General features: G+C 35.0%; 5 protein-coding genes and 1 non-coding gene across 8 annotated transcripts in view; 4 read left to right on the forward strand and 2 right to left on the reverse strand.

The window, feature by feature from the left end:
• The first annotated feature begins 3332 nt into the window (after positions 1 to 3332).
• Positions 3333 to 4758, forward strand: LOC104086194 (GATA transcription factor 5-like). Its single transcript, XM_009590393.4, has 3 exons — positions 3333 to 3416; positions 3659 to 3838; positions 3916 to 4758. Exons 1-3 carry the CDS (start codon positions 3354 to 3356, stop codon positions 4522 to 4524), a joined length of 852 nt encoding a protein of 283 aa, XP_009588688.2. The 5' UTR covers positions 3333 to 3353; the 3' UTR covers positions 4525 to 4758.
• Positions 4759 to 39405: 34647 nt separating this feature from the next.
• LOC138899194 (uncharacterized) lies at positions 39406 to 40059 on the forward strand. The gene has a single exon (XM_070185331.1). The coding sequence runs from the start codon at positions 39406 to 39408 to the stop codon at positions 40057 to 40059; it is 654 nt and encodes a 217-aa protein (XP_070041432.1).
• Positions 40060 to 45794: 5735 nt separating this feature from the next.
• On the forward strand, positions 45795 to 48452 carry LOC104086195 (cytochrome P450 84A1-like). The gene is made up of 4 exons (XM_009590394.4): positions 45795 to 46420; positions 46865 to 47213; positions 47338 to 47773; positions 48063 to 48452. The coding sequence occupies exons 1-4, from the start codon at positions 45870 to 45872 to the stop codon at positions 48248 to 48250; spliced, it is 1524 nt and encodes a 507-aa protein (XP_009588689.1). The 5' UTR covers positions 45795 to 45869; the 3' UTR covers positions 48251 to 48452.
• Positions 48453 to 61026: 12574 nt separating this feature from the next.
• Positions 61027 to 63309, forward strand: LOC104108211 (uncharacterized). Its single transcript, XM_070185332.1, has 2 exons — positions 61027 to 62555; positions 62705 to 63309. The coding sequence occupies exons 1-2, from the start codon at positions 61167 to 61169 to the stop codon at positions 63290 to 63292; spliced, it is 1977 nt and encodes a 658-aa protein (XP_070041433.1). The 5' UTR covers positions 61027 to 61166; the 3' UTR covers positions 63293 to 63309.
• A 1182-nt stretch (positions 63310 to 64491) lies between these two features.
• On the reverse strand, positions 64492 to 64564 carry TRNAK-CUU (transfer RNA lysine (anticodon CUU)). The gene has a single exon. It is a non-coding gene; the product is annotated as a tRNA-Lys (tRNA).
• A 1806-nt stretch (positions 64565 to 66370) lies between these two features.
• The window catches only part of LOC104108210 (uncharacterized), a 13757-nt gene continuing 8038 nt past the window's right edge, over positions 66371 to 72089 (reverse strand). For all 3 annotated transcript variants that reach the window (XM_009617193.4, XM_009617194.4, XM_009617195.4), the window contains exons 8-15: positions 68345 to 68415; positions 68111 to 68246; positions 67657 to 67716; positions 67467 to 67549; positions 67240 to 67316; positions 67012 to 67082; positions 66732 to 66789; positions 66371 to 66638 (exon numbers count right to left, since the gene is read on the reverse strand). In XM_009617193.4, coding sequence (XP_009615488.1) covers positions 66516 to 66638; positions 66732 to 66789; positions 67012 to 67082; positions 67240 to 67316; positions 67467 to 67549; positions 67657 to 67716; positions 68111 to 68246; positions 68345 to 68415 — 679 coding nt within the window. In that variant the 3' untranslated portion in view covers positions 66371 to 66515. The remainder of the gene's footprint in view (positions 66639 to 66731; positions 66790 to 67011; positions 67083 to 67239; positions 67317 to 67466; positions 67550 to 67656; positions 67717 to 68110; positions 68247 to 68344; positions 68416 to 72089) is intronic.

Raw genomic sequence — 72089 nt, forward strand, 5'->3', positions numbered from 1 at the left:
TACCTCAGCATCAGCTCTGTACTGAGCCACCATCTCTCCAGCATCGGCCCTGGTTATTTTCGTCACTGACTTGGCTATTTTAAGCTCCTCGCCAAGGGCATCCCGTTCAGCGATGGTCGAGCCCAATTGAGACTGGAGGTCATTGATTTTTTAGGCCCGGGCCTCGGCTTTCTCCCTCACCACTCGAAATTGGACCTCCACCAAGGGCAACTGCTCCCGAGCAGTCTCCTTCTTCGAAGTTCCTCGACTAACGTGACGTTTCAGTTTCTTTGTCATTTTTGTCCCGGCGTGTTGAAGAAGGAATCGAAGAGCTCATGTCGTTCCTCGTCGTTTATGTAAACTTACTCTCCAAGAAACTAAGGGACTATCTGTATACGGGTAAAACCGGGCCCATGGGACACCCCGGTTTCCAATAAGGTAAATCGAGCAAGAGACGTGATGATAAGAAACCGGAATCGAGGCGAGGGTCTCATCGAGCCAGGGTCTGGGGGCACAATGCCCACCCTCGGGAATATCGGGGCCATGACCCCGGGATCGGTCTAAATTCTAAAAGATTTCAGAGAACGTTGTCAGGCAACCGAGCATGATTAACAGAAGGACGTGATATCCGTGACCAGCCGGGTATCACGATGTGGATCTCGGCACGTACCGGCAGAAATTCGATGATTAGTTAAGGGAAGATTTTTACCTTTTATAGAATTGTACCTAGGGTATGACTTCCCTACTATATAAAAGGGGTCTGATTATTCATTAGACATTGTAACACACATATCAAGGCAATATACTATCATTTTCTCTGTTATTAAAAGTTCTTATTCTTGTTCATCAGTGCTTGGTCATTGTGAGTCCGGGATCGTGGACTGATAATTCATTAAGGCTGTTGTTAAGTTCGGAATCACCCTCCTCAAGTGGTTTGATAATTTATTACCTCCTTTATCCATTTAATCTAACGCAATTTATCGTTTGTGTCGAATTAATCCACGTATCCTTAAAATCACAAATAAATTTAATTGTTATCCGTTTTTTAGGGTAAACAATAATATTAATAACATTTTTTTGATCGATAATTTGAAAGAAAATATATTTTAAGATAGAATTTTGAATTTTAAAAATTATATAAAAATATAATATAATTATTCTTCTCATATTAATATAATAAAAATAAAAAATGACACATGAATTCTAGTACTCTTGAGTATGCAGTTATACAAATACCCATTACAATTCTGGTACTCTGGTTACTCGGTGCTAAGGTAATCTACTTTTTAGAATCATTTCAGTAGGTAAAGTAGGAGACATAAAAGCTGGAGCCAAGTCAGTGGTTCCTATATCTAATTTTAGCTCACTTTGCTAATTGCTTCCAAGTGAATAAGCACACGTTTGGACATACAAATTGTAATTTTTGAAAAAAAAAAATAATATTTGGAGTTAACTTGAAAAATGATGGAGTATTTGAAATTTGAAGTTATGTTTGGACATGCATTTCACATGAAAAATACTATAGTTTTGTGAGTGAGGAAAAAAAAAAAAATTTGAAAAAGTGCCCAAAATCACTTTTTAGTTTTTGAAAAAACTCATTTACGAAATTTTTTCAAAAACTTGCAAAATTTCATAGACAAACATATTTTTTAAAAAATATTCGGAAAATAAATATTTATTTTATGGACAAACGGATCCTAAGTGTTCGTATCGAATGTTTGTGTCTAATTAAAATAAATATATTAAAAAAATCATCAAATCAAAGTTAAAAATTTGTATCACTTGATCATAATTGCTTCCAAGTGATCGGGTGTTTATGTCCAATTAAAAAAATTAACTTATAATATCATCAAATCAAAGTAAAAAAGTGTGTATATATATATATATATTATATGTCGATTTTTCATATTTCTCTATTTATTTACTTTTTTATATTTTGACATATTTAATTAAAATCATGTTCCGCCACTTGACACATATCTTATTTTTTATTCACTTGGTACAAACACTCAACGCAAGTAAAGTTTTACCCCACACACTATCTTGAATTCCTATTTTCAATTTACAGGAAGTTTGGATTACCATTTAATTCCCCAACAATTAATAACGTCAGCAGTAATTAAGTAGCGCAGCATTGATATTTTGGTTCTTGGTCGTGATGCTTCTTAAGGCCCGTTTGTCCATAAAAAAAAAAGTTCTCTCCGTTTACTTTTATTTGTCCAATATATTAAAAATATATTTTCACTATTACTTGTCCACTATACTAAATTAAGAAAAATACAATCTTTTTTTGTTGTTATACCCTTATCCTTAATTACTCATTTTCAAACTTATTTCCCAATACTTTTTGAAAGGCTATCATTGTTAGGGGTTGTATGGTAAAATGCATACTATCTTTATTATTTTTTAAAGGCCGTAAAAAGTCCAAAGTGGACAAGTAAAAGGGAACAGAGGGAGTAATTTAAATTTTTTTAAAAAAATATATTTGTCCATAAAATTTTGCAAGTTTTTGGAACTTTTTCGAAAATGAGTTTTGACTACTTTTTCAAAAAATTTAGAATTTTTTTTCCCCACTCACAAAACTATAATATTTTTTCAAGTGAAATGTATGTCCAAACATAAATTTAAATTTCTAATACCGTTTTTCAACTTAACTCTAAATACTACTAGTTTTTTTCAAAAATTATAATTTTTATGTTCATACGCCTTCTTAAATGGATTTTTCCAAATTTTTAAATAAAAAAATATGCAACACAGGAGTTCAAGACAATTATTCAAAGTAGATCTAGTGGTGTAAAATAGTAATCTCAGATTACAGTGAATTGGCTTTGATTTTGTTAATGTACTGTGCTTTGATCAGATTTATGAGGCAAATTGGAAAAAACATAGAGCGGGAAAGCAAAGACAAATGAAAATATTTTTGACTTTTTTGCCCTTAACCACAGATTTCGGGTTCGAGTCTTGATTATAGAGTCGCTGAACGCTTTACTCCCAATGTGGGACTTTATGGTGCAAATTTAAATTTAATCGGACTCCAATACGAATACCGGTAGTGGACACCAGTTGGAAAACCAAAAAATAAATACTTCTTTCGAATTAATTTATATGAACACATTTGACTGACACGAAGTTTAAAGAAAAGAAAAGACTTTTAAACTTGTGATGTAAAATAAGGCATATATATTTTGTGTGGTTATAAATCATTATATAAAAGTAAATTATTTTCATATAAGAAAAAAAAAAGTCATTTTTTTGACACTGAGAAAAAGAAAATAGGTTCAATTTCAAACAACCTAATATATTTTTGGATACGATAAGGGAACGCTTTTTAAGAAAGAAACAGAATCATTTTATATCACTCTTTTTATCTCCCAATGAATTCCTTACCAAACTCTCAACACTCTTTTACCCTTCCTTCACTCTTCTTCTCTCCAGAGGTACTCTCTAATTTTCCCTTCTATTTTCATGATTCTTTTTTTTGTATATTTATATAACGATTTATCTTTTAAAAAATTATATATTTTTAATTGTTTTAAAAAATAATAACCTATAAAATGTATAATTTTTATATAAGTGTGTATCATATACAAAAAAATATTGTACATATTTTATATACTTTTGACTAGTGAATTTAATTATATACTTTTGTATTTGTCATTTTTCTTTGGGCGTTGAATAGGGCATGGACTGTACTGTCGATGAATTTTTGGTAGATGAACTCCTTGACTTCTCCAATAATTGTTCCACTGAAAACGAAGAGCACCCACAGGGGTATAACGGTAAAAAGCCAGAGAAAGTTGAAGCTGAAAATGTTACCAATTTATCTGGAAAACAAGATTTTGGTGAACTCCATTTTCCGGTAAGAACTATTTTTCGTGAAAAGAAACTTTTTTTTTTTAACTACAGGAATTAATGAGAGCTGTTTTTAATTTTTAGGAAAATGACGAGGATAACCTCGAATGGCTAGCTCATTTTGTTGAAGATTCATTCACGTACACTGCCGGAAAATTACCGAACCAGGGGGAGATGAAAACTCCGGTCCAAGACAGCAAGTCATGCTTCACCACTCCGGTTCAAACCGGGTCAAGAACCAAACGTACAACCGCCGCCCGAGTTTGGTCACTTTCATTGACCGAGTCAGCTTCTACTTCCTCTTCCTCTTCCTCCACTACAACAACAATGTCGTTCTCGTTATCACCTTGTATTGTTCATACAGCCGAGTCGATAGTACGGAAGCCGGCGGCGAATAAGCGGAGGAAGAAGGCGGCGGGAGGTGGGGTCCAGCCGCGGCGGTGTAGCCATTGTGGCGTACAAAAGACTCCACAGTGGCGGGCCGGTCCAATGGGTGCAAAAACTCTTTGCAATGCATGTGGGGTCCGATTTAAATCCGGTCGGCTCTTGCCGGAGTACCGGCCGGCTTGCAGCCCGACGTTTTCGACCCAGCTACATTCCAACAATCACCGGAAAGTTTTAGAGATGCGGCGGAAGATGGAAGTAGAAGGCGGCGGTTTGGCTCGACCCGGTTCAGAATTTTTGAAAAATTAACTTTAACAGGGTAGGTTTGTTTTTATTCGAATTAAAAGTAGGTTTATGGACTTTTTATTTTAGTGAAGAAGTAGTAGAAATTTTAGAGGGAAAAAGGAAGAACCGGAGTTGGGTCCGGTTTATTGTGCATTTCTGATGCGAGATGATAGATACTAGATAGTGTAGTAGGTTTTCTACGTGTAACGGATATATATTTACATTCGTAATGTTAGGTGTATATTTATCTTTTGTTTATATTTGGTGTTTATTTTTAGCAAAGTGAAGTTTATATCTTATAATATTATCTTACTGTGTATAATTAAAATTTAACTTTTCAAAATTATCCCAATCATTTTGATATTCCTTTGCTATCAATACATTTCGGTACTTTATTTTGTAAAATATCATGTAAGAGTTGTGATGTTATGAAGATGTCCCATTTATTATGTAAAGTTAGAATAATCGTAGTAAGTTTTAATATGACACAAAGTATAACAAAAATAATATTTAAACTACACTGATAATTAAATTATATCAATGAGGTAAATTTATCTGCACTTGGATATTTAAATATCGGTCTGCAATATTTTAGGCACCTTTTAGGATATACATGAATTGATCAGACAAATAACTATTAATTAAATTAAATTAAAATAATTCATTCATTCGCAATTAATATTTTTCTAGAAAATAATAAGTGCATATACAACACATCGGCATCGGTTAAAGTCATGGGTAATGGATTAAGCATTTGTTGGGCTGGGCTCGCTCAATCCGAAGCCTTTCTAATCATTGAATCATAAGATTTTAGAAAACTTCAAGTTATCTTTATTTATAAGTAGCTTATTACAAAAATTGACAAATTCATAAGATATTACTAATATTAGCAAATAAGCTATAAAATATTAAATTATTACTTTTTTTTGAGTGGGTGTTATTAGAATAGATTGGGTATATCTTAAGGAGCTTGAATCTCAGTTTTTGGATAATTTGGTGGAGTTTTGAGATGATCTGAATTGAAATTTTGAAGTAGAAGATGAACATGAAAACAATGATATGTGTATCACACTGTGTATCATTAGCACATATGTATCATATTTGTATCAAATGTGTATCACATGTGTACCTGTGGCGTGATATATATGTTTGATACATGTGTCGCAGAAGAATTTTTTGAACTCGATTTTAACTACGAATTTTGATACCAAATCAGTCCAAATTACCGTCAATCTTCTTCAATTTTGTATATTGACTCATTATATATTTTCAATGAATTTCAACCATAACCATTGAAAAAGGTCTTTTTGCTTAGATTTTTTGAATCTTGTATATATATATATTTTTTGTATTTCATCACCTTATTTGCTACCTCATCCATAAAATTTTCTTTCAGTCTTGCATCTAATGTTGTTGATCACACTTTAAAATATGGAAACAGATCTTTGCGTGTGATTTTTGGAGAGAAAAAATCTTATTATTTGGGTTTTCAATTTTTATATGTGTTTGGCTAGTTTTGGTAAGTGTATGATCAATGGCTAGAGGTTGGTAAGTTAGGACTTATTTGGGACATTTCTGTAAGATTTTCTAAGATTTTTAGTTTGAAATTTCAGGACAAAATAAGTATTGGCTTATCTCTAATCGCATCCCTGAGAATGACTATCTGGTCAAATTCACTATTTACTTTTTTAGCGATATATATAAATTATATACTAATTATACATATATATTATATATTTATCAGTTATTTTAATTTATGCGGTTGAATATGCGACCATTTGGGTTAACTCTTCTAGAATTAAGTTCTTTAATTCTAAAAAGATAACATGTGTTATGAATAAAAGCAATATAGCAAGAACTATGTAATTAATTAGAACTTAACATAAGAAGGGAATGATAATATTAGAAGAGAGGATTTCTACACTTTCAGAGTATCTCCAATAGGTTCATCAATGAACCTATTTGTAGACATAATTCGTTGTTACAAAAACTAATCCAAAACCTGTTATGAATACAGAACGAATCCATAACCAATCCAAAACATGTTATGGAAGATATCCACCGTTGCAAGTGGACGAATCCAATTGCAGGATTTATAATACTCCCCTTTGAATGTGCAATAACAGATAATGTGCCTCGTTAAAACCTTACTAAGAAAAAAAATCTTGTGGGAAAAACTCTTAATGAAGAAAAAAGAGTACGCATATCTTGTAATACGCATTATTTACTGCCTAGTTAAAAACCTTGCCAGGAAAACCCAGTGGGATAAAATATTAGTTAAGGAAAAAAGAGTACAACGTGTATCTTACTCCCCCTAATGAAAACTTTGTTTCAAATATTTGAGTCTTCGCATTCCAATCTTGTATACCATCTTCTCAAAAGTTGAACTTGACAAAGATTTAGTGAATAAATCTGTCGGATTGTCACTTGAACGGATTTGTTGCACATCAATGTTATCATTTTTCTGACGATCACGTATGTAGAATAATTTTGGTGAAATGTGCTTCATTCTATCTCCTTTTATAAATCCTCCATTCAATTGGGCTATGCATGCAGTATTGTCTTCGTATAAAATTGTGGATCTTTTATCACATTCCAAACCATATTTTTCTTAAATAAAATGAATCACCGTTCTCAACCATACGTATTCCCTACTTGCTTCATGAATAGCTGTTATCTCAGCATGATTTGAAGAAGTAGCAACAATAGATTGCTTTGTGGAGCGCCATGATATGACAGTACCTCCATATGTAAACATGTACCCGATTTGAGATCGAACTTTATAAAGATCAAATAAATAACATGCATCTACATAACCAATAAGATTTGCACTACCTTTGTTCGAATAAGATAAACCCATATCAAGAGTTCCCTTTAAATAATGCAATATATGCTTAATCCTGTTCCAATGTCTCTGTGTAGGAGAAGAGCTATATGTTGCTAGTAAATTAACAGAAAATGCTATATCGGGCATTGTAGCATTAGCAAGATACATAAGTGCACCAATTGCACTAAGTTGGGGTATTTCAGGACCAAGGAGTTTCTCATCCTCTTCTGGAGGTCGGAACGGATCCCTATTCACTTCAAGTGATCGAACAACCATTGGTGTACTTAATGGGTGCGCTTTGTCCATGTAAAAATATTTTAAGGCCCTTTATGTATAGGCAAATTGATGGATAAAGATCCCATCTGCAAAATGTTCAATTTGCAGACCAAGACAAAGTTTTGTCTTTCCAAGTTCTTTCATCTCAAATTCTTTCTTAAGATATTCAATTGCCTTTTGTAGCTCTTCTGGAGTTCCAACAAGATTTATGTCATCAACATAAACAACAAGTATAACAAATTTTAATGCAATTTTCTTTATGAAAATATATGGACAAATAACATCATTTATGTAACCTTCTTTCAGTAAATATTCACTGAGGCGATTATATCACATGCGCCCATATTGCTTTAAATTGTAAAAAGATCTTTGTAATCTGATTGAATATATTTTCCGAGATTTTGAATATGTTTCAGGCATTTTAAATCCTTCAGGATTTTTCATGTAAATTTTATTATTAAGTGAACCATACAGATAAGTTGTAACTACATCCATTAGATGTATTTCAAGCCTTTCATATAGGTCTAAACTGAAGAGATATCGAAATGTTATGGCATCCATAACGGGTGAATATATTTTATCGTAATCGACTCCAGGTCGTTGTGAGAATCCTTGTGCAACAAGGCGTGCCTTGTATCTTTTAATTTTATTTGTATCATTTTTTTCGTACAAAAACCCATTTATGACCAACTGGTTTTATACCAGCAGGTACTGGTCCAAAGACCTCCCTTTTAGCAAGTGAGTTCAATTTTGATTGAATTGCCTCTTGCAATTTTGGCCAATCAGATCTTTCTCGACATTCTTTGAGAGATCGGGGTTCAAGATCCTCACTATCTTGCATAATGTTAAGTGCAACATTATATACAAAAATATTATCCACCACTATTTCATATCGATTTAAATTAATCCTATCACCAGTAGAAATTATTAAAAGTTCCTCACTCACTTGAGTCTTGGGTTCATTGATTTCTTCAGGAATCTTAGAACTAATAAGATCTTGGGTCTCTTCAGGAGATTCCTTCATAGTATCATTTTGATCATTTGTTGATTTTCTTTTTCTGGGATTTCAATCATTAGAACCCAAAGTCTTCCACGCTTCAGGCGTGCTTTAGGTTCACTAGCTCTCATACTAGTAGATGGTCCTGCTGGGACATCAATTTAGATAGGTATATTCTTTGTAGGGATATGTGACTTAGTTATCCTTTTCAAATCAGTAAATGCGTCTGCCATTTGATTTGCTATATTCTGTAAATGGATGATCTTCTGGACCTCCTGATTACATATATGATCAAAATGAGATAATGATGAAACTTTTCACACAATTTATCTTTTGATTTCCTTTTTATCTCTCCCTAATTGTGAAAAATTTATTTCATCAAATCAAGCAGTAAATAAGTCTTCCGTCAATGGTTCAAAATAGCGAATAATAGCGGGTGAGCCAAACCCAACGTATATTCCTAACCTTCTCTAGGGACCCATCTTACTGCGCAACGGTGGTGCTACTGGCACATATACAGCACAATCAAAAATTCGTAGATGAGCAATATTTGGTTCATGACCAAAAACTAATTGTGACGGAGAATATTTATTAGAATGTGTAGGTCTGAGACAAATAAGTGATGTTGCATGCAAGATAGAATGGCCCCAAATATTAGTGGGCAATTTTGTTTTCATAAGTAGTAGTCTTGCTATCAATTGTAGGAGTTTAATAAATGACTATGTAAGGCCATTTTGAGTATGAACGTAAGGTACATGATGTTCAACTTTTATCCCAACTGATAGATAATAATCATCAAAAGCTTGAGAAGTGTATTTTCCAGCATTATCAAGGCGGATAGCCTTTATATGATAATTTGGGAATTGTGCCCTTAATCAAATTATTTGGGCTAAAAGCTTTGCAAACACTAGGTTACGAGATGATAGTAGGTACACATGAGACCATCTTGAAGATGCATCTATTAGGACCATAAAATATCTAAACAACCCACTTGGTGGGTGAATAAGTCCACATATATCCCCATGTATACGCTCTAAAAAGATAGGAGATTCAATGTCAACCTTCATTGGTTATGGTCTAGTGATCATTTTACCGTGATAACAAGCATCATAAGAAAATTCATCATTTGTAAGAATCTTCACGTTCTTTAATGGATGCCCACTCGAGTTTTAAGTAATTCGTCTCATCATTATTGATCCAGGATGGACTAAGCGGCCATGCCAAAGCACAAAAGTATTTGAATTAGTAAACTTCTAGTTTACTATGGAGTGTGCTTTAACTGTACTAATTTTTGAATAGTATAAGCCAGAAGATAAAGTTGGTAACTTTTCTACAATGCACTTCCGGCCAGAAATATTCTTTGTAATACAAAGATATTCCACATTCATTTCATCTATTATCTCAACATGATAGCCATTTCGGCGGATATCTATAAAACTCAACAAGTTTCTTCGGGACTTGGAGGAGAATAATGCATTGTCTATAATAAGTTTTGTTCCCTTAGACAGAAATATAGTGGCTCTTCCGGAGACTCAATCAAACTTATATTACCAGAAATTGTAGAAATATTTTTTTTTCCCTTATGTAAATAAGAAAAGTATTTCTGATCTTTGAATATGGCATAAGGTGTTCCACTATCAATTACACAAATATCTTCATGATTTGTCTTTACTTCAAACATAATTTAAGGATTATCCATATTCTTCAAAATGACATAAACAAAATATATATTATAGTAAACATCATTATCAAAGCATAACCTTTATTTATGTAGAACAATTACATAACCGTACTATCTAATACAAACAACAAAAATTAAAATATTTAAATTCCTACAGATTCGTCACCGATCACATGACTTGTTTCTCCTTCTGGGATGGCAAAGTAATCATCTACATCCAAATGCATGAAGTCTAAATTATCTTTAGAAATAAAATTTAATTTAGCATTTTTCTTTGTCTTCTCTAGGGAGGCTTGATAAAGCTCAACCAGGTGTTTTGGCGTACGACAGGTACGTGACCAGTGCCCTTTTCCTCCACATTTATAGCATGCATTTTATGCATTTGTTACTTGCACTGCTTCATGCTTTTATTCCTTTCTTTTCCACTGCTGGTAGTGAGGATAGTTATTTGATGCATTATTATTATTATTATTATTATGATTAGAGTTTCTTCCCCGACCACGGCCTTGACCACGACTGGGCCCACAACCTCTTCCATGCTTAGCTTGGTGAAAGTTCTCTCATTCACTTCAGGGAATGGACAAGAACCAGTAGGTCGACTTTCATGATTTTTCATTAATAGCCCATTATGTTGCTCAACCACAAGAAGATGTGAAATAAGTTCAGAATACTTTTTTGAATCTCATATCTCGATATTGCTGCTGCAGGAGCATATTCGAGGCTTGAAAGTGGTGAAAGTTTTCTCCAACATATCATGGTGAGTAATATTATCCCCACATAATTTTAATTGGAAAATAATTCTGAATATAGCAGAATTATACTCACTGATAGATTTAAAATCTTGTAACCTTAAATGAGTCAAGTCATAACGTGCCTGTGGAAGAACGACCATCTTCAGGTGGTCATATCTATCTTTCAAATTATTCCACAGTATAATTGGATCTTTAATAGTGAGATATTCCATTTTCAAGATTTTATCAAGGTGATGGCGTAGGAATATCATTGCTTTGGCACGGTCTTGGTTTGATACTTGATTTTTATCCTTGATGGTGTCTGCCATACTCATCGCATCAAGCACCTAAGGCATGTTGCTTTTACCCGATATATCCAGGGCTACAAATTCATGTTTAGAAAAATTTGACATTATTTAGAAAAAGAAAGTTCGTACCTCTGATACTTTCAAAGTATTTGCTCGAGATGGCAGAGTCTCGTGCTGATAACGTGTTATGAAATAAAAGCAATATAGCAAGAACTATGTAATTAACTAGAACTTAACATAAGAAGGGAATGATAATATTAGAAGAAAGGATTTCTACGTTTTCAGAGTGTCTCCAATAGGTTCATCAATGAAACTATTTATAGACATAATTCGTTGTTACAAAAACCAATCCAAAATTTGTTATGAATACAGAATCGGCTTTAATTAATTAAGGTTAGTGCTGGCGTCTTCGTTTTTTTGTGTATAAATCTTTTCATGGGCTCAAAAGTTGACTCAGGCCTTTCGGAGTAGCTATTTCTGATGTGGAGTGTGGACACCCCATTCCAAAACGTTTGGGCCTAAATATAATACTCAAGGAAAAATGACATTGTATAGCCACTCTTAAAATAATAGTCAAAAAATATAATTTTTATATATTGTTTTGTATATTTATACATTTTGTATGTTATATTTAAGTTATACAAATCTGATATACTTTTTCAGCTACCGAATATAAATAATTTCTAGCACGGGCTAAAAGTGATAATACCCCAATACTCAATTCTATTGGGTAAAATAGCAAATAGCCATTTTAGACCACAATCGATATAGTCACCGATTCAAAGCTATTCAACATTCAACCGCATGTTAATACGATAATAAAATTTGAACAACATTACCCTCAACAAAAATACGAAAATATACTAAATGGTTGAGTTCGAGAATTCCCTACAAGTAAAATTCTAACATAGTGTATTGGATTTTCGCGCTTTTACAAGTGTAAGCACATTATATTGTGCTAGAATTTTTTCATTTTTTAGCTAAGAATATTTTTATCCAACTTTATTAATCATAAAAAGTGACTATCTTTCAATTATATTTCAAAGCGTAGGTAAAACAAAATGTCAAAAAAATTGCCATCCCACACTATTTTACAATTCTACGCCAGAGGAAATATTGATAAGAAACCCCCATATCAATCCAGGCAATTCTCTCCCTTGAAACCGTTTAAATGGATTACCAAGTAGGGAAAATGTAAACAACATATTATCAATTAAAAAATGGGTTGGATAATGAACTTTTTAATAACGGGTAGAATATGGATAAGAACCATATTATTCACTTAAAAAATGGTTAACCAAATGGATAACTAATGTGTTTAACTTTTACTTTTGTAAAGCCTCAAATTAGGGGTTCCTCAAATTTGAGAGACTAGGAATTCACCCATAAGTGATTATATTCAAGAAGTCATGGATAATATGGATATCTATATTATCTATCGGATAACTCGTTTTTTATCCGTCTCAAATACGGGTCGAGTCGGATAATTTATCCGCTTTTTGAATTACCCATTTTCGAACCGCATATATCTGACCCGACTCGCCTGTTTGCCACCCCTAGATGGAGCAATAAAAGTCGGGAAAAAAACACACACACTGGTGTTTACTTTAAGCTTAATTAATTTTTCTTAAAGGAACATTAGTCACAAAGTAAGGTGAGTTAGGTTTTCTTATTTTTACGTTTATATCATACATAACTAAGTGATAAATGAGTGTATGAAAGACATATAATTTATCTTACATTCATTCATTTGTTGACGTAAATATTAGGTGCCAACAAGATTTAATATTTTTTAAGTAACTAAATCAGCATTAAACGATACTTATCATGGTATCCTTAGATATTATGTACAAAATACATTTTAATATCGTAATTAATTTATAAAACTTTACCGCAAAGCATGATATATGACTCAAATTTATTGTTTTAGTGTAACGATCACGATAAGTGTTTTTCGACAAACGAGGAAAAGGTCAGATATCCATATATAAAAATTCTTGGGACGATAAAGTGGACTTTAGTTTGCTGTTTCGTCAATAAAGCTGCTGAACTTTTCGATAAAGCATTGAAATAATATTAGTGGATCGTGGAAAATATTAAGGGATCGTTTGGTAATATTACTGAATATGATATATTAGCAATGCGAGGATTAGTAATGTTGTTATTAGTACAATACTTGGATTATTTCTTATGACTGTTTGATGTGGTGTACTAAAAATAACATGCATTATATATATAAAACATATTTTTTTACAAAATTATCCTCCACATTCTTTAGCTTTGTGTGACTTTAAGGCTAATTTATCTTTAACCATACTTATGCATGTAATAATAGTTTTTGTATTGCTAATATCATGGTTTGCTATGTATTAGTTGTACATAGGATAATACCAAATAAGGTATATAACTAATACTTATATTAATTATACATAACTTAAAAAAGTATACCAAACAAAGGATTAATAATACTAAAATTAATGCATGCATTATTTTTCTTAATAACAAGAAAAAATAATAAATGAAGCCAATAAAAATCAAAAATCCAATCATGCATTTTGAAGTTTCACGTGCGATGAATTCAATTTTTGGGACTTAATAATATGTCCATGTCCACATTCATGGGCGAATGTAAAGCAAAGTGTTTTATATTGTTGCGGTCTAATCCAGCAACATTGATACAAACTTTCTGGGGAAAATAATATTATATAGTTTCTCTAAAAATAATAATAATTATATATATATATATATATATATATATATATATATATATATATATATATATATATATATATATATATATGCATTCTGTATGTTATATACAAAAGTTATATAAATTTTATACACTTTTTCTGCTACCGAATATAAATACTTTCTAGCGCGGCCTAAAAGTAAAAAAAGTTCAACTTTTTATTGTGTTTAAAAATCCATAAAATGAATTAGTACTATTAAATTCATACTCAGTTATTAACATTTGAAATCGTTATTTTAAAATTTCGAATTAATAAAGTTTAAATCTAGAATTGTATTACGGAGATGACACCATATTGAAATTTGAGAGTGACCTCAAATTGAATAACACAACTTGAAAATGCGCTTTTCAAAATAGTATATAAAAAAGGGGAAAATGGTCAAATATATCCTTATACTTTCGAATATTGTCTACATTTAACCTTTGTTATACTATCCGATTAAATTTACCCCTACCATTATACTATCTGGCTAAATTTATCCCTATCATCAGCAAACATTTAAAAATTACCTTTTGATGTGTTAAGTAATCCAAAATCTCTCAAATTCCTTTTATTTAAATCACTTGTTGTTCTTCTTGCTCCACTATTTTCAGAAATTATTATTGATATGAATGCTAAAGTTACTAGACTATATAAATTATTTATGAACATTTTTAATTACTAATTTACTCACTTTTCTTCTTGTAATAATGGTTTTGGAATTGGTTTAAAAATGTTTTCCAACCATATACACACAGTAGAATTCAGTGAGTTTATTTATTATGAATTATATGCAGCTGATCATCATGTATGTACATGTATTAAATTCAAATATATTTTGTCATTGTCTGGTAGTATAGAGTTCGATCGACTAACTTAAGAGTGTACCATATTTTGGCATTTGATTAAAGCAAAGTTGAATTCGATAATGTAAAGTCTCCGAGGAACTTCAACTTCAATCACTAATACTTGCAAAGTCCCCATACATTTGGTGCAACGAATTCATTAAATTTGGGATGTTGTAAATACTTTTAGAATTTAGACAAGCTACCTAATATTTTTCTCTTATTTATTTCATCAATTGAGATAGCAGGTAAATGCCAATTATTTTGAAAATAGTAGACCAAGAAACATAATCAGTAAATTAATTAAAATAATTTGGGAGATTTTGGGTCACCTGACGGATTAAGAGGTAATTTTTAAAAGTTTACTGTTTGTAGGGGTAAATTTGACCCGATAATATAACGGTAAGGATAAATTTGGCCCGAAAGTATAACGGAAGTTAAATGTAAACAATATCTGAAAGTAGATGGGTATATTTGACCATTTCCCTATATAAAAAGAAGAAAATACTAACAATCTTAGAAAAATAACAAAGACTTTGACCATGTAGAGGGATCCTACAAGTGTATAAGACGACATTAAATACATTCCAAAAAGTCAATAGTATACTACTAAATTTACCATTATATTTTTATTATCCCTTTGTTGTTTTTTAAAGAATGTAAATCTTTGGTTTCTCAATCGAACTGCTTCAACATGTGGCGACCATTAGTATGGACAGGGATTAAGATTAAAGGTTTGAAAATGTAAGTGAAACTCTGTTTATTCTAAAGCATATGACAAAATATGCAGGGTGAGAAGAACCAAAAAAGGAAAAATTGGGCAAGAGGGATAATGAATAATTAATTTCGAGATTAAATTTGAGATAAGTTTATTTTATGTTTGATTAGGATAAATTGCGGTATAACTAATCCCGTGATTACTTATCCCTAAATTGTAAGATTATTTTTATCTCTATAGTAGGATATAATAACAATCGCAAGATAACTAATCTCATAATAATTAATCCTTGAATAATTTATTTTCAATCATACAACCCTATAGGGTGTGTTTAGTACAAAGCAAAATGTTAATTTCTCGTGTAACGATTAATTTTAATAATTAGGAAAATATTTTCCTCAAAAAAGTGTTTTTCCATTTACTACTGAAAAATATCTAAATATTAGTGCTATTGTGATGACCCAATAGGTCATTTTGAGTTTTAGCCTTCATTTCTGTGTTCCAAGACATCGATTAACTCCGTTTAGTATGTCTCGATTTGCGGGCACAATCCGTGTCTTATTCTGGAAAATATTTATGTGAAAATTTTAAGAAAATATAAAATTTAACCATAAAAATAATTTGAGTTGACTACGGTCAATATTTTTATGTAAACGGACCCAGATCAGTATTTTGACAGTCCCGGTAGATCCGTATCGTGATTTAGGACTTGGGCGTATGCCTACAATTTAATTCAGAAGTCCCTAACTTGTTTTGACTAATTTTCCGAAAACTATCATTTTTGAAAGTTGAAGAATTTCAAGGTTTGACCGAAAGTTGACTTCTTAGCTAACATATTCGGATTTTGATGTTAAAATTTGGAATAGTTCTGTATTATTATTTGAAACTTGTCTGTAAAATTTGGTCCAATTAGAAATTGATTTGACATGATTCGGACACTTAAATGTGATTCTAGGGTTCTTGAGTTTCACTTTGAAAGTTCATTCGTTTTGAGGATTGATTCGTAGATTTAGATATTATTTTGGTGATTTGATTGTACGAGCAAGTTCGTATGATATTATTACACTTGTGTGCATGTTTGGTTTGGAGCCCGAGGGATTTAGGTGAGTTTCGGACATGATTCAGATGAGTTTAGCTAACGCTAGGACTGCTGGTGCAATGTCATTTCTGGTGAACTAATGCAAATCTCGCAATTGCGAGCCTCGGTTTTGCGAAAAAATCTTCGCATTTGCGAGCATGGGCTGGCTTGGATGGACTCATATTTGCAAGAAATATGTTCGCATTTGCAAACTAGACAGTGATCGCAATTGCGATCAAAGAGTCGCATTTGCGACTCAGTAGTTCTCGAGCTGGCTTCGCATTCGAGAAGCAATTGTATGCAATTGCGAAGGATGGGTGTTCGCAATTACGAACAAAATATCGCAATTGCGACTTCTGTGACTCTAAGACAGGATTCGCATTTGCGACCCCTTTCTCGCATATGCGAAGTTCACAATTGTGAATAAGACATCGCAATTGCGACATTCTCAGCAAGGTAAAAGAAGGAAAAACGGGACTTAACTCATTTCTCATATTATTTTTAACCTTAAATACCCTAGAGGCGATTTTTAAGAGATTTTTCTTCTTAAATTCATTGGTAAGTGACTTTAATCTATTTCTTTTCAATTACCCATTACCTTTCATGAGATTTCAACATCAAATTTAGGATTTTTATGGTAGAAATTAGGAATTTGGGTAGAATTAAGAATTTTTTGTAAAATTAGGATTTAGACCTCGAATTGAGGTCGGAATTCGAAATAAATTACATAACTGGGCTTGGGAGTGAATGGGTAATCAGGTTTTGGTCCGAATCTCGATTTGACCAAGCGGGCCTGGGGTTGACGTTTGTTGACTTTTTTAAAAATGACCTAAATTGAACCTCTTTCATTTGTAGGTAGTTTCTAAAGATTATTTTGAACAATTTGGTTAATAATTTGCTATATTTGATTGGTTTGGAGGATTGTTCAAAAGGCAAGGTCGTGGTTGATTAATTGCTTGAGTTGCGGAGTGAGGTAAGTATTGGGTCTAACCTTGATTTGAGGGGATTCACACATTTATGTTTATTTCTTACCAATATCTGTAGTATCTTAGACGCTCATGTATTCGTGACACCACTTCCGGAATTTGTATTTGGATTTCGTCACTTATTAACTTATATACTTATTGCAGACTATTCAGTTTCATTCTTGTCATTTAATTTAGAAAAAATATTAAAAATGGTTAGTAGATATAGCTAACGTTGACTTGTCTATCAAGTGAAATATTAGGCGACATCATGGTCTCGAGGTTGGATATTCCGGGTCGTGATAAGTTGGTATCAGAGTACTAGGTTGCCTAGGTCTCATGAGTCATGAGCAAGCTTAGTAGAGTCTGGAGGATCGGTACGAAGATGTCTGTACTTATCCTCCATAGGTTATGGTGTTTAGGAAAAAATTCACTTCTTTCTTGATGTATCATGCGATTTTATTCTATCATTGATGATATCTTGATCTACTCCCATAGTCGAGAGGAGCATGAGAAACATCTTAGAGTTGTACTTCAGACTTTGAGAGATAGTCAATTGTATGCCAAGTTTTCAAATTGTGAGTCTTGGTTGGACTCAGCCACCTTTTTGGGGCATGTTGTATCTGCAGAGGGCATTAAGGTAGATCCTAAGAAGATTGAGGCAGTTCAGAACTGGCCTAGACCTACTTCAGCTATGGAGATTCGGAACTTCCTGGGTTTGGCGAGTTATTATCGCTGGTTCGTGAATGGATTTTAATCCATAGCAGCCTCATTGACTAGATTGACCGAGAAGGGTACTCCATTCAAGTGGTTGGATGAGTGTGAGTTGAGCTTTCAGAAGCTCAAGACTGTCTTGAGTACAACTCCGGTGTTGGTATCACCCACATGTTCAAAATCCTATACGGTGTATTGCGATGCATCACGTGTTAGATTCGGTACAGTGTTGATGCAGGATGGCAGGGTGATTGTATACGCGTCGCAGCAGTTAAAGTTTCATGATAAGAATTACCTTGTTCATGAATTGGAGTTGGCAACATTGTTCATGCATTGAAGATTTGGAGGCATTACCTCTACGCGTATTATGTGAGGTGTTCACAAATCATCAGAGTCTTCAGTATCTGTTCAAGCAAAAGGATCTTAACTTGAGGCATCGGAGGTGGTTGGAGCTGTTAAAATACTATGATATCACTATTTTGTATCTTCCAGGAAGGCCAATGTAATGGTCGATGCTTTGAGTAGAAATATTGTGAGTATGGGTAGCCTTGCGTATATTCCAGCTGGTGAGAGACCGTTTGCATCAGATGTTCAGGCCTTGGCCTATCAGCTCATAAGGTTAGATGTTTCGGAGCCCAGTTGTGTTGTAGCTTGCATGGTCTCTCAGTCTTCTTTGTATGATCGCGTTATAGAGCGTTAGTATGATGACCCCAATTTGCTTGTCCTTAAGGAAATGGTGCGGCTTGGCGATGCCAAGCAGGTTACCATTGGAGATGATGGGGGTTTTGCGAATGCAGAGTTGGATTTGTGTGCCCAATGTGGATAGGCTTCGTGAGTTGATTCTTGAGGAGGCCAACAGTTCCCGATATTCCATTCATCCGGGTGCCGCCAAGATGTATCAGGACTTGCGGCAGCATTATTGGTGGAGGAGAATAAAGAAGGATATAGTTACATATATAGCTTAGTGTTTGAACTGTCCGTAGGTAAAGTATGGGCATCAGAGGCCTGATGATTTGGTTTAGAGGCTTGATATTCCTTACTAGATTGATCTAGAAGGGTACTCCATTCAAGTGGTCGGATGAGTGTGAGTTGAGCTTTCAGAAGCTCAAGACTGCCTTGAGTACAACTCCGGTGTTGGTATCACTCACAGGTTCAAAATCCTATACGGTGTATTGCGATGCATCACGTGTTGGATTCAGTACAGTGTTGATGCAGGATGGCAGGGTGATTGTATACGCGTCGCAGCAGTTAAAGTTTCATGATAAGAATAACCTTGTTCATGACTTGGAGTTGGCAACATTGTTCATGCATTGAAGATTTGGAGGCATTACCTCTACGGCGTGTCATGTGAGGTGTTCACGAATCATCAGAGTCTTCAGTATCTATTCAAGCAAAAAGATCTTAACTTGAGGCAGCGGAGGTGGTTGGAGCTGTTAAAAGACTATGATATCACTATTTTGTATCTTCCGGGAAGGCCAATGTAATGGTCGATGCTTTGAGTATAAATATTGTGAGTATGGGTAGCCTTGCATATATTCCAGCTGGTGAGAGACCGTTTGCATCAGATGTTCAAGCCTTGACCCATCAGCTCGTGGGGTTAGATGTTTCGGAGCCCAGTCGTGTTGTAGCTTGCATGGTCTCTCGGTCTTCTTTGTATGATCGCATCAGAGAGCATTAGTATGATGACCCCATTTGCTTGCCCTTAAGCACATGGTGCAGCATGGCGATGCCAAGCAGGTTACCATTGGAGATGATGGGGTTTTACGGATGTAGAGTTAGATTTGTGTGCCCAATGTGGATGGGCTTCGTGAGTTGATTCTTGAGGAGGCCCACAGTTCTCGATATTCCATTCATCCGGGTGCCGCCAAGATGTATCAGGACTTGCGGCATCATTATTGGTGGAGGAGAATAAAGAAGGATATAGTTGCATATGTAGCTCGATATTTGAACTGTCCGTAGGTAAAGTATGAGCAACAAAGGCTTGATATTCCTTACTAGATTTATCTAGAAGGGTACTCCATTCAAGTGGTCGGATGAGTGTGAGTTGAGCTTTCAGAAGCTCAAGACTACCTTAACTACAACTCCGGTGTTGGTATTACCCACAGGTTTATGATCCTATACGGTGTATTGCGATGCATCACGTGTTGGACTCAATGCAGTGTTAATACAGGATGGCAGGGTGATTGTATACGCATCGCGGCAGTTAAAGTTTCATGATAAGAATTACCATGTTCATGACTTGGAGTTGGCAACCATTGTTCATGCATTGGAGATTTGGAGGCATTACCTTTACGGCGTGTCATGTGAGCTGTTCACGGATCATGGGAGTCTTCAGTATCTGTTCAAGAAAAAAGATCTTAACTTGAGGCGGCGGAGGTGGTTGGAGCTATTAAAAGACTATGATATCACCATTTTGTATCATACAGGAAGGCAATGTAATGGTCGATGCCTTGAGTAGCAATGTTATGAGTACGGGTAGCCTTGCGTATATTCCAGCGGTGAGAGACCGTTTGCATCAGATGTTCAGGGCTTGGCCAATCAGCTCGTAAGGTTAGATGTTTCGGAGCCCAGTCTTGTTATAGCTTACACGGTCTCTTGGTCTTCTTTTTATGATCGCATCAGAGAGCGTTAGTATGATGACCCCTATTTGCTTGTCCTTAAGGACACGGTGCGACGTGGCGATGCCAAGTAGGTTACCATTGGAGATGATGGGGTTTTGCGGATGCAGGGTTGGATTTGTGTGCCCAATGTAGATGGGCTTCGTGAGTTGATTCTAGATGAAGCCCACAGTTCCCGATATTCCATTCATCCGGGTGCCGCCAAGATGTATCAGGAATTGCGGCAGCATTATTGGTGGGGGATAATAAAGAAGGATATTGTTGCATATGTAGCTCGGTGTTTGAACTGTCCGTAGGTAAAGTATGAGCATCAGAGGCCTGATGGTTTGGTTCAGAGGCTTGAGATTCCTGAGTGGAAGTGGGAGCGTATTACCATGGATTTCATTGTTGGGCTCCCAAAGACTCAGAAGAAATTCGACACAGTATGGGTCATTGTGGATAGGTTGACCAAGTCAGCTCATTTCATTCTAGTGGCAATTACCTATTCTTCAGAGAGGTTAACTGAGATCTATATCCGCGAGATCGTCTGTCTTCATGGTGTACCAGTATCAATCATTTTTGATCGAGGTATGCAATTCACCTCGTACTTCTGGAGGGCCATACAACATGAGTTAGGCATCGAGTTGAGTTGAGTACATCATTTCACCCCAGACGGACGGACTGTTCGAGCGCACTATTCAGATATTGGAGGATATATTTTGCGCTTGCATTATGGATTTTGGGGGTTCTTGGGATATTTTTTTGCCGCTTGCGAAATTTTCCTACAACAACAGCTACCAGTCGAGTATTAAGATGGCTCCCTATGAGGCATTATACGGGAGGCGGTGTCGTCGCCAGTTGGTTGGTTCGAGCCGGGAGAGGCTTAGTTGCTGGGTACCGATTTGGTTCAAGATGCCTTGGAAAAGGTCAAGATGATTCAGGATCGACTTCGCATAACTCAATCTAGACATAAGAGTTATGCCGATCATAGAGTTCGCGATGTTGCATTCATGGTTAGAGACATAGTTCTGCTCCGAGTTTCACCTATAAAGGGTGTGATGAGGTTCGAAAAGAGGGGCATGTTGAGCCCTAGGTATATCAGACCTTTTGAGATTCTTGAGAGAGTGGGTGTGGTGGCCTACATGCTTTCTATGCCACCTAGCTTATTGGTGGTTCATCCGGTGTTCTATGTCTCCATGCTCCGAAAGTATCACGGTGATCCGTCCCATGTATTAGATTTTAGCTCAACCCAATTAGACAAGGATTTGACTTATGAGGAGGAGCCTAAGAGTTATCCTTCAGTCTGAGTGTAGTGGAGAGGTCAGTCGATCAAGGCAAATATGTGGGAGTTTGAGTTCTTTATGCAAAGTAGATACCCACACCTTTTCACCAGTTGAGGTACTTTTCTATGTCCATTCAAGGACGAATGTTTGTTTTAGACGTGGAGGATGTGATGACCCGATAGGTCATTCTAAGTTTTAGGATACATGTCTATGTTTCGAGACTTCGATTAGCTCAATTTAGCGTGTCTCCATTTGCGTGCGCAGTCTGTGTCTTATTCCGAAAAAGTTTTATGTGAAAATTTTAAGAAAATATGATTTTTAATCTTAAAATGATTTGAGTTGACTACAGTCAATATTTTTGTATAAACGGGCCCAGATCAGTATTTTGACGGTCCCTGTGGGTCCGTATAGTGATTTGGGACTTAGGCGTATGCCCGAAATTTAATTCGGAAGACCCTAACTTGTTTTGACTCATTTTGCCAAAAATTAGCATTTTTGAAAGTTAAAGAATTTCATGGTTTGACCAAAAGTTGACCACTTAGCTAATGTGTTCGAAATTTGATGTTAAAATTTGGAATAGTTTCGTATTGCTATTTGAAACTTGTATGCAAAATTTGGTCTAATTCGGAATTGGTTTGACATGATTCAGACACTTAAATGTGATTCTAGTGTTCTAAAATTTCACTTTGAAAGTTCATTTGTTTTGAGAATTGATTCGTAGATTTAGATGTTATTTTGGTATTTGATTGCACGAGCAAGTTCGTATGATGTTATTACACTTGTGTGCATGTTTGGTTTGGAGCCCAAGGGCCTCGGGTGAGTTTCAGACATGATTCAGTTGAGTTTGGCTAAGGTTAGGACTGCTGGTGCAATGCCATTTTTGGTGAACTACTACAGATCTCACAATTGCGAGGTCAGGGTCGCAATTGCGAGCCTCTCTTTTGCGAACAAATGTTCGCATTTGTAAGCATGGGCTGGCTTGGGTGGACTCGCACTTGTGAGAAATATGTTCGCATTTGCGAACTAGACAGTGATCGCCATTGCTAACTTGTAGATACCGTTGAGTTGGTAAAGTTGAAACATCCGAGTTTTTCGAGATTCTTGATTATCATGTTATTCTCTATTGTTCGCACATTCATTCTCTTGATGTAGAACTTCTTGTAAATCTTGGTTGTTGAATCGCTATTGTTGATTGAAATTATTTGGGGAGCGTGTTGCACGCCGCAACGGAAATTGAAAGGTAATGAATTGAAATGGCGGAATAAGGACGGACTATGATGATATGGTGGGATCGGGTTACGCGCCGCAACAAATTATTTAAAGTTGATATTTTGGGATCAGGTTGTATGTCGCAACAGATTGATTAAAATTACATTTGTTTGTGACTGTTGGATTGGCTGAGGTAACCTAGAAGAGCTTATATGACTAATTATTCTGGACTCTCTGTTAGTTGAATTTGAGTTCATTGTTACGAATTAACTGCTTTACTTTCATTTTTGTCTTTTCTGTTATCATCATCATCATCGTCATCATCATCATCATCATTATTATTATTATTGCGTACAAGTTAATGTGAGTGACCCGCCTTAACCTCGTCAATATTTTGTCGAGGTTAGGTTCGAACTTATAGAGTACGTGGGGTCGGTTGTACTCACATACTACACTCTGTACTTCTTGTGCAGATACCGGAGTTGGTCCCAACGACATTCAGTAGACTTGCTCGGATCTAGCTATTCAGAGGAGACTTAAGATATAGCTGCACGACGTCCGCAGCCCTGAAGTCCCCTTCAACTTCCTTAGTTGTTTATTTTGATTCAGACAGTTATGTTTATTTCAGACCATTATCTGTAGTATCTTAGACGCTCATGTATTCGTGACAACAGTTTTAGGATTTGTATTTGGATTTCGTTACTTATTAGTTTATTTACTTATTGCAAACTATTCAGTTTCATTCTTGTCATTTAATTTGAAAAATTATTGAAAATAGTTAGTAGATATAGCTAACACAAGCCTAGTAAGTGAAATGTTATGCGTCATCACGGTCCCGATGATGGGAATTTCGGATCGTAACAACTACATTTTAGTATTCCAAAATATGTCTCATCTCCTCACTCTCTTGATTCAGCATGAAAAATGTGCTACTGCAAAAGTATAAATGTGCTTTACCATTTCAGGAAATATAAAATGTAAATTTGGCAGAGAAAATCAAACATGGAAAATAGTTTTTATTTTCCAATCAATTACTGTAGACTAAGCTGAAAAATTATTTTTTTTACAAAACATTTTCTATGGAAAACATTTATATTCATATCGAACACATAACAGTAGTAGTGATTAGTACAACACCTAATCTGGGGCAGACGTGACTTGTAAGTTCCGGGTGTAAACACCATTATTGTCATAAATTAATATATATCTTAAAATCGTGGTTATGCATCTGACTACGTCTTGCTTAACGTATAAAAACCATAATATAAAAAATGAAAGATGTATCCCTTTCATATTAAGAAGTGATAATATTTTAGGTTAATCTGTTTAACGATCTTGAAACTGAGGGTTACTGTTAAATTAATTTATTAATTTACTAAGATTAATTAATATGTATATCATCTTGTTATTAAATATGTCGATGTGGTTTAGTGGTTAATAGTTACTTTCAGGGGAAAATGTAATAAGGTATTGTTTTGATATCATGTCGATGTTGTCACTATCAGGACGGATCTAGTAAAGGAGCTATAGCTTCAACCCCGATATTTAGTACGTAGTTTTGGCTTAGATATTATAATATGTTACAAATCTTATTAATTAATTAAATAGGTATAAATAATAGATTTTGAATTCTTTAATTTAGACGGATATGGTAAAATTCTCAAATCCTGAAGCCTCTTATTACTGTTAGATTTTTTTTCTTAAGATTAATCAAAATATGGTCTTGATCAGTGGCCGACCCAAGTGGTGGCTAGCGGGTTCAACTGAATCCGCTTCACAAAAAAATAATACTGTGTATATGTATAAATTAGGATTAAAACTGTTTAAATTTTACATAAATTTATTTGAACCCACTTGATAATTACTATTTTACGATTAAATTTATATACTTCTACGATTGAACCCGCTTGCATAAAATTCTGAGTCCGACACTAGTCTTGATGTATGAGTTTGATAAGTAATATATTATAACCAGTTAAATTAGTGTCCGATTTCATTGCCACTAGCCCACTATATAAAACTTTAAGTCCTACCTACCTATATTGCATGCATATGTTGAAAATGATGTAAAATTGACTTTCAATTGAAAAGCAAGCCCGGTCAAAATTGGCAATATTTCTTTGGAAAAAAAATAGAGGTCTTTTGGGAGAGTGAAGGGTTTGTTGAAGGGAATGTGCATGGGCTTTATAGAAGAAAGTCAATATGTGATTAAACTAATTGTTCAGATATTAAACACAATACACAGCCATACAAATTGACCACTTTTTAAGATATGTAGTTTCACCCTTAATTGCTGCTATTAATAGTTTACATAAAAACATAGGCGGATAATGTAGTGCATAAATTATGATTCGAATTCAGTAACTTTGTTATAAATATTACTTCCTTTGTCTTAATTTATATGACATTTTTTATTTTTTGAGATTCAGACTTTTTAATTTTGACGGTGTATTTGAACATAGATTTTTTAAATTTTTTAAAATAAAATTTACATATTTAAAAACTATATAAAAATTACTATAAGTCACAATAATTAAAAATTTAAAAGACATACAAGAATCTACCTTAAAGAACAATTTGTTTAACTTTCGAAAATCGAACATCATCACATAAATTGGGACGGAGGGATTAGAGTTTAAATCCAATAAATTGAAAGAATTGTAATAGCATTGATCATTATGTTGAAATAGAAATAATTGGAAAATTTATATCCAGTTTTATTGTTAAATTTGGTGAGCTCATTGTGACTGTAGATTGAAGTGAAATATCACTGGACCTGCGTCTCTAGTTTCTACTTTCTACTACCATTGAAATATTGAGTTAATATTCCTGTCTCGTTTATTTTCTTTGAAGAGGCTGTTGTCGTTTGGAAGGAAATGCCCCTTGTAAAGAGTCCGAACTCTCAACTTCTGACGTGACAGACAAAAATATTGATCTTCCCTTTTTTTCTTTCTATGGTGAAGATAGTCGCACGTAATGACAGATATATTATTAAAGGACTTTATCTGGACTCATCAAGGATGGCGAATAGGCAATAGGTAAAAGTTGCTCCGCTTCCTATAGATTGTTTTATAGCGGTACGATTATGATGCTTGCTCTGAATGGAAAAGAGACAGCTTTCCTTTCGGATGTTGCAAACACATAAACTAAACAATTTAGTCAGCTGAAAAAGTCACTCTCAAACCGATCTAGCAAAAAAAATACTTTACCGGAAAAATAAACATGGATTCTTTCTTAGGAATCCAAGTAATTCAACCAGTGCCAAAAACAATATTCAAAGTCAAATGATTACTTTGACAAGATTATTTAATGTTATCTAGTTTATTCATATCTTATAATTGGTCCGCTATGTCGGTTTAGTGTGTTCCCATTGGTGACTGTTCTTTTCATTAGATACTGAGAAGATCAAAGTACAATTTTCAGTTTTTCGTTTATGTAGTTTACTGGGCAAAGTCAGTGAGGCCATTTCTAACCCTGCCTCCATTTTCTCATTTAAAATCGAGTAAACTTTCCATTTTCTCCTTTAAAATCTAGTAAACTTCAAAATGAAGTAAAATTATTTCAATTATTACTTTATTTTTTACTCTAAAAAAATATTTTATTTTCTATTCTTCTCTCTCTTCAATATTATATTATTATCTTTTATTTTTTTATTTCTATTAAAGAAATTCTATCTTTTTTTCTTTTTTACATATTCATCACATCTAATATTTTATATTCGCACCTTTCAATTTTAGCAACATCTAATATTTTATATTTGCACAATTCATATTTTGAGATGATTATATATTTTTGTATAATTAAACTTATAATTTTGTATAAAAATAATAAATGCACGAAAATTAATTTATCAAAATTATACACCAAAATTAAGATGTATATATTATAAAGATATTACATAAACATAATTAGGTATATATAAAGAGATAAATTAAAAGAGTTAAATAATAAAAATAATAATAAAATAATAGGAAATAGTAATGGAGGAGATGAATAGTGTCATTCCAAATTTGGAGTGACACTATCTATCTCCCATTTTACAGCCAAAAATGCAGCAGTGTTGGAGACCAATTACTCTAAAAACCACATGCATTATAACAAATGCAGTTGGCTTTGGAGATGGCCTGATTACCGACTATTTAACGCTAATAGTTGCTTCTGTCCTTTTCTTTTGAAAAAGTACATAAGATGCACCTTGTATTTGTTCGAAAAAATCAATTTCACATTTAACTTTTACGGGCGTTCCATTACTTCCCTATAATTGTCCAAAGTAAATTTACTATCAACCCAAAAGCTGATGTAGAAAAAATATAAAATAAAATTTAAAAAAGCGCATATTATTAGAATTAAATGTTTTTTTTTTTTGTTGAAAGAATAGACTTTCTTGGACCCCTAAACAAGTACTAGGTGCATGAAGATTAAATAGTTAGCTAATTATTAAGTATGTCTAAACTATCACCACAGATGTGGAAAAATACATGTGATCCCTCCACCCTTAATTATAAATTTTAGGCTGAGTCTTAGAAATGAAGAAACTCTTAGTACATAGTGCTTCAATCTTAAAATGAACTTTATTTGTGTAACATGAATTTGAATTAGTTGGACCAATATTGGATACTAGATTATTAAACCAAGAAATAAAAAGTAAGACCAAAATTATTTTATCTTCAACCCATGCTAAATTATCGTGCATGTTGATCAAATAATATTGTTTTTCTCCAAAATTACCAATGCTACTAGAAATTAATTACTTTTTACCCTACCACCAAGCGGTATAGTGGAATTGATATGATCCATCCACTTTTAACCAGATTTCGAGTTCGAACAATGGGAATGAAGAAAATCCTAGTTAGGAGAACTTACTCCTTTTATGCGTCATACGTAGTGCGAATATGTGATGATCCAAAGGGTCGTCTTACGTTTTAGAACTCGAATCTGCGCTCTTAAGCCTTAAAAATATTATTTTTACCCTCCTTGATTTGTGTGCGCAGTCCGGACATGTTTCAGGAAAGCTTTTATGTTGAAAACTAATAAAAATAAGAATTTTTGCCTTAAAAGTTAATTTTAGTTGACTTCGATCAATAATATTGGTAAACGAGCCTGAATCCGTGCTTTGACGGTCCCGATAGGTCCGTATCGAATTATGGGACCTGCGCGTATGCCCTGAATCGAATTCGGAGGTCCCTAACTTGAGTTATGAATTTTTGATGAAAATTAAAAGTTTAAAAATTATTTGTTTTTTTTGAATTGATTGATATTTGGCATTGTTAGTATCGGGTCCGTATTTTAGTTTCGGAGCCCGGTACAGGTTCATTATGATATTTAAGACCTGTTTGTGAAATTTGGTGAGAAACAGAGTCGATTTGACGTGATTCGGACGTCCAGTTGAGAAAATAGAAATTTTAAAGTGTTCTTGAGAATTTCATTTGATTTATTTCTAAATTCATAGTTCTAGGTATTATTTTGGCGATTTGATCGTGCGAGCAAGTTCGTATGATATTTTTAGACTTGCGTGCATGTTTTGTTTGGAGCCCCGGGGGCTCGGGTGCCATTCGGGCGATGCGTGAGTTGAGTTCAAACCTCAACAAGGCTACTGGTGCACCAAATCTGGTGTGCCCGCACCTGCGAGCCTTTGGTCGTAGGTGCGAGCGATAGCCCCGCAGGTGCGACCCATGCCTGGACTTCATTTTTCCGTAGATGTGGACTTCTGTCTGCAGGAGCGGGACCGCAGAAGCGGAACCCTTTCCGCAGGTACGACCCCAGTTGGCCCAGTCCTTTTCCACAGAAGCGCACGTCCTGTCCGCACGTGCGGATGCGCAGGTGCGACCAAAGCACCGGAGGTGCGAAGGTCGCTGGGCAGTGAGTTCATTTAATTCGGACTCCTGCCATTTTTCTTCTTATATCAAAAGGATATAAGGCCTAGGGCGATTTTTCAGAGACATTTTCTTCTCCAAATCATAGGTAAGTGTTCCTTAACTCGTTTTTTTCAATCTTTTACTTCATTTTACAAGAATTCAATCTAAAATCTAGAGTTTTCATGATAGAATTAGGGGTTAGGGTAGAAACTAGGGATTTCGAAAATTTAGGGATTTAGACCTCGATTTGAGGTCGGATTCCAAAATCAATTACATATTCGGGCTCGCGGGTGAATGGGTTAATAGATTTTGGTCCGAACCTCGGGTTTGACCAAGCGAGCCCGGGGTCGATTTTCGACGTTTTGGAGGAAATTTTGAAAAATCTGTGATTATTCATTAAAGTTGAATCCTTTAGCAATGTTTGATATTATTGAGTCATTTTTGAATAGATACTAGTGGTTTGGAGGTGAATCCCAAAGTAAAAGCTATGATTGAGAATTTAGTGACCTTCGGAGCGAGGTAAGTGTCGTGTCTAACTTTGGCTTGAGGGAATATGTATTATGTGTTCATTTGCTACGTGTTTGGTTGTTAAATACGATGTATAGGTAAGGTGACGAGCATCTATGCGTCGTTGTCGAGTCATAGCATGCGAGTGAAATTTTATTCTTCTCTATTTTGTAGCCTTAAATTCTACTATCCATGCTTAGCAGGTTATTTGAAATGTTGGGTGACTCATATCTAGTTTCACTGAGATTTGGTAACTTTCGAATATTGATTCAAGGTTGAGATTACATTGTGTTATTGATTATGGGTAAAATACTATTTCTTTGTGATACTCTTATCTATCCATTGTTATTGATTCTGTGATTGGTGAGGAGGAGTGTAAAGCACGAAGGGTGATGCCGTACCGTTCTATTTATTTATTTGGTGAGGTTGAGAGTAAAAGCATGTGATGCCGTGTATATTCTGAGAGGTTTAAAGCACGAAGGGTGATGTCGTGTATATTATGAGAGGTTTAATGCACGAAGGGTGATGCCGTGCCGTTCTATTTATTTATTTGGTGAGGTTGAGAGTAAAAGCACGAAGGGTGATGCCATGCAGTTTTCCTTGTTGTTTTAATTGCTCAATTCGTTTAAGGATTTTTGGTTTAATTCTATCTTTTAATTATTCTCACTCTTTATGTTGTATTCCCCACTGTGTGTTCCCTTCCCATTATTTCTATGTTATTTCTTTATTTACTATTATTGCCACTAGCAGGATTATATTGTTCAGGTTATATGTGGGTGTCTCGTCCTAGCCTCGTCACTACTTCGCCAAGGTTAGGCTCGGCACTTACCAGTATATGGCATCAGTTGTACTGATGCTGCACTGTGCACTTTCTGTGCAGATTTTGATACCGGCTCAGGTTGATCAAGATTTGCTACTGGTCCGCTGTCCGAAGACTCAAGTTAGATCTGTCAGAGTTCACAGACCTTGAAGTCCCCGTCTATCTTTTATGTCCTACTGTTTTCTTTCATTTAGACAGTTGTATTTCATTCAGACTATTATATGTAGTAAATTCTAAAATGCTCGTGAATTGTGACTCCAGATCCGGGTGGTAGTAATTAATACAGTTTTATGATATTCCGCACTTATTATATTTCATCTTAGTTAATTATTGTTATTTAGTGAATGAAAATAAGGAATTTGTTTAACGATTTTCTAACGTTGGCTTGCCTAGCAAGTGAAATGTTAGGCGCCATCACGATCCCGTCGGTGAAAAATTTCGGGTCGTGACAGAATATCGATTAGTCAAGCTAGTGATTCCATACACCAGATGATTATACCTTTTAATAAAAACCTTTAACCCGATCTATAACTCTAACGACTCGACCGTCATTTTGAGAATTAGCGTCCCGTTCGGGGGCTTATGGTCTCGAGCAACTTCGGATAATGTGTTATGACTTGTGTGTGTGGTAAATTTCGGTTTTGGATGATTCAGGGTCAATTTGGAAGAAAGATTCTTGTTTTAGAAGCTTAAGCGGTAAGAGTTGACCGAAGTTTTGACTTTTGTGTAGACGACTCCGAAATGGCGTTTTGATGATTCCAAAGCTTCGTATGGCGATTTTGGATTTAGATGTGCGCCTGGATTTGGATTTGGAGGTCTGTAGGATAATTTGAAGCATTTTGGTGAACATTGGAAAGTTGATATTCTGGAAAGTTGAGAGGTTTGACCAATAGTTGACTTGGTTGATATCGGGCTCGGATTGCAATTCCGAGAGTTGAGTTAGCTCCATTATTTCATTTGGGACTTGCATGCAATATTCGACGCCATTCCGGGTTGATTTGATATGTTTCGGCACGAGTTTTGGAAATTGGAAGATTTGAAAGTTCATAAGTTTGATTTGAGGTGCGATTTGTAGTTTCGATGTTGTTTGATGTGATTTGAGGCCTCGAGTAGGTCCGCGTTAAGTTATGGAACTAGTTGGTATATTTGGACGGGGTCCCGGGGGCCCGGGACGTGTTTCGGTGGGCTACGGGCCATTTTCTTATGTTTTGAAAAAGCTGAATTTCTGGTGTCTGGTGTCCTTCTCTGCGATCGCGTAGGTGTAGCCGCGATCGCGAAGGCTGTTTGGTGGGCTGGTCCTTTTTCCACTTCGCGTTCGCAAGGATCAGTCTGTGACCGCGTGCGTGTGAGTGATTGCTTCTTCGAGTTCGCATTGGACCTTCCGCGTTCGCGTAGTGTTGACTCTGCTGGGGAGGCCGACACTTTATTCTTTGCGTTCGCATAGCTACGTACGCGATCGTGTACTTTGAGGCAGTGATTAACCGCGTTCGCCTTTATTCTTCCGCGTTCGCGTAGTACCTTTTCGTGGGGTAATGTCATTTATTCTTTGCGATCGCATGGATTAATTCGCGATCGCGTAGTGCATTTTTGGGGTAGTCATTGTTTCTTCTTCGTGATCGAATGTGTATTTCTGCGATCGCATTGTGCAAATACCTAGGTAGCATAATATATTTTCCATATTGAGGGTTTGACCATTTTTATCATATCTTGAGTTGTAGACCTCAGATTTGAGCGATGTTTCGTGGGTTTTTCTAGCAAATCATTGGGGTAAGTGTTATTTACCCGGAATTTATTATATTTTATGTTTCCATATTTTTTATATCTTTTAATTAGTGGTTTGAGTTGGGGGAAATGAGGATTTTGAGAAAACCTTTCAAAAATGTAAAATGACGATTTGAAGGATGAATTGATATCGGAATTTGATAATTTTGGTATGGTTGAACTCATATCGGATGGGTGTTCGGGTTTTGTGAATCTTATCGGATTCCAAGGCGAGGGACTGGGGTTTGACTTTTTAGTTTTAATTAAAGATCGCACCTTTATTATCCGGAATTATTTTCAATGAGTTTTATTTATAATTTGAAGTTATTTTTGCTAGATTTGAGCCGTCCGGAGGTTGTTTCACTTGAGAAGGTCATTTTAGAGTATACGTGTAGCTTCTTTGAGGTAAGTGTCTTGCCTAACTTTGTGTGGGGGAACTAACTCTTAGAACTTGAGTCGTTTGTGCTATTTGTGTCATGTGAAAGCCGTGTACGCGAGGTTATTTGTAGAAATTTGACCATTTAGGGATCTTAGGTTCTTATGTTCATTAGATGTGAAGTTATTTTAGCATGTTAAATCTTCCATTTACTAAATTCACCCTTATGTGTCTTATTTGGAATTGATTGATTCATGTTCTACCCTTGTTGCCAATTAAACTCTTACGTGCTTTAATTGAATTCGTTGCTTCTTTATTGCCTTGATGTCTTTCCCGTAGTTGCTTAACCTTAATTGAAGTTATTATTATTTCTTCCGTAATTCCTTAACCTTAATTAAAGTTATCGAGAGTCATTAATATATTCTAATCGAAGTTTTGTTTAAGAAGAGGTGTCATTCCTTGTTGAATTACTTTTTTATTTATTCTATTGTTATTAAGATTCTATATATACGTTGTGTTGAGCCGTGGGCTATTGTTGTAAAAATACCGATATCATTGAATCTTTGGAAAGGTTATGGCCTACGGGCACTTGTGATTCGAGTTGATATATTGTGTTATTGTGATGATAGCATATGTGATTTATTGTGTGGTTTGGTTGTTGTTATGCAGAGTATAAGGGCGTCATTTCACCGTTGTTGTTATGTGGGGCATAAGGGTGGCATCTCATTGTTGTTGAATATACGAAGTGATACAGGCGACTATTGTATTATTGTCCGGGCGGAGCAATAAGGGTGGCTATATACGGAGTGATACGGGTGGCTATAGGAAATATAAGGGTGGATAATGATAATGTTAGGGCGGAGTGATACATATGGCTATAGAAGAGATAATGGTAGCTAATGAGAATTGTTAAGGCGGAGTGATACGGGTGGCTATCATAGAGATAAGGATGGCAAATGCCAGGGATGATGTGTGATGGTTGGAGACATTTTGTTGGTGATTTTCGTGTGATGGTGTGATTTTCCTTGTGTTTTTCATAAACCTTGTGTGGCTTGCCTTGTTAAACCGTAGCATGCCACTTATACTAGCTCAAGAGTATGAAACTTGACATTCATTGATCATGCCCATGTGTTCTTGTATTGTCTGTTTCCGTGTTGATATTGATCATGCAACTACGCCATGAGGATTATGACTGGGAGCCTGTGATCATACCGGGCGGATTGTGATTGTGAGCATGTGACTATGCTGGGTGGATTGTGAATGTGAGCCTGTGATCATACCGGGCGAATTGAAATTTTGGCGCGTGAGTTGTCCATGTGGTTGGGACGCGTGATGTGGGCACGAGGTGCCGTGAGTATATGATGGTGGGTTGAGACCCGTGACTTGTTACTATGAGATGAACTACCACAAAGTGTTTTCGTTGTGAAATTTGTGTTAGAACGACTTGATTTATTGATTGTCCTTGTGTTTTCTTATTTGGCTTTAATGATACTTCACGGTGTTCTTGTTGCTTTATTGTTTATATCACTTGTTGGTTCTTGTTGCCATTGCTGATTTCCGCTTTCCGTTATTAGTTTTATACTCTTATACTGCACATGTTATTTTGTCTAGTGAGTGTCTTGACTTGTACCTCGTTACTACTCTACCGAGGTTAGTCTTGATACTTACTGTTTGCCAATCGTGGTGTCCTCACACTACACTTTTGCACATTTTTGTGCAGATCCAGGTACTCCGGAGTCTGTTGATTGTTAGATAGCTGATTGGATATTGCTGTGGAGACTCAAGGTATACCTGTTATCGCGTTCGCAGGCCTTGGAGTCACCTTCGGAAGTTATTTTTGTACAGTTTATTTCTATTCTGGAACAGTTGTACTTAGATATTTTCTAGTAAACTCAGTAGAGCTTATGACTTGTACTACCGATTTTGGGATGTTATTTCATGTTGTAAATGTTGGATTCATTTAGAAATATTCGGTTTCTTCTTAATACTTCTGTTGGTTAATTTCTATCAATTTATTTAGTAAATGATAGATTTAAGTAGTCGTAGAGATTAAGTGTTATCACAACATCCTATAGAGGGAAACTATGGTCGTGACAATAACAAACTTAGTTCATTATTTCCTCAATTTACACAAAAATCTGGAAAAGAATTAAGATGTGAGTTGCCCGTGAGTTCCTTTGTTTAGACAAGAAGGCAAGGATTGGAGAGTACAAATATATACTCTGATATGAAAAAGGTTACATTGACGATGAATTTGAGAGGGAGTATGATTTCAATATCTAGGCTTAAGAATAGATTTATATTATTTCTTAAATTTGCATGCACTATTAAAAAAATAAGAATTAGCGACGAGCAAATTATGTATCTAAACAGCAGAATCTGCTATTAATCCTACTTAGTGACAGATTAACGATAGATTATCAAAATATTTTGTTAGCTACGAGTCATTTAGCGACAGATCAACGACGAAGTTCGTAGCTAATCACAATTTTTTTAATAGTGATGAAAAAATCAAATCGAAATACATATTTCATAAGAAAGTCATGCGCGTTCGTAAGCTTGTTCCTTTTTATTTACACAATTTGAGCCTGTTGTCTATCCACTATCAAGAATTATACAACTTTGGTAGCCTATTCAAAGTTTCAAACTGCAAGATGGGCATAAGAGACAACAAGTAACCCAGTAAATAAATACTCCAATTATTATATATTGCCTGTTCTGGTTTTATTTGAAATAATTAAACTTGACTATTTCAAATTGATTTAAAAAATTCCTTTTGAAAAATAATTGTTGTCCAACTTGTTACATGTGCAGTTATAAATAATGATAATTCGTAGATACTTGTGTGCGTGTATGTTTGTATTGCTTGTTTTATATTCATCATCACTGGTGTGATTTTTCTAATTATTGCTGTACGTATACGACTGGAATGCTTTTCTGAATATAATAATATTCTATATATTTATTACTCCCTTCGTTCCAATTTATATAAATCCCTTTGACAAGACATGAAGTTTAAGAAAAAATAAAACTTTTTGAATTTACGGTCCTAAACAAGTCATAAAGGGATCCACATTATTTGTGTGATTATAAAAGTTTCTCATTAAGGATAGAATTAGAAGTTTAAACTAAATTGTTTTTAAATTTAGAAAGGGATCATTCTTTTTTAAACGGACAAAAAAGAAAATAGGTTCACGTAAACTAGAATGGAGTATTATTTATTAGCCTCACACATAGAGAAAAGGGTGATAAAAGAGATTCAATTTAGAAATTAATTAACCTCCCAAAGACATAGAAGGAACCAAATCTTGACTATAAGAAAGGCTACGACGATATTCAACATGATTTGCATTTTTCTGAACTACTAATTATTAAGCATTTAGGAGTTTGTCTAACTCTACAGTGTCAAAATTTGTTAGCGGATTCGGTAGATGCGTTAGAGAGATGTTACCATAATAATCTAGGGAAAAAATAAAAAATAGACAGATTTACAGTCCACAGCTAATTGAAAATTAGTCATAATTTTAAAATTAATTGAAATTTATTCATTTTTTATGTAAATAAAATCTAAACAAAAGAATCCTTTAAAATTCGAAAAAATTCCAACATAATATGTTGGAGTTCAAATTTATTACACATGGGATTCCAATATAATTGTTGGGACTTATAATGTGCTGAAGTTCCAACATAATATGCTGAAAGTTTATACGCACGAGTTTCATAATCTAGCATATTATGCTGGAACTTTCCGTGTTCAGCTGAGTACTTTTGTCCAAATTTTATCTCCGCATTAAAACACTTTTCAATATCTTTACAAACACCGACTATTTTTCAATAACCACCCGTAAAAGGGACTATGCCAGCCATTTTAAAAATAATCTAATTCAAATGTTTGAGTAAATAAATAAAACAAAAAGAAGGAGAAGAAGAAGAAGACGATGTGACTATCTTATCAAGAACACTTAACGATGAGTTTAAATTTCTCGACAACCTAATACTCTTTTGTTAGGTGATTTCTTTTCATCTGCTAAGTCTTGATGGGTAGGTATATTTGATATTTGTGTTGATGGAAGATAATGAATACCAATGGAATAATTGAGATGAGAAAATGACCCTAACATCACCGTTATCTAAAAAAGAGTCAAAGACATATGTTAAAATATAATTAAGTAAATAAAAGTATTTTTTTCTCTAATAGTTTAAGCTTTTATATGAGATGATCACACACTTTACCATGGTAATAAAGCAGACATGGATCTTTAGTTTGAGTGTCAATGCCACCCATCATCGAAAAGAATTTCCTCATGCTTAACCCATCAAAAATAATTAGGCGCGCACGTGAGAAAGCATGTTAAAGGCATAATTTAGTAAATAAAATTGGGCTATATCTAACAATTTATGTTTTCAAATGAAGTGATCACACACTTCAATAATACCTAGCCACAAAAGGATAGTTAAATCCCTATCTACATTTAAAGCCCCAAAATTTACGCTGGATAGACCTTTTATAACCATTATTTATGTCATGGGCGACTTTCCAGCCATGCCCCATGACCCCTTGGACGCGCCCCATGGAGTCCTGCCATGGCTCCCAATGCCTAGCGCCATAGACAGTCCACTGGTCTTTGCCGCGCCAAGTGAAAAGCGCGTTTGTGCCTATGTCGCCCTACCAATATCCATCGCCAGCGCCCAGCCGCAGACAGATGCTAATAGCGCCGCGCACGCAGACTCTGATGCTAAAGACAAGGTTGCTGCCAACGAACCTGCTTCAACCTTGTAGAAATCTAAATCCTTTTTATTGTAAAGATAAAGTAGTTTTAATTCCCGCATTTTCACTATGTCTCTCTAGCTTAGTTATGTCAAGTCCTCCAACTTTGATTTATTTTTTTTAAGTATTATTAAGGGGATCAAACAATCAAACTTTCTAGCAAACAAATAATTCTTTGTACAGATATCTCTCCGCCTCGATAGTGTGTTGCTTTTCTATAATAGCTTTTATTAGTGCAATCAAGCTTTCTTTCATTCTCATTCTCTTTTATAGTCTCTCAATTGCTCTTGACATTAATTTTCCCGTACGGTAATAAGAGTCTCGTCTAGCGTACAGAGGGGACCCCACTTGCCGGATAGTAGCTGCACGGACATCGGTTGCTTAGCCTTACGTCACCCTTCCAAGGAATCTAAGGAAGGCACCACGAATAGTTGGTATTAGAGCCTAGGCTCAACATCAGATGAGGGAAAACATTGCCATTACCACTATTTTTAACCATGGTGAATCATGGGGACCGCATTGCGAGCCTTGAAGAGACAGTTAATGTATTATAACCCATCATGAATACAGTGCCTGATCTAAGAACCAACCTAGTGTAAAGGTTGGACAACCTGGATCACAGGATGCGGTAAGCCGAAGGTGACATTGCAAACATCACTCGTGACTCTGAAGGAGACCAACAAACGGAAACCACAGAGGCAACCAAAATTTTCAGTAAATTCAAGGGCCTCCAACAGGAGCGGATCGAGGATTTAGCCTATAGGGAAAAAGAGGAAGATATGGTGACTTCCATGTAGCAAACTATAGACAACTTGACAGGCCAACTCAATGTTGTCAATGCTGCATTACAAGGCCTACTTCGAGGAGGTAGAAACTATATCGGGGGCATTGTGGACCTCGTCCCTGCATCACAAAAGCTAAAGATTCCCGAGCTAAAACCCTACAATTGGGAGCAGAATGCCAAGGAAGTGGAGAATTTTATCTTCGACATCGAACAATACTTCGATGCCGTGGGGGAATTAGCAGAAACAAAAAAGGTAGCAACTACTACCATGTATCTTCAGGGTGATACAAAGCTCTGGTGGCGGGTGAAATACAAAGCCATCAGGGCAGGTGAAGATACTCTTGATACATGGGGAGACCTGAAGACACCCATACATCTACAAATCTTCCCCAAATATATTAAGTACAATGTGCGGAGAAAGCTTCGGGACTACGTGCGGGGATTCTCCGCACTCATGTTGAACATATGGGATATGAGGGACAAAGACAAACTCTTCACATTCCTGGAAGGTTTGAAACCTTATGCCCGTATGGAGCTACAAAGACAAATGGTAGACAGTTTTCCCAAGGCGATCTAAGCAGCAGAATTCCTTGGGGACTACCAAGTGGAAGCTCAGAAGGATAAGCCTCAACCACCTGTCCGAGGAGGGTACAAAGGGGGCCAGCCAAGCAATGATAGCCTTAGCAAAAGTGGGGGAGATCAGAGTGCAACCAAATCCAAGACTCCTTCCTCAGGCAACAATAGTGATGTATCTCACAACAACGATCATGGGAGGAAGCCCCCTTCAGGTTGTCGCCATTGCGGCGGGACACATTGGAATAATGAATTCCCCAAAACACAAATGAATGCCTATCAAACATTTGATAATGGGTCGGATGATGGCACAAATGATGCTAACTAGATAGAACCAATAGGTGCCTTCAACGCACTTGTTTGTTCTATTTCTGAGGCCTTAGCAGGAACCAGTGTCGGCATACGTAAGAAGAACAACCCATGCCCAACCACCAAGAAAGGAAAAAAAGAAGGTGGATGAGGGGCCTCCTCTTAATCAATAGAAGACCCTGATGTTCGTCGAAATGATAGTTAATGGTAAGCCCATTTGGGCGATGATTGACACGGGTACTACTCACAACTACTTAGCCTCAACTCAGGTAGAGTGCCTTGGCCTAGTTGTGGGCAAGGGCAGAGGTCATATCAAGGTTATCAACTCACCACCTCAGCCAGTGGGTGGAATATCCAAAGGAGTGCCAGTGAAGCCTGATCTTTATGAAGAAAAATTCAACTTGCGTGTGGTGATCATAGATGACTTCGCACTGATAGTTGGATTGGAATTCATAAGGCAAACCAATACCATTCATGTACCTTATGGAGACATGCTACTGATGGTGGGAGCAAATGGGGTCGAGCCCTGCATTATCCTATGCATAACAATAAATATGGTTGCAGAGAACATCTCGGCCTTGCAGTTGAAGAAGGGAGTCAAAAGACATGAACCTATGTTCCTGGCTACCCTCTATATTGAAGATATTGAACATTCTTCAGGTTCAATTCCTGCACTCGTGAAGGAGCTTCTAAGGGAGTTTGAAGACATCATGCCACTGGACATGCCAAAGCGACTCCCGCCTAGGCGCATTGTAGACCACGGGATTGAGTTGGTGCCGGGTGCGAAGCCACCTGTCCCGATGCCTTACAAAATGTCACAACCCGAACTCATCGAGCTTCGGAGATAGTTGAAGGAAATGCTGGATACGGGGATCATTATGCCCTCCAAGTCCTTTTATGGGTCCCCTATGTTGTTCCAAAAGAAAAAGGATGGCACCCTACGATTCTCTGTTGATTATCGGGACTTAAAACAATCACCGTAAAGAACAACTATCATATCACACTAATGGCAGACTTGTTCGATAAACTGGCTGGTGCTACAGTGTTTACTAAAATAGACCTGAAGACAGGTTACTGGCAAGTCTGGATTGATGAGGGACATAAACACACGACGACTTGTGTGACAAGATATGGGTCGTATGACTTCCTGGTCATGCCATTTGGCTTGACTAATGCTCCAACCACATTTGCACCCTGATGAACCAGGTCTTCTCAGAATACATTGATGAATTCATAGTGGTCTACTTGGACAACATTGTGGTATCTAGCAAAATATTGGAGAAACACCTGGAGCACCATCGGAAGGTCTTAGCCTGACTACAGGATCACGAATTATATGTGAAGCTATCCAAGCGCCCTTTCGCCCAAAACTAGATTGACTTCCTCGGACATGTCATCGAGGAAAGATGGATCAAGATGGACTAATAGAACATTCAAGCTATCACAGATTGGTCGCCGCCTAAGGATATCCATACCTTGAAGGCGTTCCTTGGCCAATAAAACTTTTATCGGGGTTTGTGAAAAGTTACTCTCTCATTGCAATACCGTTGACAGAACTCCTAAAGAAAGCCACGCCTTGTGAAAAGTTACTCTCTTATCGAAGTACAAACGGATGCTTCGGATTATGCTCTAGACGAAGTCTTACTACAATAAGGGCATCAAATGGCGTATGAGAGCCTAAAGTTCAAGGATGCAGAACAATTCTATGTCGAATACAAAAAAGAATTATTGGATGTCATCCACTTCTTATGCCTTTGGAGGCACTATATGCTGGGAACCCCATTCGTAGTCAAGACAGACAACACAATTGTTAGTTATTTCATGACCCAACCAAAGCTGAATGGCCGACAGGCCAGGTGGCAGGAAGTCCTAGCGTAATTTAACTTCAACCTGGAGCCGAAGTGGGAAGACCAACCAAGTTGCTGATGTGCTTAGTCGGAGGGCTGACCTAGCATCGGTTCGCCTACTCACCACCCTAAGGGGGCGAAGTGGCCACCATTATAAAAGACCAGATACATGATCTACTCACCAAGGATCCTACTACACAATATTTGTTCGATTTGGTAGGACAAGGCAAGACTCGCCAATTCTACGTGGAAGATGGGTTCCTAAAGGTGAAAGAGAATCGACTTTATATTCCTAAAGGAGGCGATCTGCAAAGGATTCTTTTGATGGAATGCCATGATACTTTGTGGGCCGTCCACCGAGGTGAAGAACACACCATGGAGTTATCGCACCATGCTTATTATTGGCTTCAAATGGCTGATGATGTTGCGCAGTTTGTGAAGACTTGCCTAGTATGCCAGAAAGACAAGTCATACCGCTTGACACAAACGGGGCTTTTGGATCCATTGCCTGTTCCAAAGAGGCCTTGAGAAAGCGTGTCACTGGATGTTCTTCACCGGATTACCCAAGGTCGAAGATCTTACAACTATCTTGGTTTTGGTAGATCAGGTTTTCAAGTATGCTACATTTATAGCAACCCCAAAATATATATCAGCAGAAGATACATCTCAACTCTTCGTCTCTCATGTTGTCAAATATTGGGGTCTTCCTAAAGACATCATTAGTGATCGCGACTCTCACTTCACTAGCAACTTTTGGACTCAACTCTTTAAGTGCCTCAGGTCTAAGTTGAGCCACAATTCAAGTTTCCATTTGCAATCTGATGGCCAGACGGAGAGGTTCAATGGAATACTAGAGGAATACCTCCGCTATTTTGTTATCGGATCACAGAAGAATTGGGTGAAGCTTCTGGATATTGCTCAACTATGTTTCAATTCACAAAAGAGCTCTAGTACAAACAAAAGCGCTTTTAAAATTATTACCGGACAACAACTGCTACTCCCACACATTGTAAATGCCCCAAACATGTCAAAATCTCCTAGATCTGCTAGCTTTTTGAAGGAATGGAAGCTAAATTTGGAGGTAGTCCAGAGTAGGGGTGGGCGCCGGCCGGTTAAGTTTGATTTTTTCGATTTTCGGTTTTCTATTTGATGCACCAATAACCGAACCAAAATTAGTTCGATTACTTTAGTTTTTGCTAATTCGGTTCAGTCGATTTTCGGTTCAATTCGGTCGATTTGATCTTGTCGTATTGAGCTTTTACATCGTACTTTGTCTACTTAACAATATGACTAATTTCATATTTTAGTGCAACTAAAACTCGAAAATGCGATAGTTATAATATGATTAGCAAAATCATTTAATTGATGTAGGAAATATAAATTTATTTGACAAATATTTCTTACAATATAACTATATCGTAGACAGCAACATCAGCGAAACGCAATCAAACAAAGATGAAAGATGCATTGGCAAACAAAAAGGGATAATTTTTAGAACGTGAGACTTTATTTGTGTTTGGGCTTCAAATTTTATAATGTAAATATGTGAAAAAGTTGGGCTAGAAAACTTAAGAGGAGCCGAGAGGCTAGGACCCATATTAAAAAATTTTGACTTTTCGGTTTAACCGAAAACCGAACTTGCAAAATCGAGCATCAAACCGAACACCGAAATTATAGAAAACATAAACCGAAAACCAACCGAATAATCTAAAAACCTGAAATCGAAGTTTACGGTTCGGTCGGTTTTTTCGGTTCGATCAGTATTATGCCCACCCCTAGTACGGAGCTATCTTGTCAAAGCCTAAAAGCGAATGAAAAATAATACTTATCAAAATTGTCTCTTTGTTAAATACCAAGTGAAAGACAAAGTGATGGTGAATATCCCAAAGCGATACTTGTTTGCAGGGGTCCATGACCCCCGCCTATTGTAAAAGTACATTAGACCCTTGTCCATTGAGAAGCGCATTAGAAAGTTGCATACTGGGTATATACCCTACCCTGGTGGAAGATTCATCCGGTCTTCCATGTCAGCCTTCTAAAACCTTTTCGAGAAGACATGGAGGATCCTTTGCTGAGCCAACTCACAATACCCAGTATTCGAGGCCCTAATTCAACAGGGAAAAGGCGTGCAGAAGCTATATTCGATGATCGAGTGATTCATGCTTCAAGGAAAGATCACCAAAAGTTCCTCGTGAAATGGCAGGGTTGTGATAGAGAGGAGAATACTTGGGAGAGGGGAACAAACCTCAAACCCTACAAGAGCCTGATACATGATTATCTTGCAAGTAAGGCGTCGAGGACGTCGCCAACTCAGGTGGGGGAGAATGTCATGGGCGGCTTTCCATCTATGCCCCATGACCCCTTGGATGCGCCCCATGGCATCTTGGCAAGCCTCCCAACGCCTAGTGCCATGGACGGCCACGTGGTCTTGGCCGCGCCAAGTGACTACCGCGCATGTGCCTATGTCGCCCCACCGATAGCACGCCCTCGCCAGCGCCCAGCCACAGGCTGATGCCAACAGCTCCGCACGCATAGACTGTGATGCTAACGACAAGGTTGCCGCCAATAAACCTGCTTCAACCTTGTAGAAATCTAAATCTTTTTTTTATTGTAAATATAGAGTAATTTTAATTCCTACATTTTCATTATGTCTCTCTAGCTTAGTTATGTCAAGTCATGCCACTTTGATTTATTTTTTAAGTATTATTGGGGATCAAACAATCAAACTTTGTGGCAAGCCAACAATTCTCCGTGCAAAATCTTAAAGCCTGCTTTAAAATTCTGAAAACTGAAAAAATTCTGGCATGAAACTTTTTTTTTTCAAACTTCTATCATCGGGTCAAAAACTCAATAGTAACACCAAATGTTCTATTCCTTTTTGTTGTTTGTTGGTAAAAAAAAAGTGTCTTATTTATGTCATTCTCCCCTTAAAACCATGAGTTACACTATCAATTCAAGGAATTGAAAAACTTTCGTACCTTGCTGTTTAACAAAAACCACACTAACAAAAAATAATTAGGCGATTGAACAACAACATATACCAATTAATCATAATTAAGTGATACTATTTAAAAGTGTATACAAAAGCCATCGGTCATGTGTTCATTTGTTTGTTTAATATAAACATACGTACATACATCGAGTGTGATTTTTTCCCCTACCAATATCCAATTCTCATTCCTTTGATCAATGATTTGGAGCGATCATCACGGGTTCATTTTGCACTGCACCTTAATATATAAACACATAAATGTATAAAATGCGTGGCAAGTGGTCAAACAATTTGAAAATGGGAACTCACTTTACCAATGGGATTCGGTTGTTGCACTTAGAAGAAAATGTAGGTGGCACAAGTCTTAAATACATTCTTATAGGAGATTGGCTTTAGTAGAAATGACACCAAGTAATCTCTTTAAAGGGTTGCTATTTAGCAATTAGTCAATGCGTCCTAAATTTCAGTTTTTCAATTCAATTTTTTCAAGATAAAAATATCCTGAATTTTCCTGAAGTTAAGATTTTTAGTTTAAAATTTCAGGACAAAATAAGTACTGGTTAATCTCTAAATAACATCTATGATAATGACTATATGTGCACTTGCCACACGATCCATTATATATATATATATATATATATATATATATATATATATATATATATTATTTTAGTTATATGATCATTTTCATAAGAGATCGGCAATTAAAACAAATAAAAAATTTACCATATTATTTTCATCTACTCAAATTGTAACTTGTGATAATACATTTTCATTCTTAATTCTACACCCCCGAGAAATAAATAACCAAAGCTCCAAAAGCATGTCCTATCTTATAATTAAGAAATTAAGTGTTAAAAACTTAAAAGCTATACAACCTTACTTTTCTATAATATTATGGCAAATAATACCCATATCGGGATAGAGAAAAATCAGGAAAAAGTCAGAATGGATCAACGAGTTTTAGAGTCTTCCAAAGAAAAAAAAACATGAGATGTACAAGTGGAGATTTTGCTGCCCTCGAGATGACTGTCTTTATTGGAGAATTTCACTATTCAAACTTGGATCAATGTTCCCACAACTTTTTGGGACCATTATAGTATGGTGTTATGGGGCTATCATTCAAGAGTCCCCCCCCCCCCCCGAAACACACACAGGTATGTCTCTCCTTTTACATGAGGAAGTACATTCGGGACCTAAAGATGTTCATTTCGTCACATGAACTGAACGTGGATTGTCTATTACTCCTCTCACTTCATTCGAGTAGAAATACATTTCCCTTTCCCTTTTCGAAAATAACGAGCAATTCACCCGTCAAGTGAGCATTAGGAGCAACGGACAAGTGTTTGGTAAGCCAACGACCTAGAGAACTACTCACTTTTTTGGTAATTAATGAAAATTAACTTTACACACAAAAATGATCACTATAACCACTGGACTGCACCCCAGTGATATTTACAGCAAAAGGCACCAACAGATAAGATATCTACGTAAATTTTTATATGTTATAATTAAATGAAGTAAGAAATAAGATTGTGAAAAAATAAATATAGAAATATAAATGACAAAACAATTTAAGTATACGCCGCCGAAATGTACTAGTCACAAGCAAATATACTAAACTATAGTTTCTTGAATCAATAATAGAACCAACTATATATCAACAATATATAAACCAACTTGGTGATGACATGTTCACTTCTTAACCAAATTGAACATGTATATAAAGCCCCCATTGTATCCTCCCAAAATATTAAAACTACCAACATTTGAGTTGCAAATTCATTCATTTCACAAAATTCAGTATCCCTCTTAGATAATGAAAGAACTTATACAAAATAACCCCATGAATTTACTCTACTTCATTCTCCCTATCTTCTTCTTCTTCTTTATTCTCTCAACATTTCGCCAAAAAAAATTTCCACCGGGTCCCAAAGGGTGGCCAATAATAGGTAACATGATGATTATGGACCAATTGACACATCGTGGCCTAGCAAAATTAGCAAAAAAATATGGTGGCATTTTACACCTCAAAATGGGAAATCTTCATATAACGGCGGTGTCCAGTCCAGATGAAGCTCGTCAAGTGTTACAACTTCAAGATACCGTATTTTCTAATCGTCCTGCGACTATAGCCGTGAAATATTTATCGTACGATCGTGCAGATATGGCTTTTGCTCATTATGGACCCTTTTGGCGTCAAATGAGAAAATTATGTGTTATGAAACTTTTTAGTCGTAGAAGGGCTGAATCTTGGGACTCAGTTCGTGATGAAGTTGATTCCATGACTAGAGTTGTTGCCACTAGCAATGGTTTAAGTGTAAATATCGGTGAACTTGTCTTTGGACTTTCGAAGAATATTATATACAGGTAAGAGTGGGCAAATGACAATTTAAATTTTATGAGTTTAGTACTAATCATTAACAATAACAGTTACTTCTTAATATATATATATATATATATATATATATATATATATATATATATATATATAGGGTTTGAGTAAAAGTTATTGAGTTCATGTGAACCGGTAGCTTACATGTTAGAGGTTAAATTTGAACGGGTCAAAAGGGTCATGACCCTTCCTATCCAAAGTTTGCATGGATCAATATGGATAATTCAATCCGCCCAACTTGACCCAATCTTATCCCTTATTTATTTAACTTCATATTTTTTTTAAATTTACATTTGAATTTAAGTTTCATTTTGACGTAATAGTTCGATAAGTCATTTCAGGTTCAACTTGTTGGGTCAAGTCATTTGATCTGAATCCAGTCGAACTGATTGAGTTGATTTTGTCACTTCTATTTGCAGGGCAGCTTTTGGAACAAGCCCGGGCGAGGAAGATGAGTTACTTAAAATTATGCAGGAATTTTCGAAGCTTTTTGGTGCATTTAACTTAGCAGATTTTATACCTTGGCTTGGATGGGTTGATCCACAGGGCATAAATACTAGGATGGTAAAAGCTAGGGCATCCTTAGATTGTTTCATTGATACTATTATTGATGATCATATACAGAGAAAGAATGAGAAAGATGATCGTGATAATGATATGGTGGATGAGCTATTAGCTTTTTATGATGAAGAAGCAAAAGTCACTGACTCTGATGATTTACAGAATGCTATTAGACTTACAAGGGATAATATTAAAGCCATCATCATGGTAAGTCCGAAATCTTTTAATTTTACCTTTCTTAACTTCAGTATACTAAAGGATATTTATTTATACGTAATTATCTTTTAGGTGAAACGTGAATAGTAACTCTTTGTGGCTTTTATTGCTGCAGGATGTCATGTTTGGTGGGATAGAGACAGTAGCATCTGCCGTAGAATGGGCCATGGCAGAGCTAATGAAAAGTCCAGAGGATCTCAAAAGAGTACAACAAGAATTGACCAACATTGTTGGCCTCCATAGAAAAGTAGAAGAAACAGACTTCGACAAATTAACCTACTTGAAATGCTGCATTAAAGAAACTCTCCGTCTCCACCCTGTGATCCCTGTCCTAATTCACGAGGCGGCGGCGGATGCCACCGTCTCCGGCCACTATATTCCGGCAAAAGCGCGTGTTCTTATCAATGTATGGGCCATTGGACGTGATAAAAACTCATGGGAAGATCCTGACACTTTTAAACCTTCTAGGTTTTTAAAAGAGGGTGTAGCGGATTTTAAAGGTGGTAATTTTGAGTTTTTACCATTTGGGGCTGGCAGAAGATCTTGTCCAGGTATGTAAAAACGTATTCAGAATTTAAATTCTATAATTAAGTTCGAAATATTAAGATGTGTCAAAATATGAATTCAAAATTTAATACTTAAACGTGGTAACTAGAAGTTTTTACCCTTTGGGTATGACATAAGGGCTTGTCAAGATATGCCCGGGGATTCAAAAGTTAATTTTAATGAGTTCAAATTTAATATTTATACTTTTATTATCTCGCTATGTCATGATATTATTACTTTTTGGAGTTCAACTGAACCAGCTCGTAACAGTGAATGAATGTGTTTTATCTACAGGTATGCAACTAGGATTGTTTGCATTTGAAATGACTTTGGCTCATCTTCTTCATTGTTTCACTTGGGAATTGCCTGATGGAATGAAACCAAGTGATGTTGATATGGACGATATTTTTGGACTTACTGCTCCTAAAGCTACTCGACTTGTGGCCGTGCCTAGTCCTCGTTTGTTGTGTCCACTTTATTAAGACATTAATTAAAAAAGAATTCTTTTCTCTTTGAAAAGGATATTCTAATCAAATAAAGACTTGTAAACTCTTTGAAATAGTTTTGTGATTTATCTTGAATTTTTGTTCATTGTGATTAACTTGGTATCTTGCTTGTTAAAGGAGTGAAAAAAGATGTAGTGCATATATATAAAAGATTTTAAGTTGAGTTTGTTTTTTTTTATCTCTCCGCTTGAACCAACCCACCGACTCAAAATTAGATTTAAAGTAATTTGTGTATTTACCCCAACTAATTTATTATCAGCCAATATTCCGAACTTGTCTCACTACCGACAGTTGGCAGAGAGAAAGAAAAAGACTGAAACAAAAAATAATATAGCGCACCAAAACGATAAATGCGCCTAAATTACTTGGGGAAAAAATGAAAGTCTAATCAGACAATGGTTGCCATATTATATAGGAGTACAACCGTCCTTTACACAATATTATTGTTTTTATATACAACCGTCCTTTACACAATATTATTATTATTATTTTGTCTTTCATTTTCTATAAATTAAGAAACGCCATGATACAAACTTCCTTTTCCATAATAATACGACAAGTTTTAGAGTCTTCAAATAAATAATAAAAGGCATATATGACGCGGACAAGAGGAGATTTTTCTATCCTAAGATTAATGTCTTTATTGGTCGAAATAAAAAATCAGAATTAGCCTGAATTACAATTGCTTACTGAAAATTTAGTTACTTTGACTATTCGAGAGTGTTTGACTAAGGTTATAAGTTGGTCAAACTAGTTTATAAGTTATTTTTGATTTATTTACACATTTGATAATATTAAAAGTACTTATAAGTCAAAATAATTTATAAGCCATAAGTTGATCACCCCCGACTTATCAAATTTCAGCTTATAAGTCTTTAAGGTTGACCAAATATTTTACTATTCTATCCCTAATATTATTTCGTAATTCCTGAAATACGTTTATTAAAATAATATTAATCTCGACCCTCTTCTTAATGTCATTATTTCACCCTTTTCACGTCTTTTCTCCAAATTGAGTAACCCTACGGCCATCATCAAGAAAATATATTCAAGTTTTGAAGCTTTTCTATGTCAAAAGCAAGTGAGAAAGCTGCTCGTTTATAAATCACTCTTAGTTTATCTTCTTTAATTTAAAATATTTGCTTGCATTTTTTATTACATACCAAACTTTTGATGGCAACTCTTCTTTTGTCTTTTTGCTAATGATGGCAACTCGTGATTATATTGCTGTGAATATTTATGATAGTTGAATGTTTTAATTTAATTACAATACACAAGCTTTCATTAATTACATATTTATTTTTCTACAAATATGCTATGTACTTTTTAAGTATATTTTATCACAAACTTTAGTCAAAATACTAATTATTATATTAAAAATTATGATTGTTGTTTAACTTATCATAAAATAATTTATATTTATAAAAATAATCTTATCTAATTAGTTTTTGTTAAACGTATAATGAGACATAAATTATGTTATATTTAAATCAATTTTAATTTAAAATCTCGTAAAAATTACGTTATTATTACCGTAAATAACTTTAAGGGCATTTAAGATATTTTAACAAAAAAAATACTTATTTGCATTTTTTTCCCAAACACTTCAGCTGCTTATTATCAGTTTCAGCACTTTTATCCAAACACGTAATTACTTAGAGGGTGTTTGACTAAGCTTATAAGCTGGTCAAACTAGCTTATAAGCACTTTTCAGTTTATCTACGCGGTTGGTAAAGTTAAAAGTGCTTATAAGCCAAGTGCTTATAAGTCAAAAATAAGTCAAAAGTCATAAGCTGGTCACCCCCAACTTATAAATTTTTAGCTTATAAGCACTTTAAGTTTGACCAAAATTTTTACTATTTTATCCTTAAAATATTCTTTTTTAGAATAAAACTCTTATATCGATACTCACTGCCTCAAGTACTATTTCAACCTAACCCCCCTCCCCCCCCCCCCCGCCTCTTCAAGTCTGCAATTCTCATTGACTATTTAAGATAAGCAAATTCTCTATTCCTTTGCATATTTATATCTATGTGATTGTGTATTAATCTTTGAACTGTATGTAATAAATAAGGACATATCAAATTTTTAGTGTATTGCTTTCTAAGTGTTGTGGTGATGAAGATAGTGTTTGTTTCTCTTCAAATATTTTATCCTATTTTGGTTTATTTTTTACTGAGAAATTTTTATCAATTGATTAATTATTAATAACTTATGATTATATGCTTATCATAAATAAATTATATTTATCATAAAAGTTATCTTATCTAAGCACAGTTGTATTTAAAATAAAATGACAAATAGAATATTTTGTATTTGGATCGATTTGGAATCTAAAATTTTGAAGAAATTATGCCCTTGTAAGTGTAAACAGTTTTAAGGTTATTTAAGTCATTTTAACAAAAAAATATATTATCATCACTTTTTTATTAAATAGTGCAGTAGCTTATTATCAATTATCAATTTCGGCACTTGTATCCAAACACGTAATTGTTTATTTATTAAATCAGCTTCAGCACTTAAAAGTGCTTTTCAGCACCTAATGTTTATCAGCTACTTCAAATTAGCTAATCCAAACAGGCTCTTTTTCATGTGAAAATAAAATATACACAAAAATATCCTTAAAAATCCGAAAAATATCCAACATAATGTTGGAGTTTGAGTTTTTTATATATGCGATTCCGACATAATGTGTTGAAATTCATAATATACTCGAGTTCTAACATAATATGCTGAAAGTTTATATGCAAGAGTTCCATAATCTAACATATTATGCTGGAACATTCCATGTTTCAGCTAGGGTACATTTGACCAGTTTTTATCTGAGCCTTAATAGTAGCTACTGCTACTTTTCAATAACTTTGTGAACACTGAGGCCGGCTCTAAGGTGAAGCCTATAAGGCCACTGCTTTAGGCCCCCAAATTTGAGGGACCCCATTTTTAGCAAAATTTAGTTATAGGCTTATAGTTTTGTTTTTCCTAAATAGTGGGAAGATGAATTTAAGTCAATTTATTTTTTTTAGCTCTTTACAAGTTTGTTTTTAGTTTTATGACCCTACCTTTTTTTTACATACGAGATATTTACTTTATACGTAAGAGATCTCTCTTTTACACATAAGAGACAAAAAAAAGTCATTTTATTAAATTTAAAATTATAAAGGGGCATGATGAACAAATAGCACCACTTTTTAAGAAACACATAAACATAAAGAGTTCTACATGTATAGAATCTTTAGACCTTAATTTATTATTAACAGTGTAAGTTGGGGAGTGCAGACACCATCATAAGTAAATTAAGTTCTTTTCTCATTTTTCATGTCGTTATTTCTTTTGCCAATGCCTCAACTATTGTTGTTGAACAACATTAATTGATTTGAAGGTTCTTATTACTTATTACGTTGCTCAACAAAAAAAACAATTACAACCACTGAAATAAAGAAATCGGATTTGATAATAATAATATAATTTATAGAAAGAAAAGAATTTATGAGAATGTTGATAATCACAAAATCTCTTGAAGAATTTCTTTTTAAAGTTGGTTACTTTTTTTATGTAGTAGATCAAGTCAAGTTCACTTCAAAATAGATTTAAATAATTTGAAGCGTATGTTCTTCAATATTGTCACGATCCCAAATTTCATCCGTAGGAGATCGTGATGGCACCTAGTCTCTAAGACTAGGTAAGCCTATCAATGCGGAATAAAAATAAAAATCTGAAACTTTAAATAATTGCAACTCCCAAAACCTGGTAGAAATAAGTTACAAGCTTTTAAGAATTTTATCCTCAATGTCTCTCTCTCTCTCTCTCTCTCTCTCTCTCTCTCTCTCTCTCTCTCTATATATATATATATATATATATATATATATATATATATAAGGTCTAAAGAAAATAAAGAAGCAACATAATAATGATAGAAGGGGACTTCGGAGTCTGCGGACGCTGGCAGATATACCTCGAAGTCTCCGTGTACAGGTAACTCACTGATGTCGGGGCTGGTAAGGAGTACCTGGATCTGCACAAAATGATGTACAGAAATATAGTATGAGTACACCACAGCGGTACCCAGTAACTGTCAAGCCTAACCTAAGTGGAGTAGTGACGAGGTCAGGTCAAGCCCTACTGAAAAATAATAATAAATGGCATGGTAAAATATTTCACAATATAATAAAATAAAATGACAATGAAAATGAATCAAGTAGTAAGTCACCATTTAATTACACAAAAAATGGCAAATAATACCTCGTGGAACAAAATAAAATTTCTTTTCAACTTTAAGAAAAATCACAACAAAATCAAAGGCAACTGCGGCCATAAATCAATATCAACAAGGGCATTCCCGAGGTACCGCCTCGTAGTCCCAAATCATAAATAAATTCACAATATCTCATTTCCTTATCTCACCGTGGGAGCCTTCACAATTTTATTTTAAAGAAAATATTTTTTCCGAAATAGCATCCCGTGTGTTAGCCATCCTTATCACACTGCATGACTTCTAGTAGTTTCCCCTACTAGCCACGCGTATCAAGCCACCCTTATCTCACCGCATGCGTTTCAATACCCAGACCTTATACCACTATAATGACACAACCGGTCATTTTAATTTTTAGAACCCCGTTCCCTAAAATAAAACTTTCCGTAGGTGCTTGTAATAATTTATGACTTGCGGGGATGGTTGGTTTGGGATTTGGAAGTGTTTGGGGTGAAGCCGAAATACTTGGTTCCTTAAGTTGGCCTTAAAATGCTAAACTTGACTTCGGTCAACATTTTGAGAAAACGACCCCGTAATAGAATTTTGATGATTCCAACAGCTCTGTATGGTGATTTTGGACTTATGAGCGTGTTCGAAATTTTATTTGGAAGTCCGTAGTTAAATTAGACTTGGAATGGCTAAAAACAAGAATTTAAGTTTGGAAGTTTGACCGATGAGTTGACTTTTTGATACCGGAGTCGGAATCCAGTTCCGAAAATATTCATAGCTCCGTTATATAATTTATGATGTGTGTGTAAAATTTGAGGTCAATCGGAGTTGATTTGATAGGTTCCGACATTGAATGTAGAAGTTAAAAACTCTTAGTTTCATTAAGCTTGAATTGGGGTATGATTCGTAGTTTTAGCGTTGTTTGATGTAATTTAGAGGTTCGACTAAGTTCGTATGATATTTTAGGACTTGTTGGTATATTTGGTTGAGGTCCCGAGGGCCTCGGGTGAATTTCGGATCGTTAACGGATAAAAAATTTGAGTTAAAAAGCTGCTGCCATTTTTCCTCTTCTGTTGGACATTCTGGATTGTGATCGAGCCCAGATATCGAGCCAGATATCGAGTCCAGATATCGAGCCAGATATCGAGCCCAGGTATCGAGCCCAGATATTGAGCCCAGGGTTGACGAGGCACAGGCTCGAGCTTGTGTATCGAAGCCATGATCGAAGGTCCAGCTCGAGGGCCATGATCGAAGGCAAGGCTCGAGGGCTAGGATCGAGACCCAAGATTGAGGGTCACAATCGAAGGCTCAAGCTCGATGCCATGATTGAGGCTATGATCGAAGGCCCAATCTCGATGCCCTGATCGAGGCCATGACTGAGGTCCAGGCTCGAGCTTGTGATCGAAGCCGCGATCGAGGTCCAGTTCGAGGACCAGTTCCGAAGGCTGCTAGGCAGTTTTATAAACAGAGGACATTCGTCCCATTTGCCATTTTTGACGAACTTGAGCTTGAGCGGAGGCGACTTTTGACAGATTTTTAAGGAAAAAATATTAGGGTAAGTGATTCTAACTCGGATTTGGTCTACATATACAAGTATATAATTGTTTTCACCATAAATTAGTGTTTTGAGATTTAAATTTGGGAATTTTTTTAGAAATCTCATAGAAACGAATTTTTGAGATTTCGATATCGATTCAGAGTCGGATTTGAGTGAAACTGGTATGGTTGGACTCGTAATTGAATGGGTTGTCGGATTTCATAACTTTTGCCGGATTTCGATATGTGGGCCCCACAGACGAATTTTTAATTAATTTCGGGATTGTTATTAAAATTATAGTATTTTCTTATAGAATTGATTCCTATAATTTTTAGTGATTGTATCGAATTTATTTTGGCTAGATTCGAGCCAGACAGAGTTGGATAATCGTGAAAAAGGCCTTATAGTGGATTAAATTGGAGCAAGACGAGGTAAGTCTCTTGTCTAATCTTGTGAGGGAAAAATCACCCCATAGGGATTAAATTGAATAATTGTTGCTAATTGCGGGGGCTACGTACGCACGAGGTGACGAGAGTCCGTGCGTAGCTACTATTAATGCTAAAGTTCGGGTAGTTTAAGACTCAAAGCATGAATTACTTGTGTGAATTGTATTCTTTATTAATTAAAATAATTGATGTATATATTGTGAATTGTTATGAAAAGTAGAAAAATATAAAATTTTCATATGCTTAATTTTTGTTTAAATCAATTAATTATTTAAAAAAATTGTTTATTGTGAATTGTTATGAAAAGTAAAAAAATATAAAATTTTCATATGCTTAATTTTTGTTTAAATCAATTAATTGTTAAAAGAAATTGTTCTTCTCCCAAATTTATCTTATAATAAATATACTCTCCTTCCGGAGGCACATAAGAAAATGTCCTTCTCTCTTGTGGAGCGGGCCGAACGCCTCGGCAGGATAGATGCATCTATAGATCGCGCTGCACGTCCCTCTGCAGTATACACGACACTCTGGATCGGGCCGTACGTCCTCGGCAGAAATCGTGCTTAATAATAATAATTACACGATACTTTAATAATTTATTTCAGCTTGTGAAGTTAATTAATAAATTAAAAAATCCTTGAAATTTAATGAATTATTATTCTTGCTTGTTAAGGAATTAATTGTTACTCATGTAAATGAGATTTAATTGATAAATTGGAAATTATTTGAGTTGAAGGAATTTAATTTATATATTTAGGATTGTTATATTTGAAGGAATTTGATTATTTCCGCTGATTAAATAAATTATTATAAATTCTGCAAATCATGCTGATTTAAAAGTCCTAGTTTTATTTCAATTATTATTATTGACCCATAGTGAGTGTCAAAGTCGACCATCTCGTCTCTACCACTTCGAGATTAGGCTTGATACTTACTGGGTACACGTTGTTTACGTACTCATACTACACTTGCTGCACTTTTTGTGCAGGATATGAGACAGATACTAGTGGAGGACCTATCATCACATACCCACGTCATCCCGAGGCATAGTGGTGAGCTGCCTTTCTGAGCCGTTCTGCAGCTATCAGTGTCTCTTCTTATACTTATATTCTGTCTATTTCATTTCAGACAGTATTTGAAATTTTATATAATCTACTAGATGCTCATTCACTTGTGACACCAGGTCTTGGCACACACATTGGTAGAGTTTGGGTTTATATTTTCTTGGTTTTAAATTTTATCAATGTATGCTTAATTTATTAGTTGGCTTGCCTAGCTGTAGTGTTTGGCGCCATCACGACCTACAGGTGAAATTGGGTCGTGATAACCACCGCATGCGTATCTGTATCACAATATATCACAATTTGTACCTCAAGTGCTCAAATAATTTAACTTGCCAAAATAATTCTACAATAATATTTTTCCACAATAAAGAGCTCACGGCTCATGCCAAAATAAATCGTCAATAATATATTTTCATAATAAAGAGCGCACGGCTCCGTCACAATGAGTACGAAAATCTTACAAAATATTCGGGAATAAATAACTCAACAAAATAATATTTCAAAATTTTAATATATTACTTAAATACCAAATTTAAAATGTCACTTAATTAATATTAATAATATTTGATTTAAACAAAATCACCCTTCAAATAATGCACAAAATAAAAGAAATCAAATTTCAACTAAACATATAAAACAATTAGCAGGAAAATGTCAAGCAAATTTAAAATATAAACATTAAATCAATGAAGAAGAACATAACAAGATAAGATAATTTAATTAATGCGCAACATTGATCTACACAATTTAAAAACATAACCTTTTATATTTAGCCCGTGTACACACTCGTCACCTCGTGTACACGACTTTTCACACATTACAATTATCAATCATAGGAAAAAATTTTTCCACACAAAGTTAGACAAGTCACTTACCTCGACTTGCTCCAATTTAATCAAGTAGTATGCATTTTTCTCAATTTTTCGACTCCGATCGACTCGAATCTAGTCATAATTAATTCGATACAGTCAATAAAAATTAAAGGAATCAATTTCATAAGAAAATACTATATTTTTCAATAAAATCCGAAATTAACTCAAAAATTGTCCGTGGGGCCCACATCTCGGAATTCGGCGAAACTCACCGAATCCAATAACCCATTCAATTACGAGTCCATCCATACTAGTTTTACTCAAATCCGACTCCGAATCGACACCGAAATCTCAAAAATTCGTTTCTATGTGATTTCTAAAATTTCTCAAATTTCAATCTCAAAACACTAATTAAATTGTGAAAACAATGATATATTCGTGTATATTGACCAAATATGAGTTAGAATCACTTACCCCAATATCTTTTCCTTGAAAATCTATCAAAAATCGCCTCTGCTCATGCTCTAGTTTGTTAAAAATGGCGAATGGGACGAATGCCCTCCTTTATAATTCTGCCCAGGCCGCCCTCGATCATGGCCCTCGATCATGACCCTCGATCCTGGCCTTCGATCCTGGGGCTTCGATCATAGCTTCGATCATGGCTTCGATCATGGGGCTCGATCATGGCTTCGATCATGGGCTGTCTCGATCTTGGGCTCGGTCACAACCCAGAATTTTCAGCAGAAGAGGAAAATTGCAGCAGCTTTTTAAGTCCAATATTTGATCCGTTAACCATCTGAAACTCACCCGAGGCCCTCGGGACCTCTACCAAATATACCAACAAGTACTAAAACATGATACAAACTTATTTGAAATCTCAAATCACATAAAACGACGCTAAAATCGCGAATGATGCTCCAATTCAAGCTTAATGAAACTTAGAATTTCAAACTTCTACATTCGATATCGAAACCTATCAAATCAAGTCCGATTGACCTCAAATTTTGCACACAAGTCATAAATAACATAACGGAGCTATGAAAAGTTTTGGAACTGGATTCCGACCCCGATATCAAAAAGTCAACTCCCCGGTCAAACTTCCAAACTTAAATTCCTATTTTAGCTATTTCAAGCCTAATTTCACTACGGACTTCCAAATAAAATTCCGATCATGCTCCTAAGTCCAAAATCACCATACGCAACTGTTGGAATCATTAAAATTTTATTCCGGGGTCGTTTGTACATAATTCGACATCCGGTCACTATTTAAACTCAAACTTTTAATTTTTCATCAAAATTCCATATCTCGGGCTAGGTACCTCAGAATTTGATTCCGGGCATATGCCCAAGTCCCAAATCACGATACGGACCTACTGAAATTATCAAAATACTGATCCGAGTCCGTTTGCTCAAAATGTTGAACAAAGTCAACTCATTTGAGTTTTAAAGTTCTAATTCACATTTTAATCTATTTTTCACATAAAATAATTTTGAAAAATTTTACGGACTGTGCACGCAAGTTGAGGAATGATAAATAGTGCTTTTCGCTGTCTTAGAACATAGAATTAATTATTAAATTTAAAGATGATATTTTGGGTCATCACAAATATTTCTTAAAATATAATAGTCACTCTAATATTGACGATTTAGACTTATTTTTTGAATTAAAAGTGTTTAGACTTACTAAGAGCAACGTCTCAAGAAATATTAAATGAATTAACTATATTATCAATTGAAAAGTAATTAGAAGAAATTGATTATAACAAAAAGTAACTTTGCATCTCACAAGGCTAAAAAAAATATACTTCACATAAATTAAGATTTTTTTTTTTATGTTTAAGGCCTCCTTTAAATTTTGGCTTTAGGCCCCTAGTGTGGTTGTGCTGCTCCTGGTGAACACTGGCTACTTTTCAATAAACACCCTTAAAAATGACTATGTCATGCCATTTTGACCTTTATTGGAGAATTTCACTCTTCAAACTTGGATCAATGTTCTCTAAAATAGAAACTCTTCAAGCATTATATACGGCGGAACCAGGATTTTTGACAATTAAATTTTAAAAAAAAATTAAAAACATCACATTTAGATTTAAACTTGTATTTTCCTTATGTTAATATGATTCTTATATTTAAGATTTTAAAATCAATCAAACTTTTATCTCTTATAAATCCTTTCCTTATTCAACCCATGTAATGTATAAAATTACTTTGTGAATAAGGACATTTTCTATTAGTCAAAAACAACAAACTCTCTTTGCCTACTCAAGCCTTAATTCATGTAGAAATTGAGCTCGAAAGTTCAGGAATCTCCATCTTAATATAAGACGTATGTTATATATATTTTTCGTGGAAAAACCATTCTTATCAATGCAACACATATACTCTAAGTACGAAGCCCCTTAGTAAATGTAGTTCGCTTTTTTTTTTACTCTTTAAAAATAAATTTTACATTAGACAAAATAGTCATTTACTTATTTTTATAATATTTAAAATTCCAAATTAATTAAAATTTACTTATTAATTTATTTTTCTTTATTTGAACTATATATAATGTCCTAATAATGTGAATTTAGGAATACAAATTTAATTAAAATTTTATTTTGTATAAAATTTCCATATTTGACCAACTTTTACACAGCATATGAACTTCATAAGTGCTTTTGGAGTTAAATAAGTGACTATGAAAAAATTCTTATTCTTAGTCTCTGACGTATATAAATTAGTATTTTTCTCTCCAAGTATTACCAATAACTTATTACCTACAAATCATGATATATCAACATAACGTTCATTTTTCCTTTAACTTTTAAGAGTTTGATTAAATTTAAGTATCAATATGTAGAAGTTTCAACTAACATGGCAATATTAATTTAAAGAATAAATTCAGCTACAATAATACTAGTATAAAATTGTAACTATGTTACCCCTATGATGTATCTACTTTAACAATTTAGTTTATTAATAAAATCAATCCTCTTCAACCAAAAAGAGTTAATAATTTATTTGAAACTGTAAAATAAATATAATATTTTATTCATAGTTTGAAAAATTATCCTTAGCACTGTAAACTCTTAAAATTTCAGAGTACTCACTAGAACTCTTGAACGAGTCAACAAGAGAATTTAGATTTAAACCATTTCTTCCACTTGAAAAGACTGACTTGCGTCCATAAGTACTAGACATATGAATATAGGCTTCTTCTTTTTTTGACTCAAGAAAATGTCCACTTAGCTTATAACCTATTATGTGATGAACTTTTAATGAGCACATAAAAATACTTAAGTTGCAAAAATAAATTTTATACCATGTTAAAACTAGACATATAAGAATGATTTTATAAAGAGATGTCATGTAAAATGTAACACATAACATATTTGTATCTTATATAGTAAGATATTTATAACTACAAATACTATATAACTAATTCAACTAAATTCATCAATCAGAAAATATTGAATTTAACTATTGTTCAATGTAATAACATTCATTTGCATCATTTAGACAAGTATTACATTTAGTTTAATGTCACTACTATTTTCCAATAATATGTTTGTCTTGTGTATGTTTTATACTGGTTGACGCAATGAACACGTGCAACACATCAGGGGCGGAGCTACAATAGAGGATGCGGGTTCGGGCGAACCCAGTGACTTTTTCCGAGACCCTGTATTTGTATTGAAAAATTTACTATTTCTATATAAATATATCATGCCGAACCCCAGTAACAAAAGATGTTTGAGTTCAATGGTAAGAGTTCTGGGTTCGCGCAGAGAACACGTGGGTTCGAATCCCGCTCGAAGCAGTGTGTTATTTTGTTGTTTTTTACAAAACAAAAAATATCAGAAAGTACAATTGTTTTTTACAAAACAAATATCAGAAAATACAAACTAAGGACAATATAATTCTCGAACAACTACAAAAAGAATTTCAAAAAGTACAAACTACCGACAATGTAATTCTCAAACAACTCCAAAGGATACTTTTTGACTTACTTTAGACTAAAATTTATTCTTTTTAATACATAAAACATAAAGCATTTTCTCTTTCTAATAAACAATTCATTTTAAACAAAAACAGCCAAGTGCCAACACACCTTCGCCTTTCTAATTCTCAAATCAAAAAGCTAGATTTCTTTGCCTGTTAGTCTTTTGATGATTTGATCGCTGCTACAACCCTCTGCCGGAGCCGGATGCCCTCAAACTCTCGTTGTGTATGCTCTTACTCTCTTAGAAGTTAGACCCTTCTTTCTTCTTCAATTCCTCTTTCCTGATTTTTTCTCTTCATGTTTTCCTCTTATATTTTATATTTGACAATTTATACAAAATCTGATTTTTAATCTTTGATTTTAGGGTTGTCCCACATTTTGAACTTCATTCTCTTTGTCAATTTGTGCTTTTGTACTTTTCAAAAGTTCAAACTTGAATTCTCCGACAAATCGATACACAAGGTATGTGGTTTTACTTTCCTGTTTTTAATTTCTTAGTGAGACTAACTTTTCGGTGTAATTTTGTTTTGTAATTTTTAGGGTCTTGAAGTATAATTTTTAGGGTCTTCTAGCAAAAGTCGATATGATCACGAGTTTTTACAAAGCTCAAGCTTCTGCATCTTCTTCTAGCTCTCTTTTGTCAAGTTCTCTATGTCCAGTTATTAGTAATAATATTAATCCTTCCTAAGTATCGGATAAAGTGTTGGATTATGAGCCCGATCCCGGTGAAAGAAAATCAATTTCAGCATATTCACCTAATTTACGTGATAGAGTTAGGAGAAATTATATACAAAATGGACCTTGTCAACCTCGTGATTTTGTCTTTCCAAAAAGAGATTTTGGAGGAATAATGCGTCAGTTTAATCCTGAATGGTTTAAAACTTCATGTTCTCAATGGTTAGAATATAACATTAAACAAGATGCAGTATTTTGTTTATGTTGTTACTTGTTTAAAAATGAGATTGGAGGATATGGAAAAAAAGTAGGTGATGCTTTCACAACAAATAGTTTTAGAGGTTGGAATAAAGGTTTAGAAAGGCTTAAATCATACGTGGGTGATGTGAATAGTGTTCATAATCGATGTTTCAAGATGATGCTAGATTTAATGAATCAAGAACAATCTATTCTAACATCTTTGGACAAGCAATCTGAGAAAATTAAAACTGATCATCGAGTTCGCTTGAATGCTTCAATTGATGTGATAAGGTATCTTTTGAAAGAAGAAATGCCTTTTCGGGGCCATGATGAAAGTGTCACTTCTACAAGAAGAGGCCATTTTTTAGATCTTTTAAAATGGCATGCGGATAGGAAGGAAGATGTGAAAAATGTGGTATTAGAAAAAGCTCCAAAAAATAACACCATGACTTCTCCTGATATTCAAAAAGATATTGTGAATTCTTGTGCAGAAGAAACAGCGAAAGCAATTATTGAAGACTTGAATGGGGATTTTTTTGGGATATTAGTTGATGAGTCTAAAGATGTCTCTCATAAGGAACAAATGGCTCTTGTGTTGCGCTATGTCAACAAAGATGGTGAACTTATTGAGCGATTCCTTGGTCTTATTCATGTTAAAGATACAACTGCACATGCATTACAAAAAGCAATAAATTCTATGCTTTTACAACATTCATTGAGTTCATCTTTAATACGAGGACAAGGGTATGATGGAGCTAGTAACATGCAAGGAGAAATTAATGGTCTTAAAGCTTTGATTCTGAAAGATAATCCTTCGGCATATTGCGTACATTGCTTTGCTTATCAATTGCAATTGACTCTTGTAGCTGTTGCAAAGAAACACCATGATATAAATAATTTTTTTGACATTCTTGCTAATGTTCTGAATGTTGTTGGAGGTTCTTATAAGCGTAGGGAGATGCTTAGAGATGAACAAGCTAAAAAATTAGATGAGTTATTAGTGATTGATGAAGTTCATACAGGAAGTGGATTAAATCAAGAACTTGGGCTTCAAAGACCAGGTGATACCCGTTGGGGATCTCACTTTAAGACATTGCGCAACTTTATATCTTTATTCTCATCAATTGTTCATGTACTTGGAGTTCTTGCAAATGAGAGTTCAAATTATCAGGAGAAAGCACTGGCAAAAAGTCTAGTGGAAGATATAAGATCTTATGAGCTTGTGTATATATTACATTTGATGTTAAAAATAATGGCAATTACATATTATTTGAATATGGATCTGCAAAGAAAATATCAAGATATTGTTAATGCTATGAAACTTGTTCATTTCACAAAGAGGTAATTGCAAACAATGAGGGAATCTAAATGGAATTCTTTGTTAGAAGATGTCTCTTCGTTTTGTGATAAGAATGGTATTATGATCCCAAAAATAGATGAGAAGTATGGTCTTGGAAAGTCGAAGCGTAAAAGCTCAACTTTTACATATTCTCATCATTTGCATGTAGAATTTTTTGTGCCGCTATTGATTTGCAACTTTCGGAGCTTAATAATCTTTTTAGTGAAGTGAATACTGATTTGCTTCTTGGTATGGCTAGTTTGAGTCCCGATGATTCTTTTGCAAATTATGATAAAAACAAGATTATGAAACTTGCTACATATTATCAAAATGAGTTCACTGCTTCTAAGCTTGAAGATCTTAGTTTTGAGCTTGATAATTATATTGACTATGTTCGAGAAATGGACAATGCATTCTCTAACTTGAAAGGGCTTGGCGATCTCTCGAAGACATTGGTTAAGACAAATATTCACAAGACATGGGGACTTATTTATTTGCTTGTGAAGCTAAGTTTGATATTACCCGTGGCTACTGCAACGGTCGAAAGGGCTTTTTCCTCAATGAAGTTTATTAAAATTGACTTGCGAAGCAGAATTGGTGATGACTTTTTGAATGATTGTTTAGTTTGTTATATAGAGGATGGAGTATTTGAAAATGTACCTAATGATGCGATCATTGATCGTTTTCAAAACATGACAAGTCGTCGAGTTCAATTGAAATGATAATGTTTATATTCATATATTGTGTTTGTCTGGTTCGTTACCTTTAATATTTATTAGATATCGATACTCATTCTTTAGTCAGCTTGTTATTGTATATTAGTTTTAGATCATCGTCTTTTCTTATAATTTAGAACTCATACACTTTAAATTCTAGCTCTGCCTCTGAACGCATGTACACTAAAACTAGTATTATTGAAGAGTCAACACACATAACCAATTTAAATCTTATGTTCTTTGACTAAGTTGTTAAATAATTACCCGCGTGCTTGTCAAATTAGTCATCTTTTTCGGCTTTCTTTAATTTTTGGTTGGATGGAGAGAGTGACGGTAGTGGACCATAGGATTTTAAGTAAACAATATGATTAATCTATTGTCATAATTTTGTTTGTAAGTTGGAGTTTGGACAGTAGTGGGTTTAAAGTTTTACTTCTTATTTCAAATTGAAATTAAATTTATATTATTACGAGCAGTTTCAATCAATTATGCATAGCATGCACTCTCTTTGTTAGAGTTTATGCTATATCTTTTTTTTTTTTTAGTCCATTTCAAAAAGTATTTTCTAAAATAATTTAATTAAATTTTTTATTAGTTTTTATAATCACATATATATCATGGTATATATATTTGAAATCACAAGTTTCAAAAGCGTTAAAGTCACAAAAATATTATAGTTTGCATATTGTTTATGGTCTAGCATGTTATACCATTCGTATTATATGTTGAAAATGATGAGTTCAGCTGAACGACTCTTAACACCCTAGATATGTGTGTTTGCAGCGATGCAACTGGGGTTCTTGAATGAGTTGATAGAGGGGGGAGGGGTTCTTTTCAAGATTTGGGTGGTAACACTCCTACTTTCCTCTTTCTTTTTCTCTTTGAAAAGGATATTCTAATCAAATAAAGACTTGTTACATCTTTGAAACATTTTTGTAATTTACCTTGCATTTTCTTATTGTGATTAACCTGGTATCTTGGCAAGAAAAAAGAAGAAGGATGTAATGTATATATGAAACAACAAATGATATAGTGCACGTAAAGATAATGTTGCGCGCCTAAATTACTTGGAAAATCGAGAGAAAAAAATTAGTGTGGAAATCAAAGATTCCATCTTTCTTACAGCAACAGATGACGGAAAATAAATCCTTCTGGAAAAGACAATTGCATTGTTTCACACAATTAAGAAAATTGCTGAAAACATTCGCCCACCGTGGGGCTCGAACCCACGACCACAAGGTTAAGAGCCTTGCGCTCTACCAACTGAGCTAGACGGGCTAGTGTTCTAAAATTTATTCTGCGACTATTGATCCCATTTAAAAAGAAAACAAAACAACAGGGAAAAAAGGTGGGGCAGGCCATTCTAACAATTACTGCAGAAATCCATAGTCTACAACCTTGCACAGTGTCCTTAGCAAAACAAATCATCGCTAAACAGAATCTCAACAACAACAAATCCAATATAATTTGACGAGTGGGGTTTGGGGAGGATAGTGTGTACGCAGATCTTATCCGTACCTTGTGGGTAGAGAGACTGTTTCCGATAGACTCCGGCTCAAAGAAAGAAAAAGAAAGCAGTAACAACAAGATAATAAGAAAATAAGCAGTAACAACAAGATAATAAGAAAATAAGCAGTAACAATAACAAGAAAATAAGAGAACAAGCAGTATCAACAGCAATATAATAAGAAAACATGTAGTAATCAAGACTGTCAATAACCGAATACAAGGCTGACTACTACTACTACCGGTACAGGGAAGACACACACTCAGACTAACTACTAGCCTTCTACCCTAATTCTCGACCTCTACACCTTCCTATCAAGGATCATGTCCTCGGTGAGCTGAAGCAACGCCAAGTCCTGTCAAATTATCTCTCCCCAGTACTTCTTTGGCCTACCTCTACCCCTCTTCAGACCATCTGAGGTCAACCTCCCACACCTCCTCAGTGGAGCATTTGAGCTTCTCCTCTTCACATGCCCAAACCACCTAAGTCTCGCTTCTCGCATCTTGTCATTCCACCGAGGCTACTCCTACCATGTCCCGAATATCTTCATTTCTAATCTTATCAATCTTGGTATGTCCGCATATCCATCTCAGCATCCTCATTTCCACTACTTTCATCTTCTAGACATGAGAGTTCTTGACTGGGCAACACTCTGAATCTCGACAGACCTAAATAAATGCCTTGCATCCATTAAACATTTGCTGCACTCCAGTAAACATTTGGACTTCTGGACTTCTGGTGGTCTATTGGAAGATGAGATAAACAAGATGGTTAGGGAACATGAAATGCATGCCCAGGCAAAGGCCAAAAAGGAGGTCTCCTATTTCTCGTCTCATAGAGAATCTCCGCATTGCGGATCGCCTGAAACAGCTCTCTTTCGATTTGGCTCAAATACCTATTTAAGGTATTTTCAGAAAGTGCAGAAACTACAATATTCAGTATTGAAAAGAGCTTGAAGGACTACAGTGCAGAAACTACCATAAATGTATTTTCCTCGTATTCTTTTCCCCACAAATGTGTATATACCAATACAGATATGGTAGCTACCGGTTGTCTTCTTTCTAGTTTCTATATCTACTGCTAGAGAATAGTAGCTCTAATTCTGAATGTTTCCTTATTACGTACATTCAACTATTAATATCGTTCGGTTGACCCCTATATTAAGAAATTCAATAGATTTTAGTAGTAACATAACCATTAACTGTGATTTTATTTGTTGGTAGATTTATTTAGTCTAATATCATGAATACTGAGGGATCACAATTATCCTTTTACTTGAAAAATACTAACGTAATAGATCGGAACTATAATAGCAGCTAATAAGTAAAGTAGTTAATGTGCTGGGGAGGGAGGGGGGAAAGACATATCCTCACAGGTTAGTTGTTTCACTACTTCTCCTACATCCAAAAATATAGGATCTTAATTACTGCCAATTCAGTAACATCAAGTTGGAGGAAAGAAGAAAAAGCTTGTGTATAAATATTTGTCAAATTTATTCAAACAAGATTAGCAATCAACTCAAATTAAAGAGATTATAAATCCAAACTGACTAGCACGTTTCGAAAAAGGGAACGACATAGAGCAGAATCTAACTGGCCTGCTTTTCATCAAATTTACAAAGTTACAGATTCATGTTTCAGAGTCTTATTCACATACTGAACCTATGCAATCATAGTAAGAGTGGCAAGAATGCTAAATACTAAGAAATAAGAACTGTAAAATCTATGTTTTTACAGCACGCTCACCAAAAACAGGATAATAAGTATCCAGCTCAAGTAGTTCTAAAATCTCTTGGGTTGCCCATAGGTACGACGAATGACCCTCGATGAATTCAGTTACATCAACCTGTTAAAAGCAATGAGGCATCAAATAAATTGAACTTCAACTAAATGGAGACGACTGGAATATAGAAAACAGAAATTGGGCATAAAAACTTACATTTTCAACGCCGGGAACCTCAACTGGTTGAATACCAGCCAAGCCTTGAGTAAGGAGACTGTAGAAGAAATTACAGAAGTCATCACAATAAAGAGAAGCAAAAACGACACATCAAACATGAAAGCAGATATAGGGGAATCCCTGAAACCGTCAAATATATTCCAGCTGCAGTAGTTCACATGAAAGCAGATACGGGGTTTCATGTAAACCGGTGAAATATGTTGCAGCTGCAGCAGTTAACATTTTCAACATCAGTACTATGCTAGCGGATAATGCATACCTGGCACGAAAGGCAACTCCAAGCATCCAATCATTTGTAGAGTAAGCATTCACAAATCTACCAGCTACCACCTGCAAAACAAGAACAGAGAGCTTCGCATATAAATGAGGTTGAAGCCCTATACCAGTAAGGAAACAAAATATAAAGAAAAAGATGGGAGGGAAGGGGGAGGCCCAAGATTTATTAATTAGAAGTAGTTAAAATCAAGAAAAGCACGACAATGAAAACCTTTCTAGCTGCTTCCCAGTTCATATCTTTAATTGCAATGGGTGCCCCGAGAAGAACAACCCTTTCCACTAGTCCAGCTGCCAAAATTTAGAAAGTACTTCAGGATCACAGGAAGCAACTCAACAATCAGTAAATGAAATTACTACATCTCAGCTCAAATTAGTTGTTGTCTAAGAAAGCAAATGATGATCAATCTAAAAAGTAAAATAAATTAAACGAACACTTACAATTATTTTCAGTCTCAGCCAGAATCTGGAGACATTTAAAAATAACTCTTGCCCCTAGTGAAAATCCTACAAGTGTCACAGGCCTGAAACATTCATGGACAACCAATAATGGAATTGTCTAACACGTAAACCCAAACTTTCAGGACAATCAATTGAAATTTTCTCCAAATTATATTTAAAGCTTGTATACCTGTGCCCTTGTAATCCTTTTTTCAACACTTCTGCCAGGAGTACTCCTGCTTTATCAGATCTGCAAATGCAAATTCAGACTTTTTTTTTCCAATCAAAGAAATATGATACTCCGCTTTCGACACAAAATGGTATAGTATAACTGCTCGATGATTTAAGCAATAGGATTCTGGAGCATAATCAGCACCATTGGAAAAGGGAAAGAAAGGAGGAAATTTCAGAGACTAGAAATGCTAGTGATACAAAACTTAAAATGCAAATACGGGAAAACAGTTTGGATTCTTTCTTTGGATTTTCTCATCCTTACAATTAATTTACCACCTCCCCTTATTACAGATGAACCTTATGATTGCAGAGAAAATGAAAGGAAAACAACTCCAAAACTTCCTCCTCCCTGATCCACATCCCACAACAGAAAAGAACGTGCAATGAAAAATAAGCAGATAAAAAGAAACCTGTCCACAGCAATTGACCATGTGCTGTCTATAAAATCAGTAATAGTAAGTAAAGCTGCAGGCCAAGCCAATGCTGTTAAAAGAGTGTGTAGTACAGTCATCATAGCGCCTTGCTTCATCAACTCCAATGCAATTCCTGTAATTTAGTCATGTTGTCTATATCACACACTAATAATACAATTGTATATGGTCAGTGTATTACATCACCTGAAAGCAAAGTATAAAATTATTTACTTGACGTCAGCCAGTCCTGAATTGCAGTGCTTACAGCAATAAGATTCTTAGATTCCCACTGCAATATATACCTGAGAAAATTGTGAAATGTAAGGACAATTTATTCTTTTCTCATCGCCCATTGACTTGACTTGCTGGTTTAACTGTAATGCAACAAATTTTCTGAGTTTTGAGGCCTTTTTTCTTGGGGGAAGTTTTCAAGAATTTGATTTCTTGGAGGAAGTTTTCAAGAATTTGATTTCTTTTTGGGACTTAAAAGAGACTACTTCTTCGTCAGCAAAGTGACCAGCAGTTCCCGTCTGCGAAATCCACTTCTGATAACCACTCTGAATCAGTGGTTTCTGAGAATTTGTTGAATAGCGACTCTTTCCATTTTTCCGACACCGGTGATAATAATTCTCCCACGAAGATTCCGATTCAGATTCCGATCAATTCTCGCCGCCAGCTCATCGCAATCCATCACCGCCGGCCAGATTTTCGTTAACTTCAAAGGCTGCAATCCAAGTTCTATTGTTCCTCTCTTTGTCCTGATATTTTAATAGTTTGATATTATAGCGTAATTGTATCTCCTTGCCTGCTTATTTTGTTCTTAAATCTTTAGTTAGTATTTCCCATAGCATTGTCAAATTAATTGCATTAGTGATAGCTTTGCCTACTTATTTATATTGTTATCTACATGTTTACATCTTTATTTTGAATCTTTATTTAAAATATTCCCTAGTAGTTCTCTTCTAGTTTTGCACATTTTCTTTGTGACCTTTAGTTGTAGATTATAGTCCCCTTTAGCTCTTGTATTGTATTTCTTCACCTATTTTTCTGTCCTTTAGTTGTAGATTATAGTTCCTTTAGTTCCTTTGTTTTATTTCTTCACCTGTTTTTCTGACCTTTAGTTGTAGATTATAGTTCCCGTTAGTTCCTTTATTTAATTTCTTCACCTGTTTTGCGACCTTTAGTGGTAGATTATATTCCGTAGTGACTCCTAGATTATAGTGGCTTTGGTGAATGATGGTAGGGTAAGGTCGTGTCCTCGGGGGTGTCAGCGCGGTGCGTAAGGGGGGTAAGAGGGCTAGGGGAGCTACTAGGCTGAGAGTGGGGTCTTGGAACATAGGAACTTTGACTGGAAAATCTGTAGAGTTAACGAAGATTCTCGAGAAAAGGAAGATTAATATAGCTTGTGTACAGGAGACTAGGTGGGTAAGAGATAAGGCGCGGGATGTGGGTAGTTTCAAACTATGGTATTCTGGGAGGGTGGGGGGCAGGAACAGGGTAGGTATCTTGGTTGATAAGGACCTCCGTGAACTAGTGGTGGAGGTTAGGAGGGTGAATGACAGGCTGATAACTATTAAGCTAGTTGTTGGAGGTTTTACTTTGAACATAATTAGTGTGTACGCATCCCAAGCAGGCTTGGATGAGGAAGTCAAAAGGCATTTCTGGAAGGATTTGGATGAAATGGTGCGTGGCATCCCGCATACCGAGAAGCTTTGCATAAGAGAAGATTTCAACGGCCACATTGGAGCGACGTCTGGGGGGTATGATGATGTGCATGGTGGCTTTGGTTTTGGAGATACAAACGGAGGAGGAACGTCTCTGCTGGACTTTGCTAGAGCATTTAATTTGGTGATAGCAAACTCGAATTTCCTGAAGATGAGGGAGCACTTGGTCACCTTCCGGAGTTCGGTGGCCGAGACTCAGATTAATTATTTACTCTGCAGGAAGTCCGATAGAGGTCTTTGCACGGATTGCAAGGTCATCCCGAGTGAGAACTTCTCGACCCTTCATAGGCTCCTGGTCATGGACCTTGAGATCACGAGGAAGAGTTGGTAGAGGGCGATGTATAGCCAACATAGGATCAAGCTAAGTTACTCGGACTCGGCAATTTGGGTGCCATACCCGTGTCGACACGACACTAACACGGGTAAGGGTGTGGGATCTGGGTCAGATCCGGTCAAACGAGATCGGGTGTGTTGACCAAAATTTTGGGAAAATTTTTGAGAATTGATTTCCCTAAGTAAAGATTTGAAGAGATGGGAAACGAAATACCTTCAATTCCGCTGCTATGTAGTAATTTATACTAGTCCGTTTGAAGCTTTTTGTCTTGATCAATCTTCTTGTTCATGCTGCAGGTTTCTGAAATCAAGAGCTCCAATGATTTATTTTAGGGCAGAGAAGTTGAAGATGGGTGGTGGACTACTGGACTGAGGCTTATTGGGGAGGGCTCGAATGGATCTTGTTGTACTGAAAAAACAGAGACATGGAAAAAGTTTTGTTTGGGAAGAAGATTCAGAAAAGTCGACAAAGAAGAAGACATCGATGCAGAGAAGAAGGAAGAAGAAGACAGCGATGCAGAGAAGAAGGAAGAAGAAGACTTGGCCTAATTAGGAATTGACAACTTTATTAGTTTATATGTTTGCTAATATTCCGCCACTTGGCTTATAAGATAACATTAGATATACTATGTCTTCAAGAGTTTTAAGTTTATAAAAATTAGAGTTTTAATTGTACCAAAAATAGTTAGAGTTTTAATCAAAATAATAAACAATTATTTAATTGTAAACTAAAGATAATTGTATATGCTTTAAAGACACATATTTTTATTTGAGTAAATTTCATATATATTAACCAAGTATATGCTCTAAATAAACAAATTTTATTAATTTACCTAATTATACTATTTATAAATAATTTCTTTCTCACAGAAACGAGGGATAATTTCTAAATTAATTATTAGCATGTAATATTTTTGACAAATTATGTTCGCGCGAAGATCATGAAAATTTATAAATTGTACATAATAGAATTGACCCTTTAGTTCTCCACTATATGCTATGTTGTGACACATATTTTAAGACTAATTATAAATTACATGATTTGAGAATGAGCTAAAATAATTTAGAAAAATGACAAAGAAGAATATTCTGATATTATATTTGATTAAGACCACCAATTAATATTGAGCTATCAAAATACTTGAAATATAATTAATTATTCATGGTTAATGTTATATAACTTTCAGACAAATCACATTAATTGAGTAGAGAACTATTCTTGTTAGATCATTTGATTCTTCCTATCAAATACAAGTTATGAACTATCGAAATACTTGAAATCTAAATATATGTTTGATTGGAAATAACGATTGACTTTATCTCACTAATTTGACCGATAACAAGATATATCCACTATAGTATTAGGGATACCGTCCTGTTACATGTTTGACTCTTTCTATCAATACAAGTTCTAGAATATCGAAATGCTTTAGAAATATGACAAAGAAGAATAATAGCGAATTTTAGAAAATAAACAAAGAATGAGAGAACTTAATAACACTTAATTTATACAAGTTAAAGTAAATTAAAATTATTCAAAGACTTATATTCTTATATTATATTTGATTAGAACCACCAATTAATATTGACCTATCGAAATACTTGAAATATAATTAATTATTCATGATTAAGGTTATATAGCTTTCAGACAAATCACATTAATTGAGTAAAGAACTATTCTTGTTAGATCATTTGATTCTTCCTATCAAATACAAGTTATGAACTATCGAAATACTTGAAATCTAAATATATGTTTGATTGGAAATAACGATTGACTTTATCTCACTAATTTGACCGATAACAAGATATATCCACTATCGTATTAGGGATCCCGTCTTGTTACATGTTTGATTCTTTCTATCAATACAAGTTCTAGAATATCGAAATACTTTAGAAATATGACAAAGAAGAATATTAGC

Source organism: Nicotiana tomentosiformis, chromosome 9 (genome assembly GCF_000390325.3).
Source record: "Nicotiana tomentosiformis chromosome 9, ASM39032v3, whole genome shotgun sequence".
NCBI classification, from domain to species: Eukaryota; Viridiplantae; Streptophyta; class Magnoliopsida; order Solanales; family Solanaceae; genus Nicotiana; species Nicotiana tomentosiformis.

What these genes read in the sequence shown, in the direction of transcription:
- LOC104086194 (XM_009590393.4), top strand. Translation starts at nt 3,354, where the DNA reads ATGAATTCCTTACCAAACTCTCAACACTCTTTTACCCTTCCTTCACTC. An exon ending in CACTCTTCTTCTCTCCAGAG is followed by an intron (nt 3,417 to 3,658) that starts GTACTCTCTAAT and finishes GGCGTTGAATAG; the next exon opens with GGCATGGACTGTACTGTCGA. An exon ending in TTGGTGAACTCCATTTTCCG is followed by an intron (nt 3,839 to 3,915) that starts GTAAGAACTATT and finishes TTTAATTTTTAG; the next exon opens with GAAAATGACGAGGATAACCT.
- LOC138899194 (XM_070185331.1), top strand. Translation starts at nt 39,406, where the DNA reads ATGATAGTTAATGGTAAGCCCATTTGGGCGATGATTGACACGGGTACT.
- LOC104086195 (XM_009590394.4), top strand. Translation starts at nt 45,870, where the DNA reads ATGAAAGAACTTATACAAAATAACCCCATGAATTTACTCTACTTCATT. An exon ending in TCGAAGAATATTATATACAG is followed by an intron (nt 46,421 to 46,864) that starts GTAAGAGTGGGC and finishes TTCTATTTGCAG; the next exon opens with GGCAGCTTTTGGAACAAGCC. An exon ending in ATATTAAAGCCATCATCATG is followed by an intron (nt 47,214 to 47,337) that starts GTAAGTCCGAAA and finishes TTATTGCTGCAG; the next exon opens with GATGTCATGTTTGGTGGGAT.
- LOC104108211 (XM_070185332.1), top strand. Translation starts at nt 61,167, where the DNA reads ATGCGTCAGTTTAATCCTGAATGGTTTAAAACTTCATGTTCTCAATGG. An exon ending in TTGTTAATGCTATGAAACTT is followed by an intron (nt 62,556 to 62,704) that starts GTTCATTTCACA and finishes GAAGCGTAAAAG; the next exon opens with CTCAACTTTTACATATTCTC.